The following is a 71,266-nucleotide window of genomic DNA, read 5'->3' on the forward strand; positions in this document are numbered from 1 at the left end:
GAGAGACACACAAAATCCAGAAACACCCCCAAAATAAAATTATCACAACACAGAGAGACTTCTAGAGAGAACAGGCATCTTTTCTGGGTTTTGCTTTCTTTGGGGCCAGGGGTGCTGGGATGGGAGTAAATGGAGAGGTGGGCTTACTGAGGGGCACACAGTGGCGCCCCATCCCTGCTGGCCGTGAGATGGGACATCTGGCTAGGGTAGGCTGGGCCTTGGCAAACTCTGGGGACTAGAGGTGGGACAGTAGAGCCCATTTGAGTGAGTCCATGAAGGTCATGATTGAGGCTTTGTGCTTGAAAAAGGTCGCCACGCTTTGATAGCGTTTGCTTCTGAAGATAACATTGCCTGGACACAGAGACTACCCCCTACACACACACACACACACACACACACACACACACACACACACACTACACATCTAAGGATGTATACAGGTCAATAAAAAGTACACTAAAGAAATGATCAACTTTGCTGGTCTCAGAGGAATTAGGCAACGGCTTAACAAATGTAAAAGAATTCTGAGTTAAATGCACAGATTAGTCACATCTTTATGTTTGATAGAATGAAAATTAATTACTTCTATTATTTTAATTTATTCGTTTAAAAATCCCTCTCCCTCAAGTTAACCAAGTCCATGCAAGGTGAGTGCAATCCAGTGATGTTCCTTTTAGGAAAGGGGATAATGTTTGGGCATCATCTTCTCCCAATGGGGTTAGTTAGCATCCAAACAGATGTAGGTAGTTCAGCTGGGCCCACCCAAGCGAGTTTACATTAAACCTGTACTTACAGTCTAGCATCTCAGTATTTCCAAGAGAATTCAGAATGCCACCTTTCTGTGACACTCATAGGGGCCAGAAGAGCAGGTTCTGTGAGGTGAGTCTACCTATGATTCTCTCTTGAACTTCTTGCTTTTCCCTCCTAAAACTAAGAGGAAGGTGGTGGATACCCAGCACCTATGCAAAGAATGAGATTATAGAGTGTGTTCGTTTTTCTCAAACCTTATAACCTCGAATTCCATTCCTTCTAGTTTGGGAGTGCTTGGTTGGCTGGACCCAGAGGGCCACCTGGAAAACCGAGCTCAAGGGTGCACTTTCTAGTCTTGGCGCCACTTTCTTCCTGGATGCCATTTGGAAGACGTTTTTTCCCCATCCTTGGGCTTCCCAACACCTCAAGAAATGGTCTGTACCTCTACAGTGACTGGTGTGGTAGATCTGACCAGAGCCCTGTTCTGTGGCGGCCAAGTCTGTTTGACTTCAGTGTTCCCTTTCAGAGCAGTGGGCACGGCTTGGCCTTCCCCAGTTCCACATTTGGGCCAGGATGAAGATTAGCAGTGCAGCAGGGTGACCAAGCTGGCCAGAAAGGGGGCAGCTATAGGCAATGCGAGGAAATCAGGTTTGCCAAGGAGGAAGCAAGGGTCCTGGTGGAGAATATAAACCCAAGGAAGCCTGAGTGGTGGCCGCCGGAAGGGTGTGCCAGCACCAGTAAGGCAATTTGGAGATCCTCCAGGAAGCAGTTTTCAGGAGACGCTTGTAAAAAGTGGTCTCTGCATCCCTCCACTTAGGCTTGGAAGTCTGCCCACCTAGTACATCCTTCTGGCTCCCCCAGACTCTCTTCCTGTGTCTCTCCAGTGAACGCTTCACCCCCTCCTTCTATGGCACCCAAGGAACCTTGGTTAAGCCAAGCCGCTTCCCAAATGATTGTGGTGTACGTAGTCTAGCGGGCTGAAAGGGAAGCGCTGTGCCAGGCTCAGGAGCCGGGGCCTGTGCAGGCTCCAACACACAAATCCGGCTCTACTAGCCCTACAGGCTGCTCCCCAAATCCGAGACACAACAAAGACTAAGAGTCTAGCAGATTTTGGCCTTAGTGGCCCCAGCCCCCTTCCCAGGGCTGTCCCTATGCAGTTTAATCTCTTCCTTTCTGGGGTTGTCTGGAGGTCTTCTTGGCTCCAGTCTAAGTTGGGTCACAGGTCTGCAGGCCTGTCCTTCTCTCTCAGGTGAGCACACACAGAAGACCTCCATCTCCGGGTCCGCTGCCCTGCCCTCCCCACCATCCTTTGATTTTAGCCTTTGTTTGAAGGCGGGTCCCAACGACAGCATCAGGAGCCTAGAGCTGCTTGCCTCCCGGGTGGAGGCATTTCTGCCCCGCATCCAAAGCCCGGGGTGTGGGCCTCGACTCCCGCCAGGGTGCGGGACTGACCAGGCCTGATTTTGCTAGGAGGGAGAAGTCTCTCTTTGGAGCTGCTCCGCCGAGCGACCGACGAAGACCTCGCACTCGTTATTTCCGGCAGTTCCCGCACCACCTAGAGCAGCGAGGGCAGTGCAGGATGGGCCGAGAAAGCTACCTTCTCGGGGCTCCGTCTCCAGAAGGGGGACAACAAACCACAACAAAACAAAAAGCCTGCGACTGCTGGATGCGCAGCCAGGCTCCAGCAGCTGCGGCAGCTGCTTTCGATTGCAATCCGCTTCAGAGTTGCTAAGTACGCTGTGTGGACGCCGCTTTCCCCTTTGTGCCCTCGGAGGCCTCTCTTTGTCCGCTAGCCTTGGACACACCGAGCCGAGTTCCATGTAAGCGGGTGCTTTTCGGGCCCACTGTTGGTCCCTGGTACATGCTGAAAGGAAACGGTGTTCCGAGGCCGCAACGGCCAGAAACGCTCCAAGAGGGACAGATGGCCGCTGCTGGTTCCTCTAATGGAGCACGGAGGTCTGCGGACATGGGGCGCTGAAAGCCGAGAAGAACCCGCGCAGCGCACTGCCTGAGCCGAAGAAGCTAGGGCGCTAGCGTCTCCTCATCTCAGACTCAGGGTAGAGCAGATCTGGAAACGTGTCCTTCAAGGCACCCCGCAAAAGCACCGCCACCCCTATCCCAGAAGGCGTAAAAGGCCAGACTGAACCCCCAAAACACACTAGAAGCCTCTTGAAAGCCGGATCGCTATTTGTGACACTTGGAATTTCCCCAACCCCAAGGTACTATGGCTTGAAGTACCTTCACCTCAGCTTCGCCCATTGGAAAGGGTCCCAGCCCTTTTCTCGGAGCCCGTTCTTAAGGGTAACTCCTAGAGTTTTCATTTGGGGTAGCTCCATAGCCACCTCGGTATTTGTTTTGGGGTTCCTCTATCCTTTCTTCACAGTTCCGCCTTCTACCTTCAGCCCCTCCCTTCCTGGGAGCACCCTGAGAACTCGCCTCTGTTCTTGGCTTAGCTGGGCTTGCTCTGGGAGACCCAGGCCCAGGAACAGCCTAGGTCCTGGAGGCAAGGCTGTTCTGAGGGTTTATGTTCAATTTGAGTCCTGGGCAAGGAAAAAGAGTACAAAGTCCGGTGCCTTTGGCTTATCTAATGCTAGAGCAATCTATCCGAGGCAGAGGTTCCCAAGAAATTAGAAAATACACCAGGTGAGGGCCTGTTTTCATGGGACAGGTAGGAAAACGGACTTGGAATGGGTGCAGGAATGAATGTCTGAGCTCTAGCAGACCATATGTCGTCTAGTTTAGGAGACAAGAAGAAATCAGAGCGTTCATTCACTGGCTGGTGTCCCCAAGTCATAAAATGGTTTTGTTCATCTCCGCTCACTGGTCCCATGTTCATGGAGGCAGGTAGACTATAAGGTTTCTCCATTCTCTTTCTCTGCCCTGCTCTGCTTCTCACTAGGAAGGACCCAACAGGTATTTTCCTAGTCAAAAATTTTGGTGAGGCTGCTGGTGGTGGCACATGCCTTTAATCCCAGTACTCCAGAGGCAAAAGCAGGTGGATCTCTGTGAGTTCAAGGCCAGCCTGGGTCTACAGCGAGAGTTTCAGGACAGTTAGGACAGTTATACAGAGAAACCCTATCTCAAACAAAACAAAACAAAAACAAACCCAACAACAACAAAACATTAGTGAGGACGCCTTCAAACGAGACAAATAGACAGGGGGAGACACACCCCTCATTCCTCCTGAGTACAGAGTGGCTTCTCCACTTAGACACCCTCTTTGTCTTTAGCACCTACCCAGACCAAGCATGAGTCCTGGTGGGAGTTGTCTCTGTGTGCTAACATTCCCTGAAGCAGCCTTTGGGAATTACTGCTTCTGGTGAAGCCTGCCAGGTGGACACTGTGCACAAGGAGGTCATGGCTGAGTGTGAGTCCAAGTCCAGACACAACCGCCAGCAAGGTGCATGTGCCCTAAGTCCGGAGAAGCTGGCAGGCCTTCACGCCTGGGCTCTGCTAGCCATTATCCTTGCCCTTCACCAGGACCTGGCAGCTCCTTACAGGTGCCACCTGGAGTTCAGGTGTGGTGGCCCACCAGGCAGAGTGTCTGAGCAGCAGCAGCCTGGGGCCAGTCACCCAGCAAGGCAAGTCTGGGGCCTCCCTCTGCTCTGATCCCAGGCTGTGTGAGGACTTTTATTATCATTCCAGCACTCCTGTGCCCTCTCAGCTGCCCTTCTGGGTGTTTCTCAAAGTTAATAAATTTCCATTAAAATGCTTTTTATTTTTTTAATGGACAGGCGAGCCTGTAGTAACCAGTATGTTTGGTGGGGAGAGAAAGGCAAACTGGAAGGACCCTGGGGGAGGTGGGAGGAAGAGAATAGAGAAGGGCCGTTCTGTCAGCAACTGGGGAGAAGTTTAGAGGGGGAATAAAGACAAGAGAAGGGGAAAACAAATTGGGGCCCCCACCCTGTCACAGCATCCCCATTCTTTCAAATTAGCCTTGCTTTCCCGCAAAACCAGCTTAAATGTTTTAAGACAAAGATAAAGAGATGGGTGGCCTGGTAGCTCAGTGTAGGCGTTGGAGAGTTCTAATGACGGTGTGTGTGTGTGTGTGTGTGTGTGTGTGTGTGTGTGTGTGTGTGTTGTGCCAAATTGCCAGCACAGCTGCATTCGGAAACACTTCGGCTGCGGATGGTTTTGAAGATTTGTCTAAGCAGTCATCACTCCTGTTTCAGATAGAAGACTGTGTTACAGCCCTTCTCAAATCGTTCCTTTATTTCTTCCTTCCTTAAACCGAGCCCTAAATTATGCTCGCGTAGATAAAACTCTATGTTTGAGTGCCCGAGGAGCCGCTGTCCACGGGTGGAATCCTTCCGTATGCACGCGCCTCCCTCACAGGCACAGGCAAGCATGCTGAGAGCAGGCGTCTGTAGGAGGAGCACCCCGCGTTCTCGCCGGGCGATTAGGACTGGATGCTGCTGGATAACGAAAGTCAAATGTAAGTGACAATTTTCCCCTCCACCAGCAAGGAAAGCGGGTTACAAACCTCCCTTTGTATCTTGGTAGCTCATTTAATCTTATTTATGCATTTTTTGTGCAAGGAATTGTGGGATCTCTCCCCACCGTAAACAATATAGGAATGTTAAAAAATAACGGTCTTCCAGCGCCTGTCCACTTAGGCATAGCAGTGACCTGGCGACACTGTCACAAGGTTCCGCAGTTTTCCGAGCCGGGAGGAGACCGGAGAAGTACTAACGAGCAGAGCGCGTTACAGATCTGGCTAGGTTACCGGCTCCCGCGCCCGGAGCCCTGAGCGCGGCCGCTTTAAGGGGGGGGAGGGGAGGCGGCGGCGGGGGAGGGGCGGCAGGCGGTTCCTGTCACCAAGCTGCCGCCGGCGGGTCACGTGGATGCGCGGCGCGGCGGCCATTGGCCCGAGGCACGTGTCCAGGAGACCGGCCCGCGACGTCACTCGAGGGGGCTCTGTTAAAAATAAGAACAAAAATCCAGAGTGAAAGTGTCTCAGGTTGCGCTAAGTGGCCTGAAAATTTTCCCCGAGCCCGCGCGGAAGCCGAGGCGGCGAGGGCGCGCAGACCGGGAGGGAGCGCGGGAGGCCCAGTCCCGCCCGGCCTCCCGCCCCTCACCCATGCGGCTCTGGCCGCGGGACTGCGCGGGGCTCAGCGGGGGCGCAGCCGCTCGCCCGTGGGGCGCCCCGGCCCGCAGCGGGGCGGCGGCCTGGCGCGGGGAGCCCCGGGGCGGGCGGAGCGCAGCGCGGGCCCGCGGGCCTCCATGTGCGTGTTGGCGGCGGCGGGCGCGCTGAGCGCTCGCGCCCCGCAGCCTCGAGGGCCGGCCGGGACAGGCGGGCGGCGACGGCCGAGCGGTGGCGGCCCGGGCGGGCCCTGGCGGCGCTGAGCGCGGGGAGCGCGCTGCCTGCATGCGTGCAGCTCTGGCCCGCGGTGGCCGAGGCGGCGGCGGCGGCGGCGGAGCCCGAGGCTGCTGGCCACCGAGAGGAGCGCGGAGCCGGGCAGACGTCCCAGGTCCCCGCTGGAGTGCGGTGACCGTCTAAAGGCGGGTGCGTCGCCGAGACCCGGACCTACCTCCTTTGAATCTCCCCGCGTCCTGGCCAGGCGGGAGACTCTGGTTATTTGCTAACGCACTTCGTGGATCCGAACGTGGCTCGGCTCGGAGCACGCCCGGCGACCTGTAGGACTCCAGCCCTGGCCGCGGCCACCGCTCGCGGCTTTGGAGGACTCCGCTGGGTGGGGGCTCGCGGGTGTCGGTGTGTGCCGCGCGCGGGCCGGCCGGAGGTTGCTTTTGGAGGAGGGCCGGTGGCAAGGTGGTTTGGGATTTCCTGGGAAGCATGGAGGAGAATGATTCCAAGCCCAGCGAGGCAGCGGCGGAGGCGCAGAGGCAGCCGGAATCCAGCCCGGGCGGCGGCTCCGGGGGCGGTAGCAGCCCTGGCGATTCGGACACCGGCCGCCGGCGGGCTCTGATGCTACCCGCGGTCCTGCAGGTGCCAGGCAACCACCAGCATCCGCACCGCATCACCAACTTTTTCATCGATAACATTCTGCGGCCTGAGTTCGGCCGCCGAAAGGACACGGGGACGTGCTGTGCCGGCGCGGGCGGAGCGAGAGGCGGCGAAGGCGGCGCTGGCGGTACAGAGGGTGGCGGCGGCGGCGCAGGCGGAGCCGAACAGCTCCTGGGGTCCGGCGCCAGGGAATCCCGGCCGAACCCAGCGTGCGCACCCAGCGCCGGAGGGCCGCTCTCCGCCGGCGGCGGCGACTCTGCGGCTGACGGAGAAGGCGGCTCCAAGACACTTTCGCTGCACGGCGGTGCTAAAAAACCCGGCGACCCAGGGGGTTCCTTGGATGGGGCGCTCAAGGCCCGAGGCTTAGGCGGCGGTGACCTGTCGGTGAGCTCCGACTCGGACAGCTCTCAAGCCAGTGCCACCCTGGGCGCGCAGCCCATGCTCTGGCCGGCTTGGGTCTACTGCACGCGCTACTCTGACCGGCCTTCTTCAGGTGAGCCCGGGGGACCGGGGGTCCCAGCCCGCTGAGGGGAGACCCGCGAGACTGGGGAGGGCTCTTCCCGGAGAACTTGCACACAGGGAAAGAATCACATTTTCTCCTGAACACACACACAAAGGCGCACGCTCCTCGCCGACAGCGGCCCTGGCTCGCCAATGCTGGACAGAGCAGCGGCCAGGCAGTTGGAAGCAGGACTGGTTCCAGGGATACAGACTTAGGATCTCTCTCTCTCTCTCTCTCTCTCTCTCTCTCTCTCTCTCTCTCTCTCTCTCTCTCTCTCTCTCTCTCTCTCTCTCTCTCTCTCTCTCTCTCTCTCTCTCTCTCTCTCTCTCTCTCTCTCTCTCTCTCTCTCTCTCTCCCTCTTTCCCCCTTTTGTGGACATCTTCTCGATGCCCTTAACGCCCTGTCCCACCGCAGTTCTTTAGTGGGAATGGGGGTAGCTGGAAGGTCCTCAGGAAGTGAGCACTGAGTCGGTCGTCCCCCCCCCCCCGCCCCCGTCCCCGCAAAGTCTGGAACCCGGAAACTCTCTGCCACCCTCAGGTCCAGAGTCCTTCCCAGAGTCTGTTATTCCCAGGCTGGGTGCTCTTCTTCTCCACTCTTGGCCTAGGGTGACCACTGCGGAGGAGCAGAGGAAGGGCTTCAGGGAAGTGGTGAAGACGGAGACGCGTTTCTCCTTTGTCACTTTATTTGGCGAACCGCGTAGTAGCATCACAGCATCCTGCCAGTAGGCAGCTTGGAGAAGGTGCAGCCATCCCAGGGCCTCCATCCCCCTAGTAGAAAGGAAGCTTCAAGGCTTTTATGGTGCTGCCTAGAGTGAGAAAGAGGTAGCTTCCAGGGGTTGGGGGAGAGGAGGTTTGGGACATTATTTTCTTCATTCATTTACAATTTTTAAGACCTCATAGAAACCACCAGCTACATTAGATGCGGGTCTGCGATTAGACGCGCCATTAGCAATGGGTTTTATTTGTCCAGGAGCTGAGAGAGGCCCCGCTAACCTCCCCCCTCCCCAGTTGTTTTACGGGTGTCTTTTACCTATGTACCTAGCAAGACTGGGTCGCTCTCGACTGCCTTCTTGCAGCATCCTGTGTGTTTCTGATGAAATCCAAATTTTTGTTGCTAGACCTGAAATTTGCTCCATTGTTCTCGCCTCCCTCCTTTGTTAATATTTAATTAACATATAGGCTCACAAAGCCGACTGGCCTTGAGTCGCGGTCGGCTTTGTGCGGCGAGGCGACAGCGCGCGAGTCCCGGCCGCGCCAAGCCCTGGCGGCCCGCGGATCCTGCAGCATGGCCCGCGTGGCTCGTCTCGCAGTTTTCCTAGGCTTAACGAAACCCCTTCCCTGTAAGTAATATTTCTTTCCTGGGCATTTAAGAAAGAAAGGAGGGGCAGAAGGTACTTGCTGAGGTTTGACTTTGTTTCCCTGAGTCCCCTAAGAGTTTGCCTTTTGAAAGAGAATTCACAGCAAGAGGAACCGAAAGTACGGTCTTAAGGAGACGTTCTTTCTCTGAAATAAGAATTATCAGAGACTGGAGTGTGCGTTATAGAACACGAACCTCGGGGTGGAGGAGGCTGGAACACAGAGATCTGGTTCTTCCCGGGGAGGGAACGAGGAGAGTCTGAGATCCGCTCCAGAAGTGGGAGGTCAGGGCTGAGTAGGCCAGGCCTCTTCCGTGTTCAGCCTCCTGTCCTAGTATCTTTGAGGGTCCCAGGGTCCGTCCATGGCCCTAGAAGCCTCACTGACCGGGTAAAAGCCAGGTCCAAGGGCGCCGAGCCCTGCTCCCTTGCCCTCAGCATGGATGCAAAGGTGACTGTGTGTAGCGTGGCAGGTGTGTGTGACCATGGATACACCCCCCAAACACCAGGAGTTGGATCTGCACCGCCCTGGATCTCCTCTGGTGCTCACAGACCCTTTTGGGTTTGCCCTGTGACGAGAGCAGCCAGATCCCACTTGACTGGTAGTGAGGGAGTCCTCACCGGCCCTGACTCTGCCGGCTGCCCCTGACGCCTGCATGGGCACCACTCTGGATAGCGGGTGGACGTACTACGCAGTCGGTTCCCTTCGCCACCCCCGCAGCGCAGGGCAGAACATTCAGTCCCTGGCCCTGAAGGGGGGAGGGTCCGGCCCTTTCCAACCTCTTCCGCTTCCAGCGGAAGGGGCCTCCGTGAAGGGACCGCAGAGCGCCTCGAAAGTTGATTCATGCTCCTTGCATAGAGGAAGAACCAGAAAGAAGGTCTCTGCTTCTAGCCGGTGGCCTGCTGGCCTTTCCTGCACCCTGTGAACCTTCTGACCCCGACAAAGAGAACCCTCTATCCCAACACTCTTAACACTTCAGCATTTCCCTCGGATGCCTAGGTCCTGGGACCTTACCACCCACCACACGGGGTGTAAGTAGTGAGACCCTTCGTGAGGAAGCTGTAGAAAGGGTCACTATATGTTCTTCCCCAAGGTCAGTGGAGTGGCCTGTTTCTGCTGAAGCAGCCTCGGGCCTGGGGTGGGCAGCGAGAGGGACAAACCTCCCTGGTCAGCCCCTGGCCAGGAACCAGCCCCTGTCCTCGGCGGAAGGACTGAAGGGGGGGGGGATGCCAGAGGCTCAGGAAAGGATGTGGTGCTCCATTAGAGCCCTTCAGGGAAACAATGAACTTGGGCTCATCAGGCCACACAAGAGGGGGTTCCGGTGAGAGATGAGAGCTCAGCCCCGAACTCTCTTTGTGAACCTCACGCCTTTGGCGCCCCTTTGGAGGTTATGGAGGGAAGGGGACAGAACCCCCACCCCACGCCTGACTGACTAGCCTACCCTCTTCTTCAATCTCACCCCATCTCCTTTCTCCTCTGAACTACCCCATCCTCCTTGCTGGGACAGCCTTGGGAAGAGAGGAGAGAAAAGCAAACGCTAACAAACAAGGCCAGAAAGTTTTTAGTGGGCATTCCTTCTTCAGTTATCTTTTATTAGGACCCCCTAGTTTGCTATAGGCCTTTTAGCTAAATCTGCCAATCCATTTCATTTCCATTCCTGCCCCCACACCCACACCCCACTTTCCTTCCGGACAGTGGGAGCATGCCCAGCCTCAAGTTTACCACACACCACCCCCCCCACACACACACACATTCACAACCCACACTGTTCAGCCTTGTGTGGCCTTGGGCGAGTAATTTTCCTCTGGAGTCTCTGGAACCTCTCAAGCTTGGGTGCGGTGTGTGTGTGTGTGTCTGTCTGTCTGTCTGTCTGTCTGCCAGGGCTGCGGGTAAGCAGGTAGGCTCCAGCAGCCAGTAATCTCTGCCCTCTCTCCTACAGGTCCCAGGTCCCGAAAACCAAAGAAGAAGAACCCGAACAAAGAGGACAAGCGGCCCCGCACGGCCTTCACCGCCGAGCAGCTGCAGAGGCTCAAGGCGGAGTTTCAGACCAACAGGTACCTGACCGAGCAGCGGCGCCAGAGCCTGGCGCAGGAGCTCAGCCTCAACGAGTCTCAGATCAAGATCTGGTTCCAGAACAAGCGGGCCAAAATCAAGAAAGCCACAGGCAACAAGAACACTCTGGCAGTGCACCTCATGGCCCAGGGCCTGTACAACCACTCCACCACAGCCAAGGAGGGCAAGTCGGACAGCGAGTAGGGCGAGCCAGCAGGGCGGGCGGTCCGGGGCCGCGCGAAACAATGCAATAATTTAAAAACCGTGAACAAAGGGCCAGTGTATAAAGATTATACCAGCATTATCTGTGAAAATCCCGTGTATTAGCTATGGTTCTACAACAATCTATGTACATATAATTTACAGGTGGTGTAAAATCCAAAATATCTGACTATAAAATAGTTTTTAGTTTTTTGTGTTTAAGAGGTTATGCTAATTTTATGTTATTATTATTCTCTCTGCAAAGGGGGCTGTTTAGGGTTTCAGCTTTTTCTTTTTCTTTTTTTTTTTTTTTTAATCCCTTAAGCTCCATCGGACACTTTTTTTTTTTCGGAAGAAAAAAATTAAAACAACTTGCTAAAGTCCAAAGATTTTTATTGCTGCATTTCACAGGACTGTGAACCGAATAAATAGCTCCTATTTGGTCTGTGGGCTCTGCCGCTTGCTTCGTGCTGGCTTGGGAGCGCTGTAGGAAGGGCCAGCCTGGGGATGGAGAGCTCTGGGCTTCCGTGGGGAGAGAGGACACAGTTTTTTTGGCTGGGGTCCGGGGGAAGTCCGCGCAGGCCCACAGCTCTCCAGGCACCTCTCCATGCTGCCTCCTACCGCCTCTCCTCCCAACCACCTCAGAGGCCCGCGCTGGCCACCACCGTTTGTCTGCATCTGTGTCGCTGACCCCTGTCCTGCCACAGCCCCGTAGCCACCTGCCAGCGCCAACTCTTCCACCTTGAACACTGTGGGTAGCGCTTGGGGTCTAGGAAGAAGGGGAACTGTGATCTGAAGGCTCGAAGGCTTCGCTGCTGCGTGGACAGCTAGCCGTGACCCAAAAGCCCTACCGAGATCAGCTTCAGGGCCTGGCAGAGCGAGCTGGTATGTCTTCCTTTCCTTTTTCCTCCCTTTTTCTTTCTCACTTGTTTTTGAGTGGTGAATACATGTATGTGTACATACTCGTGTATGCATGTGCACGCACACCCCAGGCCTGCGTGAAGCTGGGGTTCTGGAGCTTGCAGCTACCTTGACTCTCAAAGGAACTCGGAACCCTCCTGAATCTAGAGGAAGTGTGTAAATAATCATTTCTTATCACTTTTTGTCTTTTGTTGTTTTGTTTTTTTTTAAAGAAAATATACATTTTATTTTTTGAAGGTGTGGTACTGTGTAAATTAAATATATTCAATATATCCCTCACCAAGTACATATATATATATAAGCAAACACATTATATATAACTCCACACTGTCTTCTGTTTAGTGTATGGGAAAAGGTGTCCAAATGCCCACCTGGGGCCAGCACAGTGGCCCAGGGGTGTTCTCGGCCGAGCTGGGAGTCAAGCTGCCTGCTGAGGACTGACGGTGGATTTCTCTCTTTGCCTTAAACCTCTTTATTTCACTGCGCCAATACTTTCACTTTGTACATATTAGTGCCAACCTTCTGAAAAGGAAGCTATAAAAACAAAAGTTGTAATTTAAAAGTCTGTGAACAACCATTTGCTGCTTGGGAATCGGTGAAACGACATGCCTTTTAGCAGGAAGCAAATCTGTCCTTTTTTAAGTTTATAAGATGTGCATTTTACAGTATCAAATATTTATAATCTTATGAGAAATGGATGAATGTTCCCTACTCACAACTGTGGTTATCAAAATTGTGAACATTCCCACCCGTGCATTTTTTTGTGTGTTTAAATTCTTGAAAGTTACATTAAATAAAAAGAAACGACTCTTTATTATAAAATGTTGGCAGTGGAAGGTGGACTTTTTCCATGCTTCTGTCTGAGCTCAGGAACCACTCTGAGGCAGTCTCCCCCACGTCCAGGTGCTGCACCTAATCTTGAAACAAGAGGAGATCAGATCATTTCTTTTAAATACTGGCCTTGGAATATCTTGCATGTAAACACAGAACAGAGGAAATAATTTCCGTCCCCATTAGTCTCCCGAAGGAATGAGTCAAAGCATGCTGCTTCCACTCACTGGAGTTTCTCCAGTATGGAAAATCTAACAGGTTTCCCCACCCCTCCCCACTGGATGTGTGCTGGATGCAGGCGCTCACTGCTGGCTGGGTGGAAGAACTTGTCCAGGAGATAAATGCTACTTCTGTTTCCCCTACCTCCAACCCCCAAAGCAAAGGACATCTCCTGCTTGATTCAGGGGGGGGGGGGCAGTGCTCTGGAGTGGCTGGCTCTGAGGCAGGGTGTCCTGCGGTTCGTGAAGCCAAACTGCTGTATTTCCAAACTTTCTTGGCTTGAAAGAGAGATATTTTGTTTTGTTTTGTTTTCCCAGGAAGAGAAACTCAGTGTCAAGGATTGTTTGTTGCCAAGGGCGACCTTCTAGGCAGTTTGAGTAAGACACTGGCCACTGGGCCATCAGGGATTCCCAGGCAGATGCTGGACCACAGCTCCTGCCACTCAAGGGACCTTCAAGGAATAGGGTTGGGCCCACTTCGGGGGCACCAAGGCGAACAAGCCAGGGTCCCCGTTTTCTACACACCTCTGAGAGTTTAGCTTCAAAACACTGGTACAATTTACATTAATCTGTTGGCCTCCCTCCATTTTAATAAGAACATAGCAACGTCCATCTATTTTCAAATCAGAACACTGTTGGGGAGGGTGTACAGCGTCCTGAAGTAATGAGCTCCCAGGTCCCACAGGCAGCCAAGCAGACGCCAGCCTGCCAATAATGCCAGGTTTTTTGGATTTTTTTTTTTTTTAACTTTGTTTTGTCTGTGATAGGGGACTGAACTGGAAGGGCTTCAGATCCTTGGGTTACTGCTGGCTTTGGGCGGTGTTACTCTCTTCTTTTTCTTCAAATGCAAGTGTTACGGACCGGACCGGAGATGGTGAGTCATGCTGAGCCTGAGCTGTGCCAGCTTGATCTCTCACCTGGAGGAAGCCCAAAACAAAACAACACAAAACAAAAAACAAAACAGCAACAACAAAAGAAAAAACGGTTCCCACCAGCCAGGAGTATAAAGCACCTGCCTAGGTATTGCAGATCCTCAGATTCTGACCCCGCCTCTGCAGAGCTGTGTGCTTTGGAGATGATCACCCAGAGAAGACACCAGAGCATCAGGGAGCCAGGCCACTGGGTTCTGGCTAGAAAGTCACCCTGCAGGAGGTGGGAATCCCAAGTAGGAGAGGAAAGTTCGTTTGTGAAGAAATCCTTGCCTTTTGGATCTCAATCACTCTCCTGCCCCCGGCCTTGGTATGTCCCAGCCTCATCCAAGCCAGCTCCTTCTACAGTTCTCCACAACCCACTGAAAAGGGGAGAGCCCCACAATTCAACCCAGAGAGAGCTGTGGCCTGCAGGCCCCACGAGTTGGCCCCCAGCAATGGTGTTGACTGAAAAAGCCAGCCTGACACTCATATGAGATGCTCTTGCCGACCTAGTTCTGGGGGTCAGTCAGAACCTGGGGGTCCACTCTGCCCAAAGTCTGTCCAGTGTGGACTTGGCTCCAGCTTCCTTTTAAGGAGGGGGAGGAAGGAGACTCCTCGGTGACCTCCAACTTGATCTCACAGAGTTCCAATGCTGTGTCGTTTTTTTTTCTTGAGTGGACAGGACAAATGTAGGGGAACTCTGGCCGCCTGACACTGGTGGGTCTGGTACGCACCACAAATACCCAAACCCCATGTCTGCCTTGAGTACCCCAGTTCCTGTCTGCCTTGAGCTAAGGCTGGAAGATAGAGTTTTTGGCAGTCCTCTGTGAAAAGTCATTCTGTCCCCTGCTGGTTTAATATCCGACCTCTGTGGTCTCCTTTTGCCTAGGCCCTTCCCTTAGAGCCCCCGGGTGAGTCCCGGCTCCACCGAAAACTGCAGCCTGCCAGGAGGAGCCGCCACACACTGAGAGGTTAATAAGGACTGACGCAGACACAGGGCCATGGCACCACCCCTGAAGGCATGGATTGCGCCAGCGAGGCAGAAATCGCCCTCCCGAGACTGATCTACCCCCACCCCTGAGCTCCCTACGCGGGGCCTCGGGGCTGGAAACCCCTTCTTTGCGTCTTGGTTCCATCCCGGCGGAGGGCTAGCTGTGTCTGGGCCTAGAAGGAGGGGAGTCAGGGAGCCACAGAGGGGTGCAGCATTGGGTTCCTCGGACTCTAAGGCAGCTCCGGGCGCGCGGCGGGGAGCGCTGGTGCGCGCATTTGCAAGCAAAGCCGGACCGCCTCACAGTTGCACGACTGGAACCCTGAGTAGACTATGCCTGTTTTTTATTAATAACCTCAAATACCTCATTATGCTTATGCTGCCTGCCCATGGAAAAGAAAAGGGCATTCTTGAAATCGCCGGAAATGTAATAATATTCATTAAAGTCGTTCCTAATTATATGATTTAATCAAGCGTGGTGGGCCTGCGCTTTGCTCTTGCCTGCAAGAAAATCGAGGATGGTGTTACTATTGTTAGTGTTGGTATGGCCTCGTCCTGGCTGCCAGTAAGACTTCCAGCTCTTCAGCTGAGGCTCAGTCCTCTCAGATGAATTTAGGGGCGCTCCCCTGAAGGCAGGGTTCCCCTGGAAAGACTGCCTAGTTGTGAGTACGAGGTAAGGTTCAGGCCTAGTCCCAAGCAAGGCCTAAGCTATTCCTGGAGCTGGGCAGGATTTCTACTGGCCCTAGGGACCATCTGTGTTCCCGGGGGAACACCGGGGAGGCTTTCTGGGAAAACAGAACTTCGGGTCCCGCCCCCTCCAGGGCTGAGTCCCGCGCAGCGCCTGGAGCAGAAACAAAGAGTGATGGAGAGAGATCTGCCTCCCGGCTGCCTTTTTACCCCCTCAGCCTGGAAGGCGTCCCAGAGAACCCTTTCCCCCGGTCCCCACCCCCAAGACACAGAGGAATGAGGAGCCGTGCCCTGCGCCACTTGTTCTTTAGAGAGGGGGTTAGATGGGCAGCTCAGACAGGAAGGGCAGGGTCCCACCCAGCCTCGGATCCTCTGCGGGGGCTAGAAAAGGTGGCCCTGTTTGGTCGCTGATGGCAGGACCGTCTCGGGGAAAGAAAAACAGGCCTGGCCGCTGCTTGCTGTTTGACTCATCAGTCCAGACGTGAAACTTGGCCGCGTGGTCCCAGCGCGCTGCCTGCGGAAGGGGCCGACTTCGCTTCTTTCAGCTGGCGCGTTGGGGTTCTCGCCTCCCGCCAAGTCCTTTGTCTGGATGGGGGCTGTCAGGCTCTGTCATCGTGGCTTGCCCTCCTCCTTTCCCCAACCTCTACCCCCTCCACTAACTTCCTTTTCTCTTTTCTCTCCTCCTTGGATGGATAGTCAAAGGCCCCAGCTGCAGCACAAGGAGCATCTGCCCCTCCTGTTGCGACTGCCCGCTTCCCCGCCGGCCGCTAGGACATCCCTTGGTGCCCAGGGTTTTGCTTCTGGGCTTCTCCTCTAGACCAAAACTTGTCTCATGGTTTTGGGGAGCTTTGCTCTCCACTCTCAGCAACAGCAGTACACCGAATTAAGGAAGCTGGAGTTCCATTATATTTAGGCATCAAGAGAAAGAGCACGATTACCTGCTCTTTGCAAAATTCTGCTCCTGCCAACCACCTCACTGTTACTATGGGCTCCCCCGATTTTTTATTGCAGTAAAATGTCAACATTCACCATCTTAACCAGTTTTCCGTGTATACTTAGGTGGTAATATTAAACACACTCGTAAATACCCACAATGCTGTGAAATTGTCACCACTGCCCATCTCCAGAACTCATAAAAAAAAAAAGCTAAAGGGAACCAGTCCTTGCCTCTATCTCCCCACTTTCCTTTCTCACCCTCTCCTTACCTTCCTTCTGTGCAGTCTGAGCACCTGGAAGGTCCAAGGGTAAGGCATTCCCTCATACCACAGTCTCCTGGTAGCTTCCAGGGCTAAAACCTCCAGGTGAGAATTGGGACCCTCCAGTCACCCAAGTGGAATGATGGAGATGCTTACATGCTGGCATCTGTCCGCTTAGGGCAACACTGGAGCCTACAGAGAAAACATAAGCTTGAGCTGTGTTTCAGCCTGACCAGAGGCTTACCGTCTTGTCCAAGTGGCCTGGGGACTACTTGGTTCTGTGTTTTTCACGCAAATACTTCTCTCAAGTCCCCAGTGATTTAAGACAGGTGGTTCTATGGAAAGCGCCAGAGTTTTGTTTTATTTTGACTTTGCTGTTGCCTTTTTGAAGTCAGAGACCAAGCACCAACCAATCTCTCTCTCTCTCTCTCTCTCTCTCTCTCTCTCTCTCTCTCTCTCTCTCTCTCTGTGTGTGTGTGTGTGTGTGTGTGTGTGTGTGTGTGTGTGTGCTATGTATGTGCTCTGCCACTGAGCTACACCCCTAGCCCCAAGTTTTGACAGCAGAGCCCTGTGTTCAAATCCCAGCTCTGCTATTTACATTCTGAGCTAGTGTGTTATAGACTCCCTGGGAGCGGAGTCATTCTTTTTCAAACAGAAAGAACATCTACCTAATGAGTTTCCTGCAAGGGCTTTTTGTGAGCTAATGAGCACAAAGGCCTGGTGCTGAATAGGCTCGCAAGCGGGAGGCTTACCGGCTTACCCTCCTCGGCTGGTGAGTCCCTAGGTTTGCTCACAGCTGCGCCCTCCCAGCGCAGGGGCCTCCGTGCTTCAGGCACCCACACTTTGGTTGTTTCTGCTGACCAGCACGGCATCTGTGCAGTTGTCTAGGCAAAAGTAGAGAGAGGATGGAAGATACAGTAGCTAGGAGAGGCATGTTTGAGGGCAATCTGATCTACTCACCAAAACTCTCCCATACAGGGAGAGGGAGAGGAAGAGGAGAGGGGAAAGGCGAGGGGAAGGGAGGAAGAAGAAAAGGAGAGAAGAAGAAAAAAGGAAAGAAGAGCAAAATCTACCTAGTCCTAGATAGTGGGGTTATGACGGGAGGTAAGGAAATGTGGTGGAACTTTCTAGCACTTTCCAGAAATACTGCTTCCCCACACTTCATGAAATTGCTATTTGTTTTCTTTGTGTTTGTAGGGGGCAAGTATAGACACCCATCTCCAGTCTAGGGTGTGATTTATTTATTTTTGAGTCAGGGTCTCAGGCATCCTAGGCTGTCCTCACAATCCCTGTATAGCTGATGATGACCTTGAACATTTGATCCTCTTGCCTCTGTTTCCCAGTGCTAGAATCTGGACCCATCCACCACATACAGGTTGTCTGGTGTTGGGGATGGACCCCAGGGCTTCATGAATGCTAGGTGAGCTGTGCCTCTGGAACTACACTCAAACTCCCATTGGAGGGTTTCATTTTGTTGTTCTATGTTGGTGATTGAACCAAGGGTTTTTTCTAGTATACTAAGAATCTCCACCACTTAGCACAGCCAATCTCCATTTCAGCACACACATCCCTGACACACACACACACACACACACACACACACACACACACACACACACACTGGTCTTGACTTGGAATAGGTAAGGCGTTCAGCCTGGGTGTCTACAGTGGGCATTACAACTGTTCACGCTCCTTGTTGTCTGGTCCACATGCTACTTTCTGAGGTTGCTTGGGGTGAGGTTGCTAATGAGGCCAACCTCGCCCCAAGCACAGAAAGGGGGCTCTCCCATCCCCAGGCCCCAACCCAAGCTGCATGACTGAAGGTCACCTCCAACCCTTGTTTGTGGGTGGTAGTCTGTGCACACCCCTTGCATCAAGACACTCCGCCATGTGGCTCTTCCCACAAGAATGAATGGGCATCCTTATGATAGGATGAGCTATTCAAAAGCAAAAGCTCTAACTAACCCTTTTCAATTAATTGATGTTCCTATAGCTAAAAGCATAACAGGCTTTGATTACATGCTAACTAGAATGAAGCATAATCCTGAGTTAATTACGTGGAGATAATTTTATAATTATATCATTCCGTTTAAGAAGCAACGTGTTGTTAACTTCCAATTTTAACAGGAGTGACTGTTCAAAAGAAAACAACCGTAAGCCTGCACCTGTCAGAAGACCTCTTGGGCTGTGCCTTGGCTAACAGTTAGCAGTGGTCACTTGTGAGTAAGAGAAAGTGGAAATCACTCCCTGGGGAATCACAGAAGAGGCTCATCTGAGCAGAATACTGCCCAGCACTGCCCTTGCTTCTCCCCAGTGCTAACGCCATCTCCATGTCTGTTCTTGGCAGCTTGGATGAACAAGTGATGCCCAAGGGGCTGGTGAGTCCTGGGGGAATGCCCGGCCTTGGAGGCTCTCCAGTGGGATATCAGTAGAGGATGAGCATGGACCGAAGGTCAATGCCCAGGCACCCCAGAAGTGGTCCATTTCCATTTCTTGCAGAGAGTAGCTGGCAGAAACTCTAAGGCCAGGCATGATAGGCACTCTACCTGAAATATTCCTTCGCCCTCCTTCCTACCCTGTGTTACCACCCTCCAGTCATACTGGAAGAGGCTTCTGGTGGCCTTGGAGGAAGGTGACTGTATCAGGTGTCACTCTGGGGTGATTTGGGGCTCCCTCTGATGACTGGAGAGCTTTTCTAAGCAGTCCTGAAGGATGTGTGGTAGATTGCCACAATATGGTCAGTGTGGTCACTTGTGAGCGAGAGACACTGGAAAACATTCCCTGGGAGATTTATGTTAGCTGAAGGTTTGTATGAGGAAAGCCCAGCACTGCCCTGATCCCAGTGCTACGCTGCCCACCTTTGTTCCTATTCTGGGCAGCGAGAGAGAGAGAGAGAGAGAGAGAGAGAGAGAGAGAGAGAGAGAGAGAGAGAGATCCTGACTTAGTTGTAATGTTCAGATTTTTTTTTCTTTTAAAGTGATCAAAAATCTATTAGACTCAAGGAATTTTCCTTAGCCGACCGCACTTCCTAACTGTGGGGTAGCTGCAGGGAGGCTCAACATGTATGTGTGTGGAGAGAGACTCCTCTTATGCTGAGGCAGGAATGTCACATGGAAATGGAAATAGCTTGTTGAGGAAAGAAGCAAAGCCAACATACAGGAGCCATAGGCCCAAGAGCATGCACCACATACCCAAGGCCCTCATGCATGGTTCCAGAACGGACATAGCACCCACCTCCCGGGCTTGGCGGAAGTCACCACACACCCTTCCACGCAGGTAAGAACAGCCATAGAGTCAAAGCTAGAACCATTCACTGCTTTCCCTCCATGAAGATCTGCAGCTCCCCACCCCGTCCCCAAACCCTCCCTTCCCCCAACAGGGATATTTTCATTCGTACTTTTTTAAAGAAATGCTTCCTGGTCAAACTTGAATATGCAATGAGGCGCTGGAGCTTTGTGGCGGAAATATAATTAAACTGGTGAAAGATGTAAAAGATGGAGAATGGGGATGACATCAGGCTGATTTCACACTTGGCAGTCGGATAGCTAGGCCCAAGCCGTTCTGGCCACGCAAGGCAGATCAAAGTGCCCTGCCACCACTAAAAAGGCAAAAGGAGACTTAAGTATGCTAATCCCCAGGACAAATATATTTTAATCTTGTTAGAATACAAGTTAATGCCGCAGTGCAGTGGCTGAACTTGGTTAGGCAGTGGAGACCCATTTTTATTTTAGCTATGAATAAGGTGGACCTCTTGGTTTTATTCATCAGTAATGAAAGTGCATTTACAAAATGAACCCCTCTTTGGACTGTGTTACCCCCACTTCAAGCTTCCCTGGCCGTGGGCAGGGATTCTGGAGGCCCTGGACGGGCCTGGTCTTTAAATGGGATCACCTCTCCATAGTCTTTGGGCAGAGGGTCCTGACAGCTCAGCTCATTTGGTGGGAAAGACACAGGGAAACTCTGAAATTAATTAAAAGATCCTCCTAAGCCGTTCGTTTCCCTTTGGGCTTGAGGTTTGACAACCAGACCAGTTCCTCCTCTCAGCCCCTCTCACTTTAATTTTTACAACGTCAATTTTCATTACTATTAATTATTTGCCGAGCTCCAACTGTATATTTGGTGTGGCCTGATTAGCACAAAGCTCTTAGGTTTAACCTCCTAGTGATGGTGAGTATGAAGGTCTCTGTGTGTGTGTGAGTGTGTGTGTGTGTGTGTGTGTGTGTGCGTGTGTGTGGTATGTGTGTGTGAACTCTCAGTCACACACAAGAGAGAGAAAAAAATCACCTATAATGCTCCCTTTGAAATACAGCCATGGGTAGAATACTGTACACAGTCACAAATGTATCTGAACAGCTGCCTGCGAGCCAGAGTGTGTGTGTGTGTGAGAGAGAGCAGTGTGCTGGCGCCCTGCGCAGCTGAGCTGTGAGGTCACAGAAGGTTAAACTGCCCTGCAGAACCTGCCTGCTGAATATTGCTGATGGCAGCCGTCTAAAAGGCAATTTCTGTCTCTCTGCTCCAGGGTGTGTTAGAATTCCATCCGCCTCAGGCAGAAACCTGGCTTCCCCGACTGGAAGAAGCCTTTCCTCCCCACATCCACAGCTGCCTGGGCCCCCAGCCGTGTAGTGGGGCAGGCAAAGTGGAGGCACTCCGTCTCCAGGACCTGGTGCAAAGGGGCTGTCACGCTGCAGGGTGAGGTGTCCCCCCCCCATCCCAGGTGTGTACAAAGCACACAGGCACAGAACGACCTAACCACAGCACTCAATGGCAGAGTTCCAAGTGCCTGGGGAGGGAAACTGAAGGAAGCTAAGCTATCAGCAAGCAGAGATCTGGAAGAGAAGCCCACAGTCCTGGTCCTGTCTGTCCCCTCAGCCCCCCAAGCATCCTGTCACCTTTAAAGACACCCCAATGCTTCCTTCCTGTGTCTGCCCCCCAAGCCAGGATTCCCAGGCACATTTTACATCCTTCTGATTGGTTTGCTGTTTGCTTGCAGTGCTGGGCTTGAAACCCAGAGCATCGCACATGCTCATTAAGTGCTGTACCACTGAGCTACAGCCCAGCCCTCCTCCTTCTGTCCTAAATAGTCATACTTAAAATGTATTGAGTTTCCACTGTGTGCTAGGGTATTCATTCAGTGGGACCCCATAACAGTGCTACAGGCTATGGAACTCAAACACCAAGAATTCACACCCTAGGTCTGGAGGTGGAGGTCAGCCTCTCTTCCTGTCCTCTGCTGTTGCTGGCAAGCCTCTGTGTCCCTGGCCATGAGACTCACAGCTCTAGGCTATGTGTGACTCTGTGATCACATGGCCCTGTACCTAGTGAGTCTCCTTCATAGAAGGACACCTTCTTAGGAAACCAGTCATTTTGGATTTTTTTTTTTTTTGCCTGTTCTAATTTAGTATGACAACCCCCTTAGTTTGTTCACATCATTCACTAAGCTCCCTTCCAAATAAAGTCATATTTTCAGGTTCCTGAATGTGGGAGACAATATTCAGCCCAGGGCAGCCAGGACCAACCACCTCCTGAAGATTGTTCCCTTCCCACTGTCCATCCTTCCCATCACCTCCCAGGAGGGTGACTGAGCTGGGAGGAGGGGACTTGTATGACGAGCCGATGTGCAGCTGTTTGCTGTGTGATATCACTCTAGACTCTGTCTAGGGAGAAAGGGAAATTGTTACATCATCAGTAACGTGATTGGGCCCAGCTACACTGCATACATGTGTCCTGCAAGAGCCACTGGATTCTCTCGAAGAACAACCAGTGCTCTTAACTGCTGAGCCGTCTCTCCAGCCCCCATTTAGCATCATTTTTTTTTTTTCACCTTCTAGGGATAATAAAAAAGTTGAGAGCCAAGGCAGTGTAGTACTGTTGCTGTGTGCTTGTCCAGGTGGCTAGTTAAAATCTAACCCGTGTTAGGTTTGCCAGGCTATGTCCTCATACAAGGCTGTGCCCACCCCAAGGAAGCAATGTGCTCCTCTGCTTTGCATTAAAGTGCAGCTCACTGGCCAAGGTTTGTCCCAGAGGAGGAGACTTTCTCCAAGTTGTATGAAACTATTCAGGATGCCAGAGAAGGATGCTCAGAAGAGAAGGCAGAGAAGACACACGGTCTGCACTGAAGAGAAGGAGGGCCAGGGCCTTCTTATTGAAGACAAAACCAAATCAGATCAAAAACAAAGGTTGTGGCTGGGGCTGGAGAGACAGCCCAGTGGTTAAGAGCGTTGGCTGCTCTTGCAGAGAACCTGGGTTGGGTTCCCAGCGCCCACACCAAGGTGTTCATGACCACCTATAATGCCAGCTCTAGCTCTATATCCCCTCTGGCCTCTGTGGGCACCTGCACTCATGTGCCCACTCAGTCACAGGCACAAACACACACATAGACACATACATGCCCACGCACATGTAATTTTTAAAAATAAAGCTTAAACAGGCAGTGGTGGCTCACTCCTTCAATCCCAGCACTCAGGAGGCAGAGGCGGTGGATCTCTGTGAGTTCGAGGCCAGCCTGGTCTGCAGAACGAGTTCCAGGACAGCCAGGGAGATACACAGAGAAACCCTGTCTCAAAAAACAACAACAAAACAAAACAAACAAACAAAAAGCTTTAAAAAAAAACATATAAATGTCAACGTTTATTATTAGCAGAGTTATTTTTACAGGAGTATATGTAAATATTTATAATAAAGTGTGTGTGTGTGTGTGTGTGTATTTTTCCTCCTCTTATTCCCACCTCCCCTTTTTGAGATAAATCTCATTATGTAGCCCTGGCTGACCTGGAACTTGCTATGTAGACCAGGTTGGCCTCAAACTAGGAGATCTACCTGCCTCTGCCTCCTTGAATCTGGGATGAAGGTTATGTGCCACCACGCCCTCCTTCTTCCTCCTTCTTGATATTGTCTCACTATGTTGCCCTGGCTGACTCTGAACTTAAGATTTTCCTGTCTCAGCCTCCTGAGTGCTGCAATTACAGGGGTATGCCACCATGTCTAGTTATGTGTGTGTACATATCTATCTACGCATATACACACATAGTTTCTTTATAGTACTGAAGTGTTATATGTGTGTGGATATATATGCATACATACACACACACACACACACACACACACACACACACACACACACACCCCTCCACACACACGTGCACTCCCATATGTTCTTTATAGTACTGAGTGCTTAGAGCACTACTGTCCTGTGAGGAAAGAAGCTACTGTCTTTGTCAGAGCAGCTGTGTGTACTTTCAAGAGCCCACCAGGGTCTTGCTTGTTCACTGCCAATGTCCTCACAGAGGAGCTGTGGGGAGGCTCCGAGGACCCTCACCTGATCTTCCTGCTGCTCCTTTTTGCCCTGTGTACCATTCTGCCCTAACTGCACTTGCCTCAGCGTCTGGGTATCAGGAGGTGCTAGAGTATATATAGGGGACCTTAACAGAAGGTCCACTACACAGCCACGAGGAGGCCATCTTCCACGCTGGTGCCCTTATCCATCTGCACTCCTGTTAGCAACCCCTCACCCACTCTGTTATACCGATAACTGTCTTGGTTCCCCAGGGAGACCTTGAGGGAATCCTGTTTTGGTTGGTTGGCTCCCCAGGGAAGGACTTCTAGAAACACAGGGACCAAGTCTGGAGCACACAGTTCGCATGGAGCTGTGCCCCAGCTCTGGAGCAGGCACCCCACCCTCCTTGCCTCCCCATGGGATGTTTAGGGAGGCAACAGCTTTCCCTCTTGACTGTGGCCTTGCTCTGGCCAGGGTCCTGTGAGCTGACGTCCTGGCCTCACCTCTCTTCTGGTTTGCTTTCTGCTGCTGTGATAGAGACCATGACCAAAGGCAGCTTGGGGAGAAAAGAGGAATTTGGCTTCCATGTCTGATCACGGTCCGTCATGGAGGGAAGTCGGGCCAGGACTTCCTGGAGGCGGAAACGGAAGCAGAAGCCGGGGAGGAATGCTGCTTCCGGACTTGCTCCTCACGGTTTACCCATCTTGCTTTCGTATACATCCAGGACCGCCTGCCCAGGAGTGGCACCTCCCACGGTGGGCTGGGCCCACCACATCAACCAACCGCTTAATCAAGAAAGCACCCCCGCAGACTTGCCTTCAGGCAATGTGATGGCCGCACTTCCTCAGCTGACGTCCCCTTGTCCCAGTGTCCTGTGACAAGCTGACAAGAAACTAAGCAGCACATTTTTGTGTGTGTTTTGGTGACAAGTGTAAGCTAGAGAGGGTGCCGGGGGGGTGGGGGGTGGGGGGTGGGGGGTGGGGGGGTGGGCCCAGAACCAGGACGGTGACTGTGACACTCCTGTGTGCAGATGGGTCACCTAGTTCTCCGCCTGCCGCTGTGGCAGCCACCTTTCCTCATGCTCAGCTCCGAGGGCGTTGGGGTGCAGTGAGCCCTCCTTTAAAACGCGTCTTTTGGTGCTTCTGGGATTGGGAGGGTTTGAAATGGATCACATGACATGGCTGTTGCTGCCACGAACACACCACAGCTGTGGCTGCCTGTGTGAGACCTGAACACGTACAAGAAAGTCATGAATGTAGGGGGGAGGCTGGATGGGAGGAAGGAGGGGGTGGGGGTCGGAGGGAGAAGAGCAAAGCTAATGAGAGCCAATGTGACAACAGTGACTTCATATAAGTAGGAAACTGGCAAAAAAAAAAAATCGAAATACTAAAAATAATGAGATCACTCGATGTGAGTTGGATGCTTGATATTTTGAATATTCCGATTTCTCCTTAAGTTTTGTCTCCTGATGTTGAACACAGCGAGGAGAAGGCCCTGGCAGTCTCCCCATCTCCTTCTCCGCTGTAGGCAACGGCTGCTCTCTCAGGCTGTTCTGTAGGTGAGAGGAGCTTAGGGCTGGGGCCCCAGCACTGCATCGCCGAGCGGGAGGTCAGAAAGATCCGAAATGCCAGGATCAGGACCCAGAGCTGTGTCCAGGCAGGGCCAGGGGGTGATTCTTCTGGGTCACTTCAAGACAGGAAGGAGCTGTGTCTTACATGTGACGCCCACACTGAAGCTATGAGTTTCCATGGCTTTGTTTTGTTGTTGTTTTTGAATCCCAGACATGAAATGTAGGTGAGGTCTCCGTGCCACTTTTATGACTGTTCCTGTCACACAAGGAGCCACTCATTCTGGGACATTGATTCCTTCCTTTATCCTGTTCTCGGTCCCTCAACATCGTGCCTTCTCTTTTTTCTTCAGGGTATGGATTTTCCTCCTCCAGTGAGGACTTCTGGGTCTGACATCTTCCCCAGTGAAGGAGTCTAACAGCAGCTCCCCAGAAGGCTGGGTCAAAAGGCTTTGTACAGATGCGCTTCATTCTGTGAGTCTTACCTCAAACTGGCCCTCTCCTAGGAACAGACCTGACAGGGAGGTGACTCCTGTCCTCCCTTGGTGCAGCTTTTTGTATCGAGTGATGACATCCCTGGGTGGAACCAAGAATATGGGATGTTCTCTCTCCCTTCCGCCAGCCCAGCCCATCAACACGCACTATGGACAGCCTCCTGTGATGTCAGTGAGCATGCATGGTGAGACCCAACATGACTGTGGCACCCAGAAATCCTCCCCAGGACATTCAGCCTCTAGAGCTCACATACAACTGCTACATCTCCCTGAGGGTCAGGATTAGATACATCACCAGTTATCTAAATACATCATCTCACAGATCTGCATGGAACATGTCACCCACAATGTGCTACCTGAAGCATGATGCCCCAGTAGGTCACCTCCCACCTAGTAGAAGAGGGAGATCTGCAATGTGAATTCACCCAGACACTCATATCATTCTAGGCCACACTAGGTTTCAGATTTGCTAGAAAAGGCCAACTACATCTGAGGAGCTATTTGGACGCTGTTGTCCAAGGTCGGGGCAGGAGGGACTAGCTGAGGCAGGACAGATTGCCAGCCAGCCAAGCCTTGTTGCTGCTCTCTGGGACACGGTCACGGATGAGCTGACCGTTCACACGTGGATCTACCCCGGGCCTGGAGCATAGGTGATGTCTTGCCTGTGAGCAGGAAGCTTTGGGAAACCCCACCTTATAGAGGCTCCTGGGGGCTTCTGAAACACCTGCTGGGACACAGAAAGCCCTCCCCAGAGCAGAGGGCTAGAAGGCAGGTGGAGAGTCCTCTTCTTGAGAGGCCAATAAAAGGAGCTCAGTCGGATGACTCAGATGGGTCTTAAGGATCTGTCCTAGGGTGCTGTGGGCTGCACTCAGGCTAAGGAGTGAGGTCCATGGAGAACCAGTAAGCCAGATGGGGCACCCTCAGTACTCCGTCTCTGAGCTGGTGGCCAATTATGCAATGAGTTGGGTAGTGTTCAGACTGGCAACCCACCAGGAGCCTCTCAGTGGCTGGGGACAGAGCCACTTCTTGCAGATTTCAGAACAAGGCCACACAATGAAGCTGGTGGCTGTGCCTGACATGGCCCAGGTGGTTGACAATGACTGTCAAACTGTCAGGGTCTCCTTTGTTGTTATGTGCCATCCCTGGAGCTCCAGTTCCATTCTAGAAAGAGTGAAGCCTCTTTGCCTCATGGCCAGCACCGGTGTTTGGGCTCAGCTTAAATGAAACCTTGCTGGTCTGTGAAATCAGTCTAACCAGCACTCTACCCTCTGTGACCATGCCTGGGACTTGCCTTGGCTTTAGGAAGCCAGTGGGTCAGTAACTATTCTTGAGGCTGGCTCCCCCTTGCAAGCAGTATGCTTCCACACACTGATTTTCCCTAAGCCTAGGCCTGCCTATAGGCTGGCTCTCCTTCTCCAGAAGCCCCTCCAGTTCTTACCCATACCTAAGCCCCCCAGACTCTCCTGTCCCCCAAATTATGATTGCTCAAAAAAAGCTCACATGGGCCTCCAGCACAGGATGCAGCCTGGAGGAGACCAGAGTCCCTGCCCATTTACAAAATTCCCCTGGACAGATGCTGCCTCTGTGCCTGGTGTGCGCCACCACTGAGGTTCAAGGATGAGTTATCGTCCCTTAGCAAAGGTGCTTAGTGACCTTTACAACACTATTGTCTTGTTGCTGTGAATTCCCAGGAGGTGTGTTCATATATCAGACCACCATCACCAAGCCAAAGCTACTGCGGGAAGGGCTAGGTGTAGGGGAGGAGGGAGACGCTCGCTCCCCAGTGAGATGCTGAATCTCTGAGAGGCAATGCACACATCTCTTTACCACCCTTCAGGGCTCCCCCACTTGCCCATTGGGAGGCTGAGAGGGGCCCTAGGGTCAGAATCGGAGGAATAGCTGTGCCACTCCAGGAACGTTCCTATCTGTGCCTGTTTCCCCAAATGTAAAACAGGAGGATTCATGTCAGCAGTGTGTGTGTGTGTGTGTGTGTGTGTGTGTGTGTGTGTGTGGTGTAGGTCAGAAGACAGCCTCAGATGACCTTGTTCAGACACATTCCTTTTTTAAAAAACAAGACTTTTCACTGGCCCCAAACTCACCAAGAGGGCTAGTTTGGCTAGCTAATGAGCCCAAGGGGTGCCCCATCTCCACCTCCCCAGAAGGACGTGCCACATGCCCATCTTGGGTTCTGTGGGTTCTGGGGATTGAACTCGGGTCTTTGTGCTAGTACAACATGCACTTTACCCACGGAGCCATCTCGCAGACCTCATTTTGCATGAGGAATACATGAGAAAAACAAGTTAAAGGAAGTGTTTATTTCAGCTCATGGTTTTGCAGACCACAATCCTGGTTCCACTGGTTCTGGTAAGGCATGGGTCTCATAGCTCATGGTGCCAGAAGTGTGTGGAGGGAGAGGCTACTTATTACTTCATGGCAGACAAGAAGCAGATCGTGGTGGGGGACCTCCCTCCACCCACAGACCCTCCCTAAGTCACCTACTTCTTCTATCCAGGCCCCACCTCTGAGAGGTCCCAGAACTGCCCACAAGAGCGTCACTAGCTGGAAAACAAGCCACCTGCTCCACGAACCTGCACCTCACATCCAAACCCAGGCAAGGGCTTTTTATGTCAAGCCGTGGAAGGAGTGGCCACCCCCAGGTCTGGATCCCTGGGACTCCTGCTTGCTTACCTGCTTCAGAGATCTGCCTCCAAACCAGGCTGGGACCCCTGCCTGGACCAGATCAGAAGCCAGCTGTATCCAAAGACCCCTCCACCCCACCCCACCCCTTCTGTGCTCTTCTACTTCCCCTCCTACAGGTTGTCTCGTGGGTCCTGGCTGTCAGTGAGTCCCTCCATTCCAGGCGACAATGACTGTGACCTGTGGCTGTGTGGCCTTGTGTTCACTGCTGTCCAAGAAAACACAGGAAGATCGAGACAAGCGCTGAGAGCCTTGGGGCTTCTCACTGGCTTTGTGTTTGTGGGTCACAGAGGCCTAGTCAACATAGGCACACTCATGAATACACCTCTGCAAAGCCACCATGTGTCAGGAATGAGCCAGGGAAGCCGTGACTTAGTCCAGACCTGTCCTGACCTCTCGTGAGTCAGGCTTATAGTCTTGTGCGGCTGGGCATCATCAGAAAACCTGATTTCTCTGTGGAGACATGCAGTGGCACCTCCCATGTGCCAGCGTGGTTGCAACTGGCCATGAGGCTCCTGGGCACCTGCAACGTGGCTGGTACAGTGAGGAACAGTCCAGTGACACCAGTGGTCTCCGTCTTGGTGCTGGACAGAGTGGCTCCTGTTCATCTATAGGGCCTCACAGCCATCCATATACCAGCCCTCTCCACCAGAGCCACCGCAACTGGGCACCGGAAGAGGACAAGCCCAGAACCTCCAGGCTCCCACGGTGCAATGTGGAACACTGTGTCTGCTGACCTGCTGGGTGATCCAGCCATCCATTGCTCTGGCTGACCAAGCAGCCGCACTCTGCAGTCCTGCTACTAAGACCAGAGAGAAGACACCATGGCAGACACACACAAGTGAGCCACACTCTGTAAGACCAACACAGAATCAGTTCGTTGAGGACATAGATTTGCAGGCCTTCTTCCCAAACCCAAATCCCCAGGGACCTGTGGCTACAGTGGGAAGAGGGAGAAACCATCTCCCTGGTCTATGCCCCTCTTAGTCCTTATTCACTGACATAGCCCATCCACACCAGGAGCCAGCCAGAGTGAGTGATGAGGCAAGTCCCCATCTACATGGGATATCACTGTCTTCTCCCACTGCTCACCTATATGCTTCTCATCGTGTCAAAGACCGCATAACGCCAACTTCACCATTATAGCCACTTTTAAGAGTGCATCTTGGCACTGTCAAAGCTCTGTGTGGCTGTCACTGCCACCCAGACTGCAACTCTGCACTCTCCACCCCAGCCCGCCACTCGCCCTTCTGCCTTGTGCTCCTGACTGGCCACCGGAGGGTCCTCTGTGAGTGCAGCTAAGCTGGCCGTCCTTTGGGTCCAGCAAGCTTCACTGAGCAGTGCAGATGGGCTGGAGTCCAGGTCCAGCAGAACCCAGGTGGCAGCTGCTAACATGTGGCCGAGGGCAGGGCACCCCATACCTCCACTCATGCCTCAGCTTCCTCATACGTGCAGGAGGGATAATGACATCTATCTGGGGAGACTAGAGGACTGCTCTCTGTCTCTCTGTCTCTCTCTGTCTCTCTCTCTCTCTGTGTCTCTCTGTCTCTCTGTCTCTGTCTGTCTGTCTGTCTGTCTCTCTCTCTCTCTCTCTCTCTCTCTCTGTGTGTGTGTGTGTGTGTGTGTGTGTGTGTGTGTGTGTGTGTGTGTACACATGTGGAGACCAGAGATGGACATGACGCTCTTTACTTTGCTTTTTGAGACTGAACCTCTTGCTGAGCCCGAGCTCCCCGGTTTGGCCACACAAGCTGCCCCAGGGATCCGCTTGTCTCTGCTTTCCCAGCCCTGGGATTACAGAGCCGAGCCCGCTTTTGACACAGATGCTGGGAATCTGGACCCAGCTCTTGTCACACAGCGCACTCTTCACTGACTGAACCATGTCCCTAGCCCTCGGAGTAAGGCATTGTCATAAAAAGCTTCAGACAGCCCCCACGCAGTCTCCTGCCAGCTCTGCCCTCACGGGAGCCCTGGGCAGAGCCCTAGAGCTGCCATAGGCAGGTCTCCCTCGCTTTTCCCAGAAGACTCTCCTGCAGCCTTACCTGACCTGGGCTAAGAGGACCGTCATCTGCCACCTCCACCTGCACCCAAGTTTCTGGACACACACTGCCAGGACTTTGGTCCTCACTCCGACACCAAGGGTGGAGGACTCGCCTCAACTTGAGCCTCAGTTTGCTTCCCAGGGGTTCGCACTCTGGTGCTTCACACAGGAGAGGTCAGTGAGGGGTCAGGCCCCATTGTGCCCATTCACCTGTGCTGACCTGCTAGGTCGCAACTCTCCGCTGAGAGGTCTGTTCCTGGAAGCCCCACTGCCAAGGGCAGTTTTGTGTAGGAGTTGGTCTTGAGCAAGGGATGCTGGTCATCAAGGTGAACTGCCATCCTTTCTCCTGAAAACCAATCTTCTGGTCCAGGCACATGCTGCTCCGGGGAGTGGTGGATGGTCTGTGGCTCTGACAGGTACCACTAAGGCTCCTGCCCACCTGGACAAAATCCCCACACTGTTAACAAGTGCTCACATATCTAGGCTTCCTGCCATGCGATTCAGTTGCTCCACCTCTTCCTCCAGATCCAGGCCAGCCAGACCTGAGAAGGATCCTGCCATCATCTGTGCTAAGAGCCCCAAAGTCTCAGGTCAGCTCCTTGGTTTGGGTAAGGAGTCTCACGGCACCATAACACCAACCTTGTGGTGGCAAGTGCTGAGCTTCTTGGAGTGGACTTCACTTCCTCCCTATTCTACTAGTGAGCTAGTGCAGGACCAGGCCCAGTCCTAAGAGGAATTTCAGGGCAGAATTCCCGAGAAGGGATTCTAGTACTTATGCAAAGCATGCAGGGGGTGGAGCAACTGACTGGAACTTCTGAGCTTCTAAATGTGTACATTCCTGCTTAGGATCCTCTTGCCGGGGACTGATTTTGCATCATCATCATGGCAGAGCTTGGGGACCCTCCTCTCTCTTGGCAAGCTCCTGAGAAATCCCTTAGAACCATGGGTGGACGAGGGTCTGCATCTATAGAAGTGGCTGAAAGGTGAGAAGGGGGCGCCTCTGGGCTTCAGGAGAGCCATTTAGTCTAGTGGAATACTAGATGACCTAAGGTGACAGACAGAAGCAGGGATGGAGAATGGCTTGTTTGGGTGACATCCAGAGTCACGGACTGTGTGGGGTTAGGACCCGCAGCCTGCTTCTGGGGACCACAGCCGCAGAGGGAAGAAGGGTGGGAAAGAGGCGGCCGCAGCAGGGTACTGGGAGGAAAGGCTGGCACAAAGCATGGCGTCTGAATTCAGAAACATGAGACAGAGTGGGGCTCTTTGGCTGTTGTCTCTGGGCTTGGCTGTGTCCTGCTCCTCAGTTGGGGGGAGAGGTCATGTCTGGGCATCCCTTCTCATTTGCTCAGGGAGCAGCATGGGGCCCTGGGCACCCTGGCAATGAACAAGGACGGCGTTTTGTACTGTGTCACTGGTGTTCGGAGTTCCGTGTGAGCAGGCTCTTCCCAGCCACCGTACTGGCTGGTCGGGACACCGAGGGCCGGCGTGGGGCAGAGTCTGTGGGTATGAGGAGCTAAAAGCCCAGGCAGGGTTCCTTTCCCACCCCTCGCCAAGCTGCCATGGTCAGTACTCATGGCTCAGAAGTCCTCAAGAAGGAGCAAGCAGCGCCTGCTCCCAGATGCTGTGCAGGACCCTGGGAAGAGCCAGTGCTGAATGGCTGCTAGGCCTGCCTGCATGCATGGCTGCGTCTTCTGTGTTGTGTGTGACTTTAAACAGAGGGAATGCCACTGCCCGAAGAGAAAGGGAGGCCATCTCTGGAAGTAGTTGCATCTGCTCTCACAGGAGTCCGGGCTGGACTCAGGCCCCCTACCTCCCACCCCCCACCCCAAGCTTAGTGGTGACAGTGGGGCTCAGGACAGCAGCTCCAGGGTAGAGAAAGGCTAGGACATCCGTGCTGGGGAAGGTCTGGGAGGCAGTCTAAAGGACAAGTCACACCAGTGGGCAGAGGCCAGCACGCTCCCATAGGCCTGGGATCAAGCAAACCGTTCTTCATTCAGACATTGGCATCTGGTACCTGTGTCCCGTCCATCCTCAGCTCCAAGTGTCACTAATGGCAAGGAGGTGTTGCTCCATGTATCTGAAGCTCCTGGTTGCTCCATGGGCATGCCCAGCCTTACAGGGACTGAGCCCCTGGGGACCCTGAAATTATCTTCCTTTGTCTCCTGTCAGCCCCTTACCCAAGGAGGGGAAGCTGAGGCAGAGGCCGAGCTACAGACACGGAGTCCCCCAAGCCCCCCTGCCTGCGGTTGCCATGGCTGTTTTCAGGCATCTGGCACCCACAGGAAGCAAGGCTGTGGACTCTGTGCAGAGGCCAGCATGGCTAAGGTGAAAGACAGAGATTGCTTTAAGTGAGCAAACAGTGTAGAGAACTCTGCAGAAACAAAAAGAGCGTGGGGACTGGAGACACCCCATCAAAGCCTGGGGAAGAGGGGGGCAAGACTCTGGGGCAGGGAGGAGCAAGCAGCAAGAAGCAGGGGGCAGGGGCGCTAAAGAGCTCACAGAAGGGGCTCCGAGGACTGGGTATGAGCCCCACTAAAGGATGGAAAGGGGTGATACAGGGGCGGAGGCGGGTGGACATGATGTCAGAGCTGAGGCAGGAACACAGGAGACGTCAGAGCGTGAAGGGCAGTTGGTACAATCCACATAGATGAGTGAGGTCTAGAATCTCAGAAAAGCCACCACTGCCAGGGACCTACCTGCCCACAGACAGCCAAGAACTGTGATAAAGGCACCGGAGGAGAGAGGGGAGCACTGGCCTGGGAGGGGCAGTCCAGGGGGGCACAGCAGCGGGGACAGCACTTGCTGAAGGTGTCCTGTGCACGCCCTGTCCTCACTCTGAAGTTACGGCCACACATCTGGGGGAGGTGACAAAGGGGTCATCCTACTGGGAGGAAGACGGGGAGTCCCAAACAGAGTCCCAAACAGTGGGGCCACAGCAACGGTGCCCTGGGACAGGGCAGAGCTGTGGAAGTGGCTCGGGGAGGGACTCTTACAGTCCAAAGGATGCAGAACAAAATGCTGGGACTACGGGGAAAGACTCTCCTAGGAAGGGTGAGAGATGTACCAGGTTGCCCATCCCAGCACCATGTGAACGGGGCATGGCATTGCATGCTTGTAAAGTACTCAGGAAGTGGAGGTAGGAGGCTCAGAAATTCAAAGTCATCCTTGGCTACATACAGTCAAGTTATTGGTTGAGGGAGTAACCATCATGGACAGCCATTGTTTTTGCAGACCTTTCTAGAGATGTGTAGTCTTAAATTTTCTGTTTTAGGAACCCCCTTTCCTCAAATCCTCTTTTTTAGAACATTGGTTAACATATGACCTCAGGACCCGGGGTCACACTTCCTTTTGTCACCTGATAAGTGATAAGTGGAGCCCACTGTTCACTGGTTATAATAAATATCATCTTCTTTCCCAGCTGGCTGCTGGTCTGAGACATTTCTTCCAGCAATCCATTGCTTATTTATTGCCCTCCCCAAAAGGAGCATTGGGGATCGCATTAGCCAGACTTCTGAAGCTAAGAGGCAGCTTCTAAGTCCCTGTAATTAGAGAGGTCTGTGTGCGGTGTGGATGTTATAGTAGCAGTTATTCCTCGGCTCCCCGAGAGTCTTTCTAGAACAGTGCATTTCACCAGCAGTCTGTCAGGGCAGCAAGGGTATGGTTAATTGTGTTGTCAGCTCCTGGGAGCCGTGTCTCTGTGCTCCTGTTTGTTTTAGGACGGGCAGCTCCTCAGACCTCATCATAGATGTTTCTTTGTGCAGAGGACAGTGCTTAACAGAGACTGGACTGGCCAAAGCACAGAGAGTAAGTGCCCGTGGAGAACTTCGCCACAAGTGGGACACTGTATCACTCCCTCCCAAGGTCAGGGACCCGTCGCAGGAGATGGGACTGAAAGATTGTAGGAGCCAGATAGATACTGGGGAGGATTTGAGTGGAAACGGTGTCTTCTGGACACCACAGGACTGCTGCACTTGACCAGTCAACATTCCAGTGTCGAGGGGAGAGGGGCTCCCGAGCTGCCACCCCCTAGCTGAGGAGTTATGGACAGTTGATGGCTTCTGGGTGACAGTCGATTTTATGAGTGTGGCCTCTGATAGGTGGCCCATTCTCCAGGAGATGGCCCCACACCCAGGAATATATGGGCAGCACAGATTGGACTCAATGAACTATTAAAAAAAAAAAAAGAAGAAGAAGAAAAAGACAAGAAGTTGGAAAGGAGGTATGACGTGGGTCTGGGAGGAGGTAGGGGGAGAGACAGGAGTGATTATAACCAAATTACATTGTATGCAAGTATGAAATTCTCAAAGAACTGATAAAAAAAACATATTTTAAATCGAAAACTAAGACAAACAAGATGCCAAGCTCACGGAGCGGGAAGCGGAGGGACTGTGTGTAGATAGCACACTGGCTTGCTGTGCTACCCTGGACAGCAACAGATGACCTCTCTGTGCTCCAGGGCCTCACATAAGATTCCTAACTCTAATAATTCAGAACAGGGCTCTTAATGGAGGTTTTTCGGGGACTTGAGTCGTGGGGAAGATTCCTTCGTGTTCTTTGCTAATTGCTCTCTAATAGATCCCAACCAACCTTTCTCCTGTGAAAGACGCCAGGCAGGGGAAGGACTCACAGCACCCGTGACACCGACCAACTTATTCACGGGTCTCTTCGTGTCCCGTTGCAGAAGTCTCAGAAGGTCATTTTTCCCTCAACCCCAGTTAGAAGTTTGTCAACAGACGGTGGCTAGATCTGTTCTGGGATATGGGAGTGGAGAGCGTCCAGGAAGGGCTTCCCCAAGCTGCTGTGAGGATCCTTAGTATTCAGAAGGTTGAGAAGGTTGGTGTAAGGGGCTGCTGAGCAGCAGACACAGGCTTGCTGAAAGGATGGTAGGTTCTCTAGTCCAAGAATGGAGAGAAGCCAGTTCGAAGGAGAGCACCACCATGTAAGTAGAACAATCAATAAAAGAGACACCTGACCTGTTGGAGCACCCTAAAATCGTTTTATTCAGAGTGGTCTATACCTGTGAGGGCCCGCTTCTTGGAAAACATAGCACGGTGTCTGCTTACCACCACCTGGTCACGGAGAGTCCTAGTAACTCTAGCCCTCCCGCATGTTCCAACCAATCATGGAGGTCTACAAGTGGCAGTATCTTCAGGTCTGTCTGGCCTTTCTTCCTCTGGTCAACATACAGGCTCACGTCATCATCTTTAGGAGAGATATCACCTGAGGACAAGCCCGCGACTGACGTGTTTTAATGAATGCTAGCTGCACTGTAGACACCTTGTATTTTCAAGAAAAATCACAGAGCCAATGTGATAACTCCAGACATTTCAGTGTGGGTATCCTGACATCCATGGGCTTCGGGGTCACCAGAGTGCCACTGTACTTACAGGGCTGGGACCCTAGAGGCAAGGGGGTGGGGGACCCTAAGCCTGGAGTCTTTTTCTGAGAAAGAACACCCAGCTTTGACTGTGGCTACTTATCTTGCTCCAGACCCTGGGCTCTGTGTCCAGGAGGTGATGTTAGTGGTGTTTCCACACAGTGTTGTCACAGGGGTGAAGTGGGATAGTGCCGTGGAGGAATCTGAATGTTCACAGCCATCACTGCGACACTGGGTGCCTAAGTACCTGTAGGTGCTCCGACCCATCTGATGGGGCTCAGGACCCTGTGGCAGGGCTAGGGGACCAAGGGTCCCTTCTCTTGGGGATGAGGACAAAAGATTTCCCAAACAAGAGAGGAGTTGTCCGGCCGCCCTCTTATGGGGTGTTCTCACTTACAGGGGTACCAGGTACCCTTGGGGGCCTAGAGTGACATCATGGTTTGACCTCAGGCTGCGTCTCCTGAGAGCTTTCTAGAACAGTGAGGACCCTGAACAGGACTGCAGGGCCTCCCCTGCCGCACACTCCAGGCAGCGTCTCCTCCTTTGCAATGCCGTCTGAGGGGAGTTTCTGGAACTTACCAAAAATCTGGGAACAAAACTTTAATCCCGTCATTGTTCATAAGAAGAAAACATTGAAAGCAACTGAGGTGAATGAGGTAAATATGCCGGGACCATCGATGTTTGTGTGGTGGCCAGCCCTGAGGATTAATTTACTCTGAAGAAACGGCAGGAGAGGCGAATCTAATTCAGGAGCACACATGTGCGCACCCTTCCACAAGAACACGATGGAACAGTCTTCTGGGTTGTGGTGCCTGTCCTGGAGCTCTCTCTGTAGCCCAGGCTGGCCTCGAACTCACTGAGATCCACCTGGCTCTGCCTCCCGAGTGCTGGGAGGCGTCGCCGCCACCGCCACCACTACCCCACCCCCATCCCCACCCCCCACCAGGACACTCTTATGCTAGGCTTCAAGGAGGAAAAATGACCAGAGGTCAAGTGGTTGCAGGCCCTGAGCCAGACCCAGACGGGCGGCGGACGAGCTGGTCAAGGGGTCCTGCCTCCTCTTGCATACTCCCCACCACCAGGCTGCAAATGAATTAAACCAGGAATGGTACAGCATTTTCCCTGACAGCTGGCGGAAAGGGAGTCATCCTCCCACCTGTGCTCAGTCTGGAACTCAAACTGACCCGGGGCTGTCTGTCACAGAGCCCAGAGGCAGGCATGCATGCGTCTTGGCTTCTCAGCCTGTGTAAAACACAAGCAAAGACAAGGCCTGAATAAGGCATTCAGGGTAAAAGAAGAGGTAGGGACCCCTCTCTTCAGCCTGCAGCCCTGATCTTTCTGGTTTGTCTCCCTGCTTCTCGTCAGAACCTGAGATGCCAAGGGTTCATCATGTCCTTGTACTGGGCTGCTCAGTCTGGTGTTCATCCCTCATCCCAAGGTGAGCTGTCCACCACCTTGAGATGCTGAGCCCCTTCACCCCTGGCTTCTGCAGGGTGGGTTACGCTCACGATTTCAGGGAGAAGCTCTTCTCTAGATGTGGCACAGTGTAGCTTGGATTTACATTTCAGCCTATGAGAGGAGCCAGAGCTGTGTGCTGGGCATTCGAGGTGTAAATCAATGAGAAAGTAATGGGAAGGGACCCAGCCCCCAGCTCATCACTCATCACTCAGATAAGGCTTTGTCTGAGCCACACTGCTCCCTTGGGGTCCTTATTGACTGTCTAGGATAGCCCCTGCTCAAGGGCAGAGGCTGCTCAAAGGGGGCCGAGGGCTGGTGAGGGAATCCAGATGGCCCAGACAGCAAAGGGGCTGACCTCACTCTCTGTCCACTGCCCCTGGCTCTGCCTGTCGCTGGTCTTGGCTCTACTGTGCTGTGGGCAGGGCTGTGACAGATCTCCGAGTATGCTGACTTCCTGCCCTGACAGTGGACTAGAGCTGCTCACTGTAGGAGGAAATGTCCTTGTCTGGGAGTCCGTCAACAGGAACCAGAAGGAAAGAACCGGAGTGGAGATTTGTCTGATGTGAGACTCACTCACCGGGAGAAAGAAGAGCAATACTCAGCAACAATGTGAACCCATAGTCTGTCATTTAGTCCCATGTCCCCCACTCCCGCCCCTGACCCCTAAGCTCTGATTCATCTCTGCTGTTTTTTATGCTTGAGAACGTGGGCGTCACCCATTCCTTTCATCTGGCCTGGTGCTGCTGATCTCAAGAAGGATTTTTCCATCCTACTGCTGGGTACCCACAAGAAGCTTAAGCCTCCTGGTTGGCTAAAAAGAAGCACCACTGGCCTGTGATCAGGCATGGCTTCAAGTCCGGGCCAGGTATGGCTTTCCAGGCTAGGACTCCATCACCCACCAAGGGAATGATAGAGCTAACTGGCCATCTTTTTTTTTGGCCACCATTAGGGAGTGTCACTTTAAAAAGCACACATTCACCCTGGACCCGTTAATCTTAGGCTATTCATAGTTAATCAGGGCTTGGATTGCATTTAAGGCAGATGAGGCACCTGTTTTTATTCTAATTATCTGATATCCTGTATAGGACCTGCATTTGTATCAGAGTTCTCTATCTTAATAGACCTTTTGTTAAATGGGACCAGATAGCCTGTCTCTTAGTGTCGTGCTTTCTTCCAAAATCCAAGGGTAGGGAGGTGCTTCACCAGTGTCTTTTGATGAAGAACAACAGAACCAGAAAGATGACTCCCATCAGATTGGTGATTAAAATCTGTTACCACGGTGTCACTTTGGGATTACAGTCTCCCTTTATCAGCTGATTTCAGACAATGTGCTGTGGAGAAATTCCTACTCATTCTGAAAGCTGCTGTGAGGCAAACCTTTCACAGAAAATGTCAGGAGTCCGTTCTGCTGCTTGAGGTGCCAGCCTTGCTTTCTCGAAGTTTAAAGTTAGCATCAACATTTGAACTTTTGCCTTACGGGATCTGAGTCTCAGCTGGGCTCAATTAGCTGACACTGGGCTTCCAGTGTCCAGGCGTGGAGCATTCGTTCCTCAGGTATGGGGAGATAGACATTCCCTAGAGGACACTTCAGCTCCCTCAGCAACTCTTTGGGAAGGAGTGTGCACCACCCAGGTTCTGGCTATTTTCCCTCTCAGTGACTGGAGGGAGCAAGACCATCCATCCATCAGTCACTAACACCCCTTGGTCCGGCTTCTGTTTTAGGCTGCGTTTGGAGGACATGACAGACCTGACAGAATGTTCTAGATCTGTGTCCCGTGATCCTGGCACATTACAAGACTCACCTTCCACCACATGCTGTTTTTTCAGCAAGTTAGTATTTGAAAAATATTTTGCAGTTATCTTACTGTTGTGAGGTGGGATCATTTCTGTTGTAATTTCAATAATTTTTCTCTTTCAGAAATGATGTTGAAGAAAATTCTTCAAGACATGAAGCATAGGCATGCTGTATTCTGAAAGGAGTTAAAGAAATTTCCAGAAAAGGCTCCAACTGCATTTCTCAGGTCCAAATTTTATTTACTCCCTGTGTGTTTTAAACTTAGTTCCTAAATTTTTTTCTACTTAAATATTTATCTATCCATCCACCCACTGACCCACGCACCCGTCGACCTACCCACTCACTGACCCATCTATCCACCTACCTACTCACTGACCTATCCATCCATCCGTCCTCCCATTCACCTACCCATCTACCAAGTATCTACCCACCACCCATGTTTCTACTCCTGGACTTCCTCAGAGCATCAGAAGGGGAGGGAGCCGATCTGACATTTTCAACTCTGTTTCCACACACTTCCCTTCTGAGGCAAACCTCCTGCTGGTGATGAAGCAGCAACAGGAAGTAGATCAGCCATCATTACATGAACACCATCATCTTTCCCACAGGGCAGACAATGCCAAAGTCTGACAATAGCCCCTGGTCCACACGTGTCCCGGACAGGGCAGCAAGCACACCAGTAGGAGAATGCCATTCCCTGCATCCCTTCCTAGGTGATTCTCGGGCATATTTCAGTCTTATTTATTGCATTTGATCTTTCCTATTTACCCTTTTCCTTGCTCTAAAAGCAAATAAACATACAAAGAGACCTATATTGCAGGCAGGAAATCATAATAAAAATACACTGGTGCCTCACAAGTATATTTTTATTGCAATGATTTAATGTACTTCTTCACTGTCTAGCTACCAAATGGTGCTACATGCTGATTGGCCTTTAACATTTCTTTTTTCCCCCATATTTTATGTATATGAGTAACCTGTCTTCATGCACACCAGAAGAGAGAATTAGACCCCATTACAGATGGTTGCGAGCCACCATGTAGCTGCTGGGAATTGAACTCAGGACCTCTAGAAGAGCAGCCGGTGCTCTTAACCTCTGAGCCATTTCTTCAGCCCCAGCCTTTAACATTTCTAATTCTATAATTAGCTCACAAGTGTGTATGAAGCTTAAAAGCAGACCACACAAGCATAAAAATAGACTTTCCCCAATATCCCACCATAATCTGAATTTTAAGACTGATACACAGATTAAACTTTTTTGTTACATCGAACTACACAAGTAGTTCTGAGCTCCCGCTTTGACTATGTCTTAGGACTTGTCTAAGTGTTGATGCTTCCTGTTGGGACTTTGGCTCATTTCTACTGTGTACTCTCTAGTGAAATGGGTTCAGCAGTCTTGGCTTGTTCTTAGCAAACAGATAAGAATCTTGTCTTGGCCAGTTTGGTTTGTGGGTTTTGGGGATCCAGGCTCAAGTGATGATCCCATGGAGTCCCTAACACACATTTCACTGGACCATGTCTCCTCTTCTTGCCTTTTATTATTCACCCTCTTCCTAGGAATTTCAATATTATTATTATTATTATTATTATTATTATTATTATTATTATTTATTTTTTGACCTTGATCTAGCTTGATTTCTGTCAACTCTAAGAAACTTCCATCATGCAGCTTGAGTGTTTTTGTTGTTGTTGTTTTTGCTTGTTTTTAATTGTGGTAGTGGCCCTCCCTGGCCTTTCTTCTTATTTTGTATTTGGTGTCATTTTGAAGGCAGGAGAGTGACCAACCAACACAGCTTCTCTCTTCTACTACTATGACCTAGCAAAGCAGGCAGAGAGAGACCCAGGGTTCTGGGTAATCCTCAATCAAATGGAGGTTTAATCAGCAACTCAGTAAGCTACAGGCATTCCCATGAGCTCAACAAGCTTGATATGGAAAAGAATTATGGAAAAACACACACACACACAACCCATGAGTCATGAGATACCAAAACCATTGTAAGATCCAAGATCCTGTCTGGTGAGGAAGCCGAGAAAATCTGGGAAGCAAAGGGTCTGACTATACATCTGTGTAAAGCCCTCCCCCGCCCCCGCCCCCGCAGGTGACCATGAACCTGGTGTTGGAAGTCTTCTTGGAGTCGCCTTCTCAGCCTTGAGCCCATGAAGGCACATTTTTAAGAAACAGCATCCTAGTGCGCATTTACCAAGAAAGTCCAAGTAAGAAAATGCTAAAAAAGACTTCCTATCTCAAAGGCCAAGTCAATCTTACAGGTTACGGAAATAAGATACAGGGGACAAGGACACCCCCGCCCCCTTGGTGACATCTCCCACTATAGCTCAGGCTAGGCTTTAAATAACATTGTCTTCCCCGCTGGGAAGTAGCACCACCTACCCTTGGATCTCCTCTTCCTTGTCCGTCTGGAGCACAGAATCTCAGGGTTACAGAGGTCCTATAACACCACCGGCCACAGACACATCGCAAAAGCACATTTTCTCAGCTTCCCAGATAAACAAGTGACATTAAGACTTAAGACTGGGGGAAGGGAAAAATAGAAATCTCTTTTCTTCATTTTGGTAATTTTTTTTGCCCACAAATGTAAGGATTATTCTGGTCAAGGAGCCCAGTGAATGATCTGAATAGTGCAATTTCTGGATGGTTTTATAAACCTCCATTTTAGCTCTTCCGGTACAAAATTCGCCTGTTACCCATGCAAGTCTGACAATGATGAAAATTTCATTAATTAAACAGGTGTAACCTGTACCCTCACATGCTGAATAATTAAAGTTCAATTCCACTGAATGCAAATTTAGCAGAGACAATGAGAACACTCGGGAGTGACTGTTATTACATTTCGTTACAATAAGTGTGGTAAAGGTGAATGTCTTTCCCCATCTAAAAATAAATACATAAATAAAAGTCCCATAGAAGAGTAAGAAATCAGCTGGTAGGAAAATCTACACACTGTGATTGGCGAGGGGAAAACAAACCAAGAGAGATCTGAGCAAGACAAGAACACGTTCAGTGCTGTTATCGTTTGAAATCCACTACGAGTTAGCTTTCGGAATCATCTGAACTCACTGTGTAATCAGGTGAATGATGGCCATTCACTGTAGAACTAGCTATTCACAATCTTCTAATTATTCCACAAATCTTTCTAATTAATTAATTAATTAATTAATTAATTAATTTTGGCTTGGTTTTTTTGAGACAGTGTTTCTCCTTGTAATAGTCCTGGCTGTCTTGGAACTCACTCTGTAGACTAGGCTGGCCTCAAACTCACTGAGATTCACCTGCCTCTGCCTCCCAAGTGCTAGGATTTAAAGGCGTGCACTACCACCGCCTGGCTTATTTTACTGAATCTAAGGGATAAAGTTCTAAAAATTAAGAATCTCCAGATCTATAAGTCCTACTCCTGATTGAGAGGAGTGACTTAAAGTACTGTACAGAACCTCCCAGAATAACCAACCCATGGCATTAGTTGCAACTGAATGCCTTGAATTTGTGGTCAATCAAATATTTGAGAAATCAAACCAAGTTCTTTCCAAATAGCAAATCGTAGATGGGTGTGTCAGACACATTTGCTATGAAACACTTGTACCCACTCTTAAATCCCTACTGACAAGAAATGGCTTCACCGTTTTTCCCCACGGCTAAATTTAATGCTCTATTGCCAACCCAGCTTCCGTCCAAATATGCAAAGGGGTGCTCAGTTTTATAAACTTTTTTTCACCTAAGAGAAGAGTTGGAGTTTGTCATGATGCCAAGTCAGAGATTTTCAAACCAATATCACGCATGAGACAAGTACAACAGACACGAGATGAAATTCCTTATCATGGCAGTCGCAAGATGTGAGGCGCACAGTGACCTTTGGGGCTGTGACTCCACTCCTCACTCCTAGGGTTCGGGACGACTGACTGGAGTGCCACACAGATCTGGAAAAAAAGAGTCATAATGAGTAAACCCCAGGTCACTGAGTCGTTTTTTACTCCACAGAAGGCCCACACGGGTGGCAGCGTATTTTAAAGCAAGTGTTAAGGACACAGAAAAGTAGAAAGAAACACATATGCCGAGCCCAGCTTCCAGAATGAGTCACAGGCCAACCCAACTGTTCTCACCTCATCTTCTGGTCTCTTCGGACCAAGCACCTCTGGAGGTCCCCCACAGAGGCAAGAACATTTAAGAGAGATATAAGCAGGGTGTTTCACAGTAAGAATGGGCGAGGATGCTGGCCTGGAACTCAGGAGGCACTAGCGTTTTGAATCACACTGCTTTAGCCATGTAACTTATTTGAAGTGTACTAGCCTTTGAGAGTAAAGATCGTTTATACGTTAGAATCTAAGTTTCCCCTCACAGGTTGAGAAGTCAGATAAAACTGAAGATACTTGTCCACTGAAATGTCGGCTGGTCCATTTCTAGATTCTTGCTATCTTACACCATGAGTTCTGTTAAGATGTTCTAAAGTGTTGTGATTGGATATTAGCACAGAGTGATTAATATAGAAGACATTTCTGTTTCCACTTAGGCCCTTACATCTCCAGGGCACCAGTGTAGCCATTCACATGCAAACCACAGCCCCATGTCCTCTACCTTGTATGGATACAGTTGTATTTTGAGTCCCAGTCTATATCATATTATATCATGGTTTTAGTCATTTTGATTTCAAGATATCAAAGTAACCCTCAGGAGGTGCCAGTGTTTTAGGCCACAGAAGATGCCATTGGGAAAACCTAGCAGAGTTACTTTTTTTTTCTTTTGTCTATGAAAAAAGACATGTGAGGAATAAACCTTCCCCCCGACACTGCCTTATACCATGAGCAGACTGTGCTCAGTGACCTTCCTTCCTCCCAGCTCAACTCAGTGGCACCCACAGATCCAGGCAGCGCCCTCCCTCACTGAGATCTTCCCCACTCATTGGTGACACCAGTGTTTATGAGAGTCTCCCTGCTGTGGCACTTCATAATTCAAAGATGGCTGCCCTGTGACATGGACAAGTCTTCTCCATCATTCCCCATTTATGTCTGTCACCTCATGGGTGAGTGACTGAGCCTTGACACACTGAAGAGTCAGACTGTATCCTCATCTGCTCTGCTCCAGAGAAAGGGAGACGATCTAGACATAGCAGGAAAGAGCAAAACTCCTGTTTACGGGGTGTACGTCAGATAAGGACAGTAAGATTCCAGCCAATCTCTCGATCTAGAAACATCTATTTTCTAAATAATTACGTATCTCCCTGTGAGCAACAGACGAGCGTTTCCTAGTTCTCAGGATGGCATCTTCCATGTGGTGTGCTCCCCCACCCCCACATACACCCGTGTACACAGGACACGGCCCTGAGACATGGTTTGCATTGCTGAGAGAAGAACGGCCACCGCAAAGCTGCTGCCTAACACAAGACACGTTGAATCTCTGAAACAGAGCTGGTGCCCTGCTCTGGTAGAAAGGACACTGCACTGTGCTGTAGATGACATCTTAGGGCACCAGGAATTTTTCTGGGATGGGAAAGAGTCACCTTTCTTCGCGGGTATCTGAAGCCATCCCATGTGCTGAATCACAGCACCCCTTTGTAACTCGTACATTCACGAGAACTGATTGGCAATTTGTTTTTCTTGAGACAGAGCTCATGTAGCCCAGGTTAGCTCTGTGGTATGGTGTGATGTGTGTGTGTGTGTGTGTGTGTGTGTGTGTGTGTGTGTGTGTGTACATGTGACACAATCCCTGTGTGTATGTTGGAGGTCAGGCAATTATACATGAACTAATAACTGCTCCATGAGTATACATTACTTATAAGATGCTATCTTGAGAATGGGGGTAATACTCACCCACTGCTTTTAGGGAGACAAGTAATTATTTAGCGCATAGCTACCTCTAGAACTAGAGGTTTGGCTGGCATGTGTATCACTGGACACTGCTTGAACTGCTTCCAGCAATGATTTACGTCAGTCTGAAAAAGCAGTCTACCTTGCTCTCACAGCGTTAGCCTGCTTCCGTTGCAGGGCCAAGGGTGCTCAATCTCTGTTAAACACTAAACTGTTGTCACAGTTTTGGCCTTGGGTATAAGCTGCTGTATCCATCACAAGCTTCATGAAGAAGCCCAGCCTGGAAGAGCTCTATCCACCATGCCGCCGCCGGAGCAGAGCAGTCTCCTCCAACTCTGCAGGGCCCAGCTGCTGGCAGGAAAGGGTTGAAAAAGCAATCAAATGCAGTCGTCTGGTGTTCGCTTTCACATTAGCAGCCCTACATGTCTCTTAGGTCTATCTCCACACTTATATTTTCATTTTTAGTTCCAATTACACCCATATAGAAAATGAAGAGAGGTGCTAACATTACTGACTGTGTCAAATTGCTGAACCTGGGAGCTGTCTTCCCCCCAGACTCTTGATTCAGGGACTCTCAAAGACAGTGGCTAACACCCCCTCAGGTCTTTCTGGAATGCCTAGGTGTTCATGTAGTCATTTCTGGTGTCCATCATAGGTGACTATGGCTGGTTCAGCTATTTACAAGGAAAATTAGCAAGAAGATTTCAAACCCTGCTCATCATATGTATACTAAAAGCTAACATACACCTAACACAACCAAACTGATTGAAAAACCTCAGCAAGCCTTTCTTTGGGAAGTATGACCATGAACTTGTGTGAATGTCACAATTCTGTGATCACAGAACAATATAAAACATCTCAGGCTACCAAACAATCCTCTCTCTATCATTTTACTGCATTTTCCTACAGGCTCCCACTGGAATGGAATTTTAAATAGAAAGCAACCTTATTGTCTACTCAGAGTGAGAAAACTTAAACTGTCTGGTTAGTGAGTATGTGGCCCTCTTATCTAGAAACTTCTAATGATACCAATGTATAGCTACAAGCACATAGTAATATTCCTTCAATATTATTCCTGAGCACCACATTTGATATATTGGTGACATGTACATACTCTTTATGAATACCTGCTGAATTTAACCTCAAGTTTTTGCTTACCGGGCACTACACTGGGTTAAACCATTGTCTTCATCTAAACTCATTCATTTCTTCCTAAGGACATCTGAGAAGCTCTACTCGACAGACCCATTCTGTTCTTATCTCTGTATAAACGTGTCAAAATGAGAGCAGGCTGAGGAGGGGCTAGCCGTCATAGGCTTCACCTTGGTATACAGTAGATAACGTTCTGCTCATTTTTTTCTAGTTTCTAAGTGGGCATACATATGTCTGAAATATGAAGCAAGTATTATTTAAACATGTTGAAACAGGAAAAAAAAAACTTTTTAGATGCAGATACAAAGGGGAACGAACCTGGAAAAAATATCCAACATATCCCCCAACCCAGACAAGCAAAAACATTTAATGCTTTTTCTTTCAATATAAAAATCCCACATTCTGTTGTTAAAACAAATACTTAAGCTATAAAATATACCTAAGCACATCCCTTCCTGGGCCAGGATAGAAAAACCTAACATCTATGACTTTAAAGTTAAAGTCAATGGCTTTGGGATCACCCAGCTCTGAAAAGCAGTGGGTTTCTTAACAACTAAAGTCGAGTCTGAATTCTTTGAAAAACCAGAGGAGGAAAGTCAGCAGGGAAGGCTCCTGCCTGGGTTTCTGTAGCTCTGGTTTTTTTGGCCCAGGGGTCCTGTCCCTAGAAGCCTGGGTCGAGGGAGCTGAGCCCGGCTGGCAGGGAGGCAGCCTGCCCAGGCTGCAGATGAGCTGGGCACGGAGGAGTGAGAGCGGGTGAGCAGCGAGGCTGGGAGCACATGTTACATCAGACACAGTACCTGATTTTTCACTGCACAGCATGTCAGCTAGATGGTGTGCCTCCTGGGCGATAAGTGCGAATATCTCATCCTCATACTTCTCAATGATGGCTTCGCACTGCAGAAACACAATAGCAACACGTGTGAGCGGAGGCACATGGGCAGGGAGGGCCCCTTATTAGCACAGGTTTAGCGACATTTTAGTAGCGGAACACAGGAAAGCATGTAACCAAGGAAGTCCATTTTTCTTGGCACCTTTGGTTTGATACATCATTGCACAAGAGTAACCCTCCTCCAGAAAGGCTAATTGTATCCTTTTCCTGAGACTTAACTAAATGATCACTCTGTTGGAAGACCTCAGAGGAGGAAGAGGAGGAGAAGGAAGAAGGAAGAAGGAAGGAAAATGGCTGGCTATGTTTCTTTCTATTCCTGAAGTCTGGAGTGCAGTAGACAAGAAGCAACGCGAGAAAGTTTTCCTTCAACATTTTAAACACCACATCTGGCAATGGTTAAGCCAGTTTCCCTACAATTTAACAGAATAATCCACTTTGTGGTTTGAAAATTGGAAACAACTGAGTCTCCTCAGCCATCACAACAATGGCACTTGGCAGCTTAGCTGCAGAGCACTTGCAGTCACTTGGGAAGTTTCTCTGTCGACCCTTTAGGAATCCAGCTCAAATCCTGGGTCTGCTCTCCAAAGCAAATAAAAAATAAAAATAAATCAAGCTGACACTTCAGCAGGAGAAAGCACAAATTTGCCATGGGATCTGAAAGTGTTAAATTCTGCCTGGAGTGTGTTTCTCCCATCAAGAACTACCAGGCTACCTTTTTTTTTTTTTTTGGAACTGTGAGTTACTGATGGCCATTCACTGGAGACTTGTAAACCATCTCTGAGTTCATTAAACAAGACTCTAAGAATTTTAAATGGCATTTAAAAATATTTAAATTCCACTATAATGTGTTTATTTAAAACCTGTGAAAGACAAACACACTCACATCACCATCCAAGTTCCATGGGGCTTTTAGCCCTGAATTATTGCCCTCACTTTTTAATTAAAATGAAATCTCCAAATGTCAGCTCCAGCCCCATGTTGGGGCTGCAGCTCGCCTGACATTTTGGCCACTGGGTGAACTTAATGCATTTTTTTAAACAGGCCTGCCCATCACTGTGTGATTCCACAGCATTAAGTAGGGGGAAATACGTTGCAATGTCTTTTGCCAGGCACACCCTAGTAAGCCAGAGGCCAACTTTTCGGTAAAATCAACTTTATACTGAAGGAAATGTGGGATTGTGCTCTTGACCCCAAGTGTTGGTGTAGCCAAGCCTGAGCTACAAAACTTGAACTCACCGGAGGAAAACACTCCTTGAGAAGGCTGTGGGGGTTGGAGAGAGGATCTTGGGGCTACCATTCCAACATTTAGCTACAAATATTTGAAAACGACTCTTGGCCTCCGTTCAGATTTCAGCCTAGAAACCACAAACCCTGCACTTCCTTAGGTGGAAACCCAGTCCCTTAGAAACAAAACAGGATGAAGTCACCCCACACCAGCAGAACGTCCTGATAAACAATGTGCACCAGGACAGGGCACCTCCATAAAACTCCCTTCAATCTCCAAACTAATCACTGAAGGATGCCATGATCCCGGAGATGTGTCAAAAGCCAAGTCACTAAGTGTTCAGTTAAGACTTAAGCAGCGGGCAGCACAGGACACTAGGGCATGTGAATGTGCCTGACTGTCCACTGCTCATCAACAGCTCAAGAGTAGTCCCAAGCAGAAAAAAAGAGATCCCAACAGGCTCTTAGAAGGGAGGCTTACCGCGAATTTCAAAGGTTTGAAGGCATCAGAATAAAAGAAGAACTTTTTATATTCTTTGTATATTTTGTCTCCCTTTCTCGGAGCGTATCTCCTGAAATACTTCTGCTTGGTCACTGGGTCGTCCTCCAGCTGGTAATCGTTCATTCGCATACAAACTTTATCCAAAAGGTCGACGAGGAACGCCTCGGACTGGGCCAGGGGAACCTATGAGAAGAACAGAACCAGCCAGGACACTTGCCTACGCACACGCGAGTCCAGAGGATACGTGGAAGGCCGGCTTCTCAACGGAAGCAGCCGCACCGTTCTTTATGTAGTTTAGCGCGAGCTTAAATTCTAGCGAGAAAACAACATGCTTGACAGTGGACAGTAAGAAACTGAACAATCTAGAAACTGTACTTATAGATGTCATTTAAAAAAGTTGTCGAGTAGAGGTTGAAGCACAGAAAATGGGAGGAAAATGGGAGCGTCGAGAGCGCATCAGTTCTGTGCGGAAGCCACGCTTCTGCCCATCCCAAGTCGCGATGCCCCCCTCGCCTTCCAGGCATCTCGCAGCGGCTGTGCCTGGTCTATGCCGTGGTGGTCGTAGATAGCGGGACCCGGGGCGCCCCTCACAGGCCTCGGTTTGTCTGGGAACAGCTGGCGCGCGTCCCGGGAGCCCCTCTCCCTCCGGGACCTGCCAGGGCGCGCCGGGCTCCGTGCCACCACCTCCGCCCCGGGCGCGGGTCAAAGAGCACCCCGCGTCCTTGGAAACCAAGACAAAACCTCGTGCGGCGTCTAGACGGGTCAAGGTGCAGGAGGCCTGGTCCCCGCGGCTCCTTCCGGAAGGGGCGTGGAGCCGCCAAGGGCGCCCGGCCGGGCCCGCGGCTTTGCGCGCTTTCTCGCTCTCCACCCTCTGCTGATCAAAGAAGGAAGTTTGCATGACAACCGCGCTGAAAGGGGCTGCATGACAAATGAACTCGGTTTCTGCAGTGTTGATATATCCAGCCCCCTTTGTCCCCTTTCACACGCAGTGTGAACCCTTCCGGTGCCAAGGACTGCGCGACATTCACAGGCGCGCTCAGGGCGCACAAAGGGTCCCGGCGCTTCCCCGCCATCTGGCCGCAAAGCCGATTCGCAATTAACATGAAAGCGCGGGCGGCGTGGCCCGCGAACAACACCCCCAGGTCGCCGCTGCCCCCAGCGTCCACCAGGAACCGACCCTGGGAGTGCGCTTTACGCGGAGCGCAGGAACGGCGCGCTAGGAGCGCGCACTGTCACAACCCCGCACCTGCTGCGGCCCGGGTGAACCTCAGGCCGCCAGGAACTCTCAAGGTTCTGACTTCGCAAGAGCAATTAACTAAATACGTCTGCGAACTAAAATGAGCACACTCTGCAGCAGGTGTCAGTTTCTTTCCTCCAAATTCACCAAATTTATATATATAATGTTATATATAAATGTATATACAGTGAAAAAATGAAAATTCTTCAAGGGCACTTTCAATCACAACTGGCATTTTATTTATGCTTTTCAAACTTTGTAAGTTGCAAAAAGGGAAATCACAGGTTTACTCACTCATCTGAAAACCGAGTAACTGATGGACACTTAGGTAAACTTGGCGTGGCGGGGGGGGGGGGGGAGCGCTGGGGGGCGGCGCTGGGAAAGGCTAGGGATCGCAAAGGCAAATTCTTACGTTAATGACTCAAAGCGGGCCTTTAACATGACGATGGCCGGTGCTTTCAGGGGTACCAGTGTGCTGAGCGGCTTTCCTTAACTGATACACATAAATGGCAGTTTCTGGTTGTCCACAAAGGATTTCAAGTCACAGCGAAGGGTGGGATTGTTTATTAAAAAACAAAAAACAAAAACAAAAACAAAAAACTAATAGCAACCAGGAAATTCACTCTCTCCTTCCCTCCCCCATCAGAAAAGCAAACAGACTATGCGTGGGGGTGGGGCAGGCCCTGGGGTAGGAGGGCCCAGGGTGCGGAAGAGGGCCCTGGGAAACGCAGTCCTGTTACCAGGCCAAGACCCTCCTCACACACTAAGCGTTTCTAGTCGCTTCCCTAGAAACTGTTCTGTTTTTCTTCCTCTTTCAAATTGACCTAGTACTCTGAGCTGTATGCATAAGATTGCTAAGCCCTGTAAGTCTGGGGCAAAACCATGAAAGCCTTCTTTCTACACGTTACTTTTGAGAGCTTTTACTTTTGTATATTTTTCCCGGGTTGCACTTTTTGAAAGCAACTCCTCCACTTTAAAACCACCAATGGGCTTAACAGTGAATTGTTTTTAAAGTAAAACCTTACACCTTTGGATATGGAGGCAGCGTGCCCCACTTTAACACAAATAGGTTGGTGTGTGTGTGTGTGTGTGTGTGTGTGTGTGTGTGTGTGTGTGTGTGTGAATTTCTACTGATTTTTGTTGTTGTTTAAAGTCTGAAGACTGACAGCTTTTGAATGGCGTTAGCTAGCTAGCCCTTTGCAGGAGTCTTTAAAACCAGCCGCAATTGCTGGCTGAAGGCTTACAAGCTACTATAAGCTCCTCCGGAAAAGGAAAGAGAGCCCTCCCAACAGGAGGGTGCTGAGGTCATTTTACGGAAGAGTCTTCAAAATTTGATCTTAAAATCCCTGAGCACCGGATATTGGAAAAACATTTTTAAAAGATGTTTCTCACCACAGCTCTTTATACATGTATTAAAATCTACATTAATATGATTCCACTCAGCTGAACCACCTTTAGTAAATTTAAAGACTGTTCACAGAATAATTGATCTCACCCCCAAACTGTTCCGATTCTAAGAATGCATTAGTACTGAGACAAGTGGAATAAGAACCAAGTCTTTCTTTGTACACAGTGAAGGTTTTGAATGGAACTTGTCAATAAAGCGACTCCCTTTGTGATCTTCCAGGAACCTCGCCTCCGCCATGCAAGGACTGTCTCAGAGATACTGGCCTCATTAAAATATGAATGGAAAGGGCCGCTGTCGCCTCCGCGGTGTCAGTGGAGAACCCGGTCAGGCTTCTCCAGCAGTTCTCTTGCTGTTTTATGCGGACTCCTATAGCATGTTAGAAATGTAAAAGTGATCCAGTATCCTTTCCTCTCTATCCTTGGGAACCTCAATCAAAGTAAACCTGACATCTCCCAGTTTTACAGCCCTCCTTCACCTCTAAATCACACGTGGCATACGCAGTATCCAACCCCCACCCCACCACCCTAGGCTTCTCCTAGCCACTGGCTTGTGAGGTAGGCAGGGGAAAGGCCTGGAGAGGTCCCAGACCACAACTTTGAAAAGTAGCCTGAAGTTCTGGCTGGGGTTTCTCCAGGAGTCTGCCGCGAGGGAGTTCGTTACAGACTACTATGACTACACTTTAATAACAGCCAATTACAGCATGCTCCATGTTTTTTCATTACTGTGTCTCTGTTAATCTTGTAGCAAATTTCTTGCTTGATAGCTATCACAACCAGGCAGGAATACAATTATGTCACAGCACAATGGACGTGGGGACGTTAGTTGAGATGCGTCCCTTCTCTGCCATCACAGCCTGACGGTTGCCAATAAGCTTCATTCATCTTCGTGGCTGTTTTGTAGTTTTCCCTAAGACGTGGAGGTGCACTTAACCTGCTTAGTGGCTGATAATTTCTTGTTGCTGCAAAGATTTTCCTTTCCTGAGGGTTGGTTAATGTAGCAATTCTAAGTGCTTTATAGCAAACATGGATCCTGTTTAACTGACAGCTTTCCTTCTTTAAAGAATGGACTGACCACGGACACTAGCTAAGAGTCAATATTTAGATGCAAAAAGTTACCACTCCTCACCTTAGGCTTGGATTCAGAAACGCTTGTAGGCTGATGAGACATATAATTAGCTTTTATGTTAATTGCATGACACTCCTTCATATAATATGCAAATTGGTCGGCTGTTTGGTTTTATTAGACAATGTGATTACAAATCTGTAGGAATTCATTTTGATAAGAAACAATAAAAGTTGATGGATTTCCAGATATATATATATATATATATATATATATATATATATATATATATATACACACACACGGGGGGGGGGCAGGGGGAGGATCACATCCAAACTCAACTAATAAGAGAGATTTTTTTTCTGGTAGCCTGTATTTAAAGAGCAGTTGGAACATCACAAATTCTCAGCACTGGTGTTTCAAGATTTCACAGACTTCCTGTCTGTACAGGTGGGCCTGTGGGCTGTACAGGCCCTGCAACCACTACAGTAGCCTCGCCTTCAAGAAATGCATTCCTTACCATCTGAATGATGGAAACAAATCGTTCTGATTTGAAAGGCTATTTGTGCAAGTTTTTCTGTCCTTACCATTAGCGTACGAGGGTACCGATCAGTAGCATGTATTCTCAAGGAATTGAAAATGCATAGCAAAATGAGAACCCTGTGATTTTGGGGAATCCCCCCCCCAGACTCCAATCACATTTTTTATTCTGGAGGTTATCTTCAACTTCACAGTGACAGAAGAGAATAAAAAAGAATCATACCATGGGTCAGGATTAATGATCACTGAATTTGGGAGGGGGGGGTCATGTAACTCAACTTCTAAAGTTAAAAAAAAAGTATCTTTCTCTCATTATTAAATATTAAATCTCCACTGCTATTAGGTTTCTCATTAAAAAACACTCTGCAAGTTTTTTTTAAACCTATTAAATTTTGAATGTATTAGGTAAAATGAAAAGCACATCAACCCATAAAAAATTGGCCATTTTCAAACTTCTGTGAAGTCCTGTAAACAAAGTCTCAGGCACAGTGCCACCAAGCACCTGGATTTGTTCTGTACTTAGCATGGTGCTGGGACTCTGCTGTTTCAAAATTCCCCAGTAGGAGAAAGCCAGAGTGCCACCAGTGTGGCTGCAGACCAGAACAGGACAAGATTCTGTTTATTTAAGGCTGAGGAAAGCTCGGGGCCAGCCTGATCTACATAGTAAGTTTCTGGGTAGCCTGGACTACAGTGCTCTGTCTCAAAAGATCAAAATTTAAATAAGAATAAAAATAATTTGCTTATTCACTCACCAAATAATTACTGAGCCTTATCTACACTGCAGACAAATGCATTTGTCAAATACAAATTTTAAAAAAATATATTATTTTTTATTTTATGTGTATGGGTGTATACATGTCTGTGTACCACATGTGTGGCCACAAAGGGCAAAAATTTAAGCTGCTACATGGGTCCTGGAAAATGAATGGAGGAATCCTCTGAAAGAGCAGCCAGTGCTCTTGACTGCTGAACCATCCCTCCAGCCCCAAACACAGATCTTCTTAAAGACTCTTCATGATTCTGAATTAACACTGAAATAATTTTATTTAACTAGAATATGTTCTCAGCGGACATCAGCTGGTACTAGTGTGGCCCATTTACAGTATGGCTGTCAGAAATTGCCTAAGCACTGTTGCTGCCTGTGTCCCGGCAGCCGCACCCAAATGACCAGAGACTTATTATTAATTATAAATGCTCGGTTAATAGCTCAGGCTTGTTACTAGCTAACTCTTACACTTTAAATTAACCCATATTTCTTATCTATGCTCTGCCATGTGGCTTGGTACCTTTTCTCAGGACGGTAAGTTCATCTCTTTCTTTCCTCTCTACCTCAGACTCCTCCTCTTCTTCTTTGCCCTCTCTTTTTGTCTGCAAGCTCCGCCTAACCTCTACCTGTCCAGCTATTGGCCAGTCAGCTTCCTTATTAAGCCAATCACAGTCACATATATTCACACAGTGTAAAGGAATATTCTTCACCTTCTAACCCTTCCTTGTCTTTCAGTGTCTTGTTACTGCAAATCACTCTGTGGCTGCCCAGCTGTCTGCTGAGCCAGCTCTGCCAAACGTGGTCCACTGTAGAAAGCGGCCAGAGGTATACCTGGGAGTCTACTCTGGCATTGTTCAGCTTTGTCTTTGGCGTGCCATGGGCACATGGCAAGGAGGTGGTGAGACTGCCTGGTGAAGCCCGGGACCTCTAAGAGGAGGAAGGTCTGGGACTTAAGTGATGGGTTAAGACGTGTTGCCTCCACAGAGGGAAAGCACATGTACATCTATGCCCACATCCATAGACATGTACACACACACACACACACACACACACACACACACACACACACACACATAGATTATACCTCTTAGCTGACGAGAAACCTGAAGGCACTATGTGGCTGGCTTCTGGGCGGGGCTAGTGACAACTGTGAGCAGAATGACTATTGGGTTCCCAACGGTCTGCTCATGAGACTGCTGGAGTCTCTCTCATATAGAGTCCCTGATCAGCTGGCCTCCACACGCCTATCCTCCTCTCAAGCCCCCAGTTCACAGGGCTCTATCATATCCCAAGAACAAGCCTGTGTTCTGTGAATGAGTGGCTAACTCCCAGCCTCCAGCTGAGCCTGAGGACACCCAGGGGTGTTGGCACAGGGTCTCTTTCACGTTCTTTGTCCCGTGTTCTTGTGCCGTTCATCTCCCTGTCTCCCTGGAGACCGCAGGGCTTCTGAGCATTCGGGTCTTTGGCATGAACCCTGATCCCCTTCACATGATAGGAATCTTGGTAGGCAAAGACTGAGCAACTGCCCTAGGCCACCCACACAAAAATCCTGCCTCTCAGCGGGCTATCTTCACAACTAAAGGCAGAAAGCAGAGGGAGGGGAGGACTCAGATTGGGCTAAATCAAGACCTTTCTACAGTACAGTGGACCCAGCCCCTCTGCAAAGGCCAGCCTTGTGTCCTCATTCCGGGAGGTCACAAAGAGAAAGCTCACTTCTCTCCCTCCCCTCCTCCCTCCCACCCACTCACCCACCCACCCATCCATCCATCCATCTATCTATCTATCTATCTATCTATCTATCTATCTATCTATCTATCTATCTATCTTTATTTCTTAAAATCTGCCTGTATAGCTTGGCTACCTCAGCCTTCCAAGTGTTTCCATTACAGTTCTATGCACCATGCCTGTCTGAGACAGTTTTCTTTAAAATCATTTTTTAATACAAACAATAACACTTCCATTTTATTTCTTTTTAAAAATCCAAAAGAGCTGGGTGGTGATGGCGTAGGCCTTTAATCCCAGCACTTGGGAGGCAGAGTCAGGGGGATCTCTGTGAGTTTGAGGCCAGCCTGGTCTACAATGTGAGATCCAGGACAGGCACCAAAACTACACAGAGAAACCCTGTCTTGAAAAACAAAAACAAAAACAATCAATCAAACAAACAAACAAAAAATCAAAAGAATCAAAAGGGTAAAAAATAAGGAAAATAAGGTTAACACCTACACCAGCCCTCAGGTGTAGGGGCACTTCTAGGATTCTCTACGACCTGCTTGAAACAACTGTGATCTCTACCAAAGCCCTGGCTGTGTGGGAGTTCCCCTGCTCAGCCCACAGTGTGGCCAGCCACGTCTGTCTCAGGAGAGTCTCTCTCAGGAGGATAGCCTGGCAGTTCCCTCTGCCCTGACAGCACCCCTGCACTGTTGTGGAACCTTGTTGTCTGGACACGGTCCAGTGGCCTTGAGTTCTGTTTCTCAACCAACCTCGGCAGCACCTGTTTCTTTTCATGTCCCCATTAAAGGACAGAGTGGGGCGCAGGTGAAGGCGGACAGTGTTCTCCCAAATTCATACCCCCAGGACCTTAGAGCAGGACACATCTACAGACAGGAACTTTGATGAGGGAATCAAGGTTAAGTGACACATTTGGGGGTGGCCTTTCTCCACTATATATGTGCGTTTCCTTACAAGAGGAGGAGACTGGAGCCAGTGGTGGTGGCATACACCTTTAATCTCAGGCACCCAGTAGGCAGAGACAGACAGTTCTTTATGAGTTCGAGGGCAGCCTGGGCTATATTGTGAGTTCCAGGCCACCCAAGGCTACATGGTGAGACCCTGATGACACAGAGAGAAGACAGCATCCATAACCAGAAGGACTACAGAGGGTCAACCTCAACTCTGACTTCAGGAAAACTGACTAGCACATTATCCATGGGACTTTGTTATGGGAACCTAGCTAACACACATGGATCCTAAAGGCCCAGCTCCCACCTGCTGACTACAGTCCAGGCCCAGCACACTGAACATGCCCAAGGGTTAGGTGATAGTGGGCTGCAGAAACCCCAAAAGCAGAGACAGCTAGCCATCCAGGCCAAGTCCTAGGAAGGCACTACTTGCCTTATGAAGCTCTGCCCACTGAAATCCTCAGTGTAGCCTGGCTGGGAAGGGGCCTTGGGTTTGGGACTAGCATAAATACAAGAATCTAGTCAGGCTATAATTACCCAACTGTGGATAAGGCTGCCTGCTGTGGAATAATCCTTCTGTACACTGTGAACATGTATTACTCTTATTGGTTACTAAAAAGCTCACAGGCTGGTAGCTAAGCAGGAAGTATAGGTAGGGAAGCCAGACACAGAGGACTCTGGGAGGAGGAAGGGTGGAGTCAGAGGAGTCACCAGGAGCCGCAGAAGGAGCAGGACACGCTGGAAGACTGGTAAAGTCATGAGTCACATGGCAGAATGCAGATTAATAGAAATGGGTTAATATAAGTTGTAAGAGTTAGTTAGTAATAAGCCTGAGCTATCGGCCCAGTATTTATAATTAATATAAGTCTCTGTGTGGTAATTTGGAAGTGGCTCCCAGGACAGGAAAACTCTGCCTACAGCTGCCAGTGATCTTTGGTCTCACAGCATCCTTTTCTGTCAACAGGGCCATAGTAACACCATTTTGTGTCTCTGGTAAAGCATTTGACTAGCCAGGCAACAAAGGCAGAGTCTTGATATTCTCTTCTGATGGGGCAGACTGTTTTAGAATTTACACACTTTAATGACACAAATTTCATGAGAGTGGGGTACCTCTGTACTCTTCACAGATAAGTGGGGGGGGGATGCCATTTTCTGCATCCTAACAAGCATAGCAGTGGGTGAGCTCTGGTCAGCACACAGCCACCCCCTGTGCCCCAAAGCTCTCACTGGAAATGTCTTCTCCCTCTCCAGCTTCTCAGGATGTGAAAGCTTGTGGGATGGGTGGCAATCATTGGTTCCCAAGCATGTCTTGGGACCGGGACCAGCACCAGCACCGGCTTTCTCTAAGGTTCCCAGGCACATCAGTCTGTCAGAGCAGAAGGCTGGGAGAGGTTCTCACTGTGGTGTCTTAAAAATGTTGCGTTATGTGTATGTGCGGGTTTTCATGTGTGTATGCACCCAGACATGGGTACCTACAGAAGACAGAGGGGGAAGTGGATGCTCCGAAACTGGAGCTGCCTGCTCAACTTAGTGCTGGAGGCCAAACTCTGGTCTCTGGAGGAACAACACTCTTACCTACTGAGCACCCAGTCCCTGATGTGACTTTAATTTTTTTTTCATATGATGTACCCAGAAAGAGCAGGCCAGCAGAGCCTGGAGGGAGGGCCATTTAGGTCCAAGACCAAGAGTTCCTGAATCCAAGCCTGTCTTTGGGACACACGGAGAAAGATGCCTCAGTTTTGAGAACCAGATCATCCAGAGGAGCCCATATGGAGTACCAGAAACCCCGCTATTTCTCGTGAGTTTGACTCGGGTGAGCCACCACAGCATTGGTGAGGTGATCAGAATCAAGAACAAAGAGCTTAGGATGGCAAGATGGCTCAGAGGTCAAGCCCCTTGTGATGCAAGCCTGAGAGCCTAAGCTGGACCCCCCCCCCCAACCTCATGATAAGAGAGAGAAGTCGCTCCTGGAAGCTGTCTCTTGACCTCTACGTGTATATTATGGCATATGTGTGCAGTCATGCACACACACATCATACATACACATATATACAATAATAATAGTCAATTTAAATGTTTTTAGAACTTGGGCATAGCTGGCAGAAGAGTACTTGCCTGGATGAACCAGTATGAACCAGGGCCTGGGTTGCACTCTCAGAAAGGCAGAACCAAACAGACAGGGGGTCACTCACTGATAAGAACAGGAGACGGAGGCAGCAGGGAGGTCTCCAGCAGTCCCCGGAGCCTGTTGTGACATCATTTGTGCTGTTACAGAGCTGAACATTCTTCAGCACTGTTGAATCTCTCTTCATCTCATTCTTTCCTCCTGGAAGTGTCTGGGCTTCTCCAAAGACCTCTCAGGGGACGTGCTACAATGGGCTGAGACGTCCACGTGACTGTGCCTTCCCACTGTTTTCAGGAAAGACTTCTCAGCAGACCCGTCCTTCCAGACTGGAGCTGAGACGTGTGTTTGATGTTTAACATTAGGTTGTCATGTCTCCTCCCAGCTCAGAAGTTTATCTCAGAAACACCAGTTCGATTCCAGGTAGAAAAGGGTGGTGTCACCACCTGGGGGCTGGTGGGTAGATTATTTGTGTTCTCTTGACTCTTGTGATTCTAGGAACCACCTCCTCTGGTTTGGATGAGTGTGAAGTATGAAAAGTCAACAGGCACACACTGATCCCAGCACTCAGGAGATCGAGGAAAGTGAATCTCTATTAATTCAGGGTCAGCCTGTCCTATATAGTGAGACCCAATCTCAAAACAACAACAAACAAACAAAACAAAACAAAACAAAACCCCAGGGGACAAGCCTGAAGCACATCCTAATTAGTCTTAACAATAACTACCCCCCAACCCCCTTCTAGAGTCAGAAATTGAGGGTAAAAGCTGAAAGATCAGAGAAGCAGAGCAGCCAGCCACCAGAGAGACTTCTTACCTCCAGGAATCTCACACAGAACTGGGGGAGTGGGGAGATTCTGTCTTTATGAATCCTCAGACTGAACGAGCCTGAGATCCTGTCTCTACCTGAGATTCTTGTCTCCACCTCCCATGTGCTGGGATTAAAGGCATGCATCACCACTGCCCAGCTCTGTTTCTCTTTTAGATCAGTTCAATCTTGTGTAGCCCAGGATGGCCTTGAACTCCTGATCTTCCTGCTTCCTTCTCCCAAGTGCTGGGATTAAAGGTGTGTGCCGCCACTGCCTGGCCTCTACAGAGTTAACTAGTAGGTAGCTCCGTCCTCTGATCTCCAGGCAAGCTTTATCTGTCAGAGCACAAACAAAATATCACACAACACAAGCCCAGTCTATGTCTGTGTCCCCAACAAAAGCCTACTGTCCTAGTAAATCCATTCTGTCCTCATTAAATAACTTTTGTCATTGTCGTTTATCTCTTTTGGGGCCATTGGTGACTGTAAATCACACAGTCAACGTGTTTACTATCCAAGTATTTAAGAAAACATGCGTATTTGTTGCAGTAATGAGATTCAGACACTGTGGTGTTTGAGTAGGAACGGCTCCCATAGGTTCACGTGTTTGAATACTTGGCCCATAGGGAGTGGCACTATTAGGAGGTGTAGCCTTATTGGAGTGGGTGTGGCCTTGTTGGAGGAAGTGTGTCATTGTGGGAGACAGCTTTGAGGTCTCTTATGCTCAAGCTACACTCAGTGTAGCACAGTCTCCTTCTGCTGCCTGCAGATCAGGATGTAGAACTCTCAACTCCTTCTCTGCCTGTGTGCTGCCATGCTTCCCATGGACTCAACCTCTGAACCTGTAAGCCAGCCCCAACTAAATGTTTTCCTTTATGAGAGTAGCAATGGCCATGGTATCTCTTCACAGCAATAGAAACCCCAACTAAGACAGACATGGAGGGAAAAATCCATTTGAAACTTTAGCATCCTGAAGAACCAAACTGTTCCTTCCAAGGCTTCACCTGTAATTATAAGGGTCCATCCTCCCTCCCACACAGAAGCAGTGAACCTGACACTCCTGTCATTTCACAGTCTGCAAATGTAGTAGCAGAGTACTTCGTAAAGATTCACAGCTCATGGGTTGATGGGATGGCTCAGTGGGTAAAGGGCCTTGTCACTAAGCCTAACAACCCGAGTTCAATCCCCAGGACCCACAGCATGGAAGGAGAAAATGGAGTCCTTTAACCTCCTCATGTGTGCTATGACATGTGTGTGCTGAGACACAGACAGACAGACAGACACATACACGCCACAAATGAAAAAACAAACAAACAAAGCTATGACCGCCCTCCCTAGCCCTCAAATAATCCATAGCTCATTCTCCAGTGCCTTGATTTGGACATTTTTTAGGGTGCTGATAACATTTAAAAATTATCAGTAACATTGCTCTGAGTGTTCTTGTGCATGTGTATGTTTTCCTCTTGGGTTCTCTTCTCAGGGAATATTGCTAGCTGTAGATACCAGAACAGGGGCATCAGTCTTACATGCATTTCCACACATGTTGTCTTGAATGCTGTCTTTCTAGGTAGAGACATGAAAAGGAACTTGGCTAACAGATATCAGTAGAGCAAACATAAACCAAAACAGTGAGCAGGTCCTTCCCGAAGAAACAGCCACCTGCAGGTCGCTGACTGGGACTCTCTAACCTTCCACCTTTGCTGACTCTCTCTAATCAAGCTGAGAAGGGGGAGGGAAGAGGAAAGGAAGGCGGGAGGTAGAGAGAGAGAAAGAGACAGACAGAACTGGGTGTTTATTCCTGTCCTGGCTGGGTGGTGGCATGGCCTCCCTGAAGACCTGTCTCAGCATCTCTGAGAAGTGGCCCTCGGTTACTTTCTTCCTCATCACATAACTTGTTACCATGTTTATTTGGATGTCCAAAGAAACCATTGTCCCAGAAAAACAGAGGTTTCACTTTAGTGGTTTATTTCAGGTAATAGATGTGAAACCATTGTCTCTACTCAAACAGTGTGTTTTCTGCACTACTTAAAGCTAGCACCCCCAGGAGATAACATTGGCTGTCTTTGCGCTGGTTGGTGTTTTGACAATTTGACACAAACCGAGGCATATCTGGAAAGAGGGAGTTTTAACTATGGAATTGCCTCCATAAGATTGGCCAATAGGCAAGTCTGTGGGGGCATTTTATTGATTAATGATTGATGTGGAAGGGCCCAGCCCATTGTGGGTGGTGACACCCTTGGGCAGTTGGTCCTGGGGGGCACAAGAAAATAAACTGAGCAAGCCAAGAGGAACAAGCCAGTAAGCTAATCAACATTCGTCTATGGTTTCTGCTTTGAGTTCCTGCCTTGAGTTCCTGCCCTGACTTCCTTCAAAGATGAACGATGATGTGTAACTATAAGCTGGGATAAATCCTTTCCTCCTCACATTGCTTTTGGTCATGGTATTTTATCACAGCAATAGAAACCTAAGACATTCTTATTTTTTAACATTGAGTTTGGACAAATACAATCTCCCTGCCAGTTCATACTCCAGGTAACGAGAGAATTCTTGGTTGCAGGTGGAATCATGCCTGTAAAGGCCAAGTGCACTGGGTAAATCTCCGTCAGGAGCTCTGTGCTACATACGGATGATGGAGACAAAGATCAGCGGCACTTTCCTACTGGCAAGACCAAACTTCTTCCCATGTAGGGACCAAAGAATGATGGGGAAAATCTAGTCTGGTTAGAGAGTCAGTCCAAATGAGCCTGAAGGTTCCATCTGGTCACTATGTCCTGAGCAGGACAGGCATGGTGTCAGACAGGAGTCATGGCAGTGACTAAATCACATGCAGAGCATGTGGCCTTGAGGGTGGCCTTCTCTGCTGCAGGGTCCTGGCGCAGACTGCTTATGGACAGTCCTGAGCTAAGAGTAGCTTTTTGCATTTTTAAAGTGTGGAAAGGTCACATGGTGCCGTGGAAGAGGTACTTTTCAATGGGAGAGCAGGCAAAGCTTACATTTCAGCATCTAAAAGTTCTTTTTTTTTTTTGTGGTACTAGGGATTAAATCCAGGGTCTTACATATGCTAGGCAAGAGTTCTAACACTGAGGTACATCTGCAGTCCACTTAAGTACAGTTATATTCACTTACATACTGCCCAAAGCTAAGAGGTGCAGTGGCGTGTGTCTTGGAGCTGGTGACACCATCAGTCTTTACAGGTAATGTTTCATACACTGTGTTCCTCTTCAGGTGACTTCAGACACTGCACCTCAACATGGCCCACCCCAGGTATAACACAGTTTTGTCCCGTGTATGTGATGTCATCTTATCTTCCTGATGCATTCTCCTCTCTCCTCTGGTACCAGATAGCAATGCTTTCCTGGAAAACACACCTGTAGCTCCACATGTATGGAACACACACATACACAAGTACCTAAGAACACCAAGTTGCTAAGGAATGGCTAAGGAATTCCTAAGGAATTGCTTGCATCAGGCCAGAGGCCTATAGGCCTGTGTACACCTGGAGAATTTAAAGTCACTACATGTGTCATGGACCAAGAAACCAGAGTCATGTTACTGGTCACTCACTCCACTTGGTGGACCCTTGAGACCCTCAGTAGATTCTTCCCTTGTTGAAGTCCCCTGACGTATCTTGGGGGTGTGATGGGAGGCCAGCAGGACCAGGTGCCTCTGAAGGTCTCCATCCTAACTGTTCATCTTTCTTCACAGAGAGGAAACAGCTTCTGCAGACAGGTTTCTTGCCCATGGTCACAGGCCTAGTTTACATACCACAGGCAGAAAACAAAGCAGGTCAACTAGATGCCAAAGGCCCTGAGCATCAGAGGCCACAGTGGAGAGCACCTCTTTAGATTTGGTGGGGGGCACCAGGTACCTCTGTGGAGTGTGGAGTGCTTCCTGTGAGCATCTACACTGCCCCACATCCTCCCTGGGCTACTCGAACAGCAAGCCAATCCCAGCCATCCCTGGGCGCTCGTCCTCTGGTCACAGCTCTAGAACAGCATTCTGGACTTACTCCTCCTCCAAAACAATCGGTGCGCTTGCTTTCCTGCAAACAGGCAGACTCAAAGGCAGAGCACATCTATTCCAGCTGCATATGTGCCAGGGCATGGTGGTGCCCATTGTGCCACACAGCTCCTTTTGTCCCGGGGGAGACACAGGCAATCCTTTAAACATTTCCCCATTATCCTCCATTCTCCACCCGATTTGTGGATCCACACGATTCTTATTCAGTGGATAAGGAGCAATTAACAGGACGAGGGATTTATTAAGGATAAGTCATGCCAGACGGTTTTGACAGCTTGTTTTGAGTGTGACAGAATTACCAAATCCAACGTTAGATGCATTATGTATTTAGACTTTAGCACGGTGTCTAATGCCAAGCTTGTGGAAGCATTCCTGCCAAATGGCAGCAGACAGTCATGTACCAGAGACAGACTCAAAGGTCAGAGATAAAGGACACATGACATGCAGCCACACACCCGGACAGGTCTGGAACGGTGGGGAAGGGAGTGGCATTTCATGGAGCCATCAAGGTCAATGTTAAAGTCTGCTCCCCATAGGGACACCATCCAGAGGAAGAGAGGGGTTGTGCTGCTGACCAGGAGGGATGGTGGGAAGCCACAACCACAGCCCTCATGAGATGACGCTCACCCCAGAACACTACAGGAAAGTCTGAGCAGCCATGGGGCTGGGTTCATTTCCACCCACCTCCCATCCAAGGGAGTAAAATGGGAGGTTAGCCCACTCAGCCCGTGGAACCAGTGTAGCGCCCGGGGTCTTCCACCTCTTTCCGCCTGGTGGTGGAGTTGTGTCCATGAAGCACATACTCAGGTCTTGACGTTTACACCCGTGTGCACCTGGCTGGGAAAGGGTCTCACACGCATGGTTATGCTGAGGTCCTGTGTTAGGATGGGTTCTGAAGGCAGTGTGATGGGTGCAAGAGTGGAGACACATGGACACACAAGGCCAGGGCTATGTGACCACAGGGATGGACCCAGGTGAGGACCCTGCTGAGTAGGGGCTGGAAGATGCTGGGCTAGACTTCCCTTCCCTCTGAGTCCTCAAGACCGCTCCCTTTCACCCCCTAGCTCTAATCATCTGGTCCCTGATCTGTGAGAGGTAGGTGCTGCTTATCTTCTTTCCCTTTGCTGTGCAATCCTGGAGGACAGACAGACTGCTATGCAGAGTCCCACATACCTCCTCCACAAGGTACAAGGCACTGAAAAGCCACACCTTCCCAGATAGTGATGGAGAAGGGGCTTCGCCTTTCCAGGGCCCCAGAGAAGATTTAGGTCAGCAACACTGAGCCCCAGCAGCCATTCACACATGCAGGGCTCAATCTCAGCTTTTGTTTGTATTTGTAAATGAGTGGCATGCATCGCCAGCATTTGGCTAGTTAACCCTAATTCTGTGCTAAGCTACGATAATCTTTCATTCTCTCTCGCTGTTTTGTGCCTGCTGATCATTATTATTTTTATCTGTTCAGGAGTATTGAATCATCTGTCTTCTCCTCCTCCCCGAGGGCAGCAGAGCATCTAGTCTTTCTAGTAGTCATGCCAGGTTTTGTTTCTTAACCAGAGTCTTTGGTTAATGAGGACATTGGGTCTCCACTGTATCACACACACTGTTACCAGTTTTTATGCTCAGGCTAGCTGGTCAGATTCCAGGAACTTAGCATGTGGGTGGATGTGCAGAGGACGGTGGGTTGCCCTAAGGTCCTTCTCAGACCTACCCTCTGATGGCAGAGCTCACTATAAAGGCTCCACTGCACCTTGCCCATGAATTGGCAGCTCCAATCTCACAGGCGGCTCTCTCATCACACCGGGCATCACCAGCTACATCCTCACAGTACAGACTCATGGCAGCAAGTGATACAGTTGACTTGTGGGCCCCTCTCCTTCTTCATAACTTTCTGTTGCTGTCCTAAACTTCACAACGGAACTAGAGAGGTGGCTCAGTGGTTACGAGGACCGGCTGCTCTTGCAGAGGACCTGGTTTGATTCCCAGCACCCACACAGCTGTTCACCACTATCTGTAACTCTGGCTCCAGAAGACCTGATGCCCTCTTCTGGTCTATTGGGATACCAGGGACATACATAGTGCATAGACATACACACAGCGAAATCACCCACACACGTAAAATAAAAAATAAAACATTGAAACCCCGGCTTCACAACACAGTAGAAGTAGCCAGTCCCAAAGGACCCTCTGAAACCGATAAAGAAGTAACAGAGCCATGTCAACCGTTTCTTCCTTCATTGATTTATCTGACAGAGCTAGGAGTGCACTATGGACAAAATGTTGAGGTGCTGAGAGTATAAAAATTCACTTTAGCCAGGCTGAGAGATGGCTCAGCAGTTAAGAACATTTCTGGCTCATCTAGAGGACCCAAGTTTGATGTCCAACATCTACATGGGGTGACTTACACGTTATTCCAGCCCCAGGGGACCCAAAAGCCTCTTCCAGACTCTAGGAGCACCTGCACACATATGGCATACACTAACACAGACACACATATACATACACACTTTTAAATGACTTCAGGCAGACTGACTCAGTTGGTAGAATGTTTACCCAGCACATACCAAGCCGTGTTCAATCCCTAGCACCACATAAACCAAGCGTGATGGTGCACACCTCTAATCTCAGCATTCGAGGTGGAGGTAGTGGGATGAGAAACTCAGGCTTGAAGGCCACTTGGGCTATAGGAGACACTGTCTCAAAAAAACAAAACAAACAAATAAGAAGTGCAGTAAGCAAATAGGAAGAAATTTAAAAAAAAAAAAAAACCATAAAAATGTTCACAACATGAGAAGAAACGTGCAATTCCTCTGCCACCCCTAGAAACTTGTCTTTTAAAGGTGACAGACACTGGGCTGGAGAGATGGCTCAGCAGCTAAGAGCACTCACTGGCTGCTCTTCCAGAGGATCCTGGTTTGATTCCCAGTACCCACATGGTAGTTTACAGCCATCTGTAACTCCAGTCCTAGGGGATCCTCTTCTGCCCCCCCCCTCAACCCCAGGTTCTATATACACAAGTACCGCACAGACATACATGCAAGCAAAACACCCACAAAGTCAATAAATATATTTTTTTAAGGTAACAGACACAATAGCTTTCCAGGTCAATTGGGAAATAGTGCTAGCCCAGAGGACTTGTGTTCACCAGGGGAGAGAGAGAGCACGGTGCACTGTTAAAAGATGTGTTCAACACAGACGCTAAGGGAAGCATAGAAAAGAAGCAGGAACCACGGGAAGAACACTCAGAAGAGCATTTGCATGACAAAGGCAGGCCCCAAATGCACCGAAAGAGGAGGAGTCTGTGAGGAGGCGCCCAGCCCCGCATGCATGCGTCACAGCCCAGGCAGCACGCTGCAGCAGTGACTCACAGAGGCACTCTCCCCACGGATGCTTCCAAAGTAATAAAGTGTAAATGATAATCTGATGGAGAAATGGGCAAAGCTACAAATAAACAAGCAGATGCAGGAACTCCACACAAAAGAGACTGCTCACTGCCAGACTGGGAAGGGAAATTAAAACAGGAGTTGAAATGGCACTTTTTTTTTGCGGGGGTGGGGGGGCTCGGAACATGTCACCAAAGAGAGGACAAATGGTATTTTCCACAATGGGCAAAGTAAAACTAAGTGGACTCTTCCCTACATTGCCAGTGGATTACAAAATGGTGAGGCTTTGAGGAGGTTATCCAGGGACTTGGATGAAAGTTAAAATGTGTATAACCTGCATGGCTTGGCCCCAAACCACTGAAGACTCTGGAATCTATTCTACAGAAATCAGGGTGAACTAGCGGCAAAGTGCTTGCTACCAAGTGCAAGGCAGTGGATCATCTCAAACCCGATAAAAAGAAGAAGAAGAACATTAACATTACTTTAGCAGCACACAGGACCTTGAATCCTGGAGGTTTGCTGTAATTGCCTTGTGTGGTAAAAATCTGGAAAGAACCAGAATGCACACCTGCAAGGGAAGGATCTGAGTTACTGAGGTGCATTTCACGGACGCCTCTAGAACTCCACTCAATGCATGGAAGGTGGCCTGTCTCACGGCCCCTGTCACCACATCCCATACTGTGACACTCACCAAGCTATGAGCCTTACAGCTTGCCTCGCTCTCTCTTGGAGATCAAAAGTCCAAGGTCAAGGTTTGGATGGTTCCATTCCTAGTGATGGAGCTGTGTCCACACTCCATGTGGACATGTGTCAGCTCTGGGGTGTCTTCTCATGAGGTCAGGGTGCCACCTAAGACTCCTTTAGCCCCTCCCTTTACAGAACCTGCCTCTAAATACAGTCACGGAGGTAGAGCTTTGTCATATGAATTTGGGGTGACACAGTTGGGTCTATCCCAAGAGGAAAGTATGCATGCTTAACAATAAATTTATTTAACATTTCTACATTCTTCAGTGGATATATATATAGATAGATAGATAGATAGATACAGATATATATATATATATAGATAGATAGATAGATATATAGATAGATATAGATATAGATATATATTCTTACTACAGTTAAAAATGACCAAAGCCAAGAAACACTGAACATCTGTCTGCATGTATGTATGTGCTTGAGACTGGAGACAGCTGGAAAGGTGCTGCTATCTGAGAGGGTGGATGGACTAGGGTGGGGTGGAGACAATACACAGAACTTTTCCATGTACAGTTGGCTCCCCTCATTAACAGAGGAATACCCCACTGTTGCCAGTAGAGTAGAGAATACTGTCACTGGCTGTGAATAAGACTGCAGTGTGGCAAGCTGGGATGATTTGAAGTAGCAAAAATACAATTAAAGCAATAATAATGGCATTGTGATATAATAGTGTGGTCTTCTCAATTCTTTTTTTATTTTTTATTTTATTTCATTTTACAATACTACTCAGTTCTACATAACAGCCACAGATTCCCTTGTTCTCCCCCTTCCTGCCCCCTCCCCTTCCCCCCAGCCTGCCCCCCATTCCCACCTCCTCCAGAGCAGGGTCTCCCCCGAGGACTGAGATCGACCTGATAGACTCAATCCAGGCAGGTCCAGTCCCCTCCTCCCAGATTGAGCCAAGCGTCCCTGCATAAGTCCCAGGTTTCAAACAGCTAACTCATGCAATGAGCCCAGGACCTGGTACCACTGCCTAGGTGCCTCCCAAACAGATCAAGCCAATCAACTCTCTCACCTATTCAGAGGGCCTGATCCAGTTGGGGACCCCTCAGCCTTTGGTTCATAGTTCATGTGTTTTTATTCGTTTGGCTATTTGTCCCTGTAATTTTGAAATTGAGGTGGTGTTGTGTTCCCCAATCTATTGTGCACCCTAATAAACTTATCTGGGATCAGAGACAGAACAGCCATAATATTAAATATAGAGGATAGGCAGTGATAGCACACACCTTTAATCCTAGCATTCCAGAGGCAGAAATCCATGTGTTCAAGGATACAGCCAAGCATGGTGACTCACGCCTTTAATCTCAGGGAGTGAGGTAGAAAGCAGAAAGGTATATAAGACATGAGGACCAGAAACTAGAAGCATTTGGCTGGTTAAGCATTCAGGCTTCTAGCAGCAGTTCAGCTGAGATCCATTCTGGATGAGGACAAAGAGGCTTCCAGTTTGAGGAAACAAGATCAGCTGAGAAGTTGGCCAGGTGAGGTTAGCTGTGGCTTGTTCTGATTCTCTGATCTTCTAGCATTCACCCCAATAAAAAAAAAAGAGGAATACCCCAAGACCCTAACCAGAGGCCCCCAAACCACAGATAACGTCAGATTCTGTTTTTTCCTCCATGCACATGCATATGAAGAAGTTTAGGTCGGGTGAAATGGCTCAAGGTATAAGAGCAGTGGCTGCCAAACCAGACGACCTGAGTTCAATCCCCAAGCCCCACATGGTGGAAGGAGAGAACCGACTCCTAGAAGTTGTCCTCTGGTCTCCGTACACACACACACACACACACACACACACACACACACACACACACTTTTTAAAGTTTAATCTGCTTATCATGATTATGAATTAACAGATGAAAACGCACATGCTCCCGTTCTGTAAGCTCCCTATAGCAAATCACCAAATGGAAGAAGGCCAAGAGCGATCAGAAGGGGGTGCTGTGTCACACCTGGGATCCCACCTACGTGGGGAAGTGAGGTTGGAGAACTGAAAACTCAAGGCCAGCCTTGGCTACACAAGGAGATATCTCTAAAAACAAAATGACCTTGATGGAATGGCTCACACTATCTCTACATTCAAAAGGTTGAGGCAGAGGACTGGGTTTCACAGTGGGTTCAAGGCTAGGTCGGGCTACAAAGCATGATCCCACTGCAAAAAAAACAAAACAAGATGTAGAGGGTGAAGAGTAAGCAGCGACTAGGCACATTTTGCTCACAGAAACTCCAAAAACTATAGAATTTAAAAGACTGCTTTTAAGATAATTCCTCAAAAAAAAAAAAAAAAAAAAAAAAAAAAAAAAAAAAAAAAAAAAAAAAAAAAAAGATGATTCCTCATAATTTTGACCTGAAAGAGATATCTTAGTTAGGGTTTCTATTGCTATGGTCAAACTCTATGACCAGCATCAACTTGGGGAGGAAATGGTTTACTTCATCTTGCAGCTTGTAGTCCATCATCCAGGGAAGTCAGGGCAGAATCCTGGAGGCAGGAACTGATGATGCAGAGGTCATGGAGGAACACAGCTCAAGGCTTGTTCCTTGTGGCTTGCTCAGACTGCTTTTTTTATAGAACCCAGGGCCACCAGCCCAGGGGTGACCCCACCTGCAGTGGGCTCTCTTACATCAATCATCAACAAAGAAAAGGCTCCATGGGCTTGCCCCCAGACCAGTTTGGTAACAGCATCTTCTCAATTGAGGTTCCTTCTTCCCAAATGACTCTAGCTTGTGTCAAGTTGACATGAACTTAGCCAGTGTAATAGACTCAACAGTCAAATAATTAAGATCCAGTCAAAATGATTTGCTAAATATCTTTGAAAATGAAAATGTTAAATAAGCAAATAAACCTTACAAAAAAAGAATATTTAAAAAAAAAGAAAATGAAAACGTTTGAGTTTTCCTCAAATTTTAAACCCTAGTAACAACATTTTGTCTTTACAATATGTCATGAAACACTTCTCCCTGAATTATTTTCTGGAATTTTCTCCCTATTGCTTTTGGACCTCAGCGTGACAGCAGGAAACCGAAAGTTTTGTCACTGAAAGTGTGGATAAGGGGACTGTTCCATCTGCAGTTAATACCGTAATGTACCATCGTGTAATTTAAATGTCATTTTGTTTTGTTTTCAATTAATATTTTTAAATTTTTCTTTGCGGGGGGAATACCTCAGGAGTGAGGGGTAGATGTGGAGGGACTGGGAGGTGAGCAGGATTGTGTACATGATGTGAAATATTCCTAAGGAATCAATAAAAAACTATTTTAAATATATCAATGAAGAAACACTTGAAAATCCAAAATAGAGCTAACTTAACCCAGCGCTGGGAGGCAAAGACAGGTAGATCCCTGGGTTTGAGGCAAGCCTGGTCTACAGAAAAAGTTCTTGGACATCCAGGGCTATATGGAGAAATCCTGTCTCAAAACAAACAAACAAACAAACAAAAAGAATAAATAGAAAAGAAAATCAAAAGTAGAGTCATTAGACACACAATACACCCTGGACACCCCTTGGGGCCAGTTCAGGATCGCCTGCCCCAAGCTAAGATGAACTTCTGAAGAGTTGGGTGTAGTGTAAGATTTTAAACCCAGCACTTGGGAACAAGGTAGGCTGGTCTCTTTGAGTTCAAGGCTAGCCTGGACTATATA

The 71,266-nt window shown here is 49.5% G+C and overlaps 2 protein-coding genes across 2 annotated transcripts; one reads left to right on the forward strand and one right to left on the reverse strand.

Moving 5' to 3' along the window:
- The first annotated feature begins 6,057 nt into the window (after positions 1–6,057).
- On the forward strand, positions 6,058–11,920 carry En2 (engrailed homeobox 2). Its single transcript, XM_028864203.1, has 2 exons — positions 6,058–7,208; positions 10,509–11,920. The coding sequence occupies exons 1-2, from the start codon at positions 6,545–6,547 to the stop codon at positions 10,823–10,825; spliced, it is 981 nt and encodes a 326-aa protein (XP_028720036.1). The 5' UTR covers positions 6,058–6,544; the 3' UTR covers positions 10,826–11,920.
- A 30,988-nt stretch (positions 11,921–42,908) lies between these two features.
- Positions 42,909–50,028, reverse strand: Cnpy1 (canopy FGF signaling regulator 1). Its single transcript, XM_028864201.2, is given in 5 exon segments — positions 42,909–43,203; positions 47,037–47,133; positions 48,834–49,037; positions 49,430–49,662; positions 49,665–50,028. Coding segments are annotated over 5 exon segments (660 nt in total). The 5' UTR covers positions 49,753–50,028; the 3' UTR covers positions 42,909–43,165.
- Between the last annotated feature and the right edge of the window lie 21,238 nt (positions 50,029–71,266).

Source organism: Peromyscus leucopus, chromosome 3 (genome assembly GCF_004664715.2).
Source record: "Peromyscus leucopus breed LL Stock chromosome 3, UCI_PerLeu_2.1, whole genome shotgun sequence".
NCBI lineage: Eukaryota > Metazoa > Chordata > Mammalia > Rodentia > Cricetidae > Peromyscus > Peromyscus leucopus.

Excerpts from the sequence above, each read along its gene's own strand:
- En2 (XM_028864203.1), top strand. The coding sequence starts at position 6,545 with ATGGAGGAGAATGATTCCAAGCCCAGCGAGGCAGCGGCGGAGGCGCAG. Across the intron at positions 7,209-10,508 it reads CTCTGACCGGCCTTCTTCAG|GTCCCAGGTCCCGAAAACCA; the intron begins GTGAGCCCGGGG and ends TCTCTCCTACAG.